This window comes from Rutidosis leptorrhynchoides, chromosome 8, assembly GCF_046630445.1.
Source record: "Rutidosis leptorrhynchoides isolate AG116_Rl617_1_P2 chromosome 8, CSIRO_AGI_Rlap_v1, whole genome shotgun sequence".
Lineage (NCBI taxonomy): Eukaryota > Viridiplantae > Streptophyta > Magnoliopsida > Asterales > Asteraceae > Rutidosis > Rutidosis leptorrhynchoides.
In genome coordinates this window covers 12,910,437-12,982,525 of record NC_092340.1, presented here as the reverse complement: position 1 = coordinate 12,982,525, position 72,089 = coordinate 12,910,437, and the positions used below count along the sequence as shown (strand labels likewise).

The 72,089-nt window shown below is 35.1% G+C and overlaps 2 protein-coding genes and 1 pseudogene across 2 annotated transcripts; 2 read left to right on the top strand and 1 right to left on the bottom strand.

The window, feature by feature from the left end:
- The first annotated feature begins 53,590 nt into the window (after positions 1-53,590).
- LOC139861873 (large ribosomal subunit protein eL15-like) lies at positions 53,591-55,148 on the top strand. Its single transcript, XM_071850396.1, has 4 exons — positions 53,591-53,700; positions 53,816-53,982; positions 54,454-54,651; positions 54,742-55,148. Exons 1-4 carry the CDS (start codon positions 53,697-53,699, stop codon positions 54,985-54,987), a joined length of 615 nt encoding a protein of 204 aa, XP_071706497.1. The 5' UTR covers positions 53,591-53,696; the 3' UTR covers positions 54,988-55,148.
- Positions 55,149-55,414: 266 nt separating this feature from the next.
- LOC139863016 (peroxisomal membrane protein 11B-like) lies at positions 55,415-56,191 on the bottom strand (annotated as a pseudogene).
- An 8,302-nt stretch (positions 56,192-64,493) lies between these two features.
- On the top strand, positions 64,494-67,157 carry LOC139861543 (putative glycerol-3-phosphate transporter 1). Its single transcript, XM_071849976.1, has 3 exons — positions 64,494-64,681; positions 65,298-66,341; positions 66,427-67,157. Exons 2-3 carry the CDS (start codon positions 65,357-65,359, stop codon positions 66,990-66,992), a joined length of 1,551 nt encoding a protein of 516 aa, XP_071706077.1. The 5' UTR covers positions 64,494-64,681; positions 65,298-65,356; the 3' UTR covers positions 66,993-67,157.
- The last annotated feature ends 4,932 nt before the right edge of the window (positions 67,158-72,089 follow it).

Sequence of the window (72,089 nt, the reverse complement as noted above, 5' to 3'; positions counted from 1 at the left end):
TAGTAGCTACTATACAATTCAACCACTACAATTCTATATGAAAAACTGATTATAATAATATTTCGCGTTCAAACTATTACACAATATTTTACAAACTTACAATACCGCTATATAGCATAAATATAGCACACAATAACATTGATACAAAGCAGTTTCGATGACAATCCTAGTTAATACGCAAGTCGTTCAACAAAGGCAATAAAGATACGTAGTTCATAAGTCCAGAAACAAATCATGCATTCTGGTTTTACTAAGACTACTTCCCATCCTTGGTTTTGTGGAACATAACCATTGTGGCCGTTGATAAGACAGCATGTTGTAACATCGTCAAAGGGACGAGGGTTTCATAATGCCCAACAGCCCCGTAACTGTAGTGACCCGAACTTTTCCATGTTTATATATATTAATTGAGATTGATATTTACATGATTAAATGTTTCCAACATGTTAAGCAATCAAACTTGTTAAGACTTGATTAATTGAAATATGTTTCATATAGACAATTGACCACCCAAGTTGATCGGTGATTCACGAACGTTAAAACTTGTAAAAACTATATGATAACATATATATGGATATATATATATATAGTTAACATGATACTATGATAAGAAAACATATCATAAAGTATATTAACAATGAACTACATATGTAAAAACAAGACTACTAACTTAATGATTTTTAAACGAGACATATATGTAACGATTATCGTTGTAAACACATTTAATGTATATATATATCATATTAAGAGATATTCATACATGATAATATCATGATAATATAATAATTTAAAATCTCATTTGATATTATAAACATTGGGTTAACAACATTTAACAAGATCGTTAACCTAAAGGTTTCAAAACAACACTTACATGTAACGACTAACGATGACTTAACGACTCAGTTAAAATGTATATACATGTAGTGTTTTAATATGTATTTATACACTTTTGAAAGACTTCAATACACTTATCAAAATACTTCTACTTAACAAAAATGCTTACAATTACATCCTCGTTCAGTTTCATCAACAATTCTACTCGTATGCACCCGTATTCGTACTCGTACAATACACAACTTTTAGATGTATGTACTATTGGTATATACACTCCAATGATCAGCTCTTAGCAGCCCATGTGAGTCACCTAACACATGTGGGAACCATCATTTGGCAACTAGTATGAAATATCTCATAAAATTACAAAAATATGAGTAATCATTCATGACTTATTTACATGAAGACAAAATTACATATCCTTTATATCTAATCCATACACCAACGATCAAAAACACCTACAAACACTTTCATTCTTCAATTTTCTTCATCTAATTGATCTCTCTCAAGTTCTATCTTCAAGTTCTAAGTGTTCTTCATAAATTCCAAAAGTTCTAGTTTCATAAAATCAAGAATACTTTCAAGTTTGCTAGCTCACTTCCAATCTTGTAAGGTGATCATCCAACCTCAAGAAATCTTTGTTTCTTACAGTAGGTTATCATTCTAATACAAGGTAATAATCATATTCAAACTTTGGTTCAATTTCTATAACTATAACAATCTTATTTCAAGTGATGATCTTACTTGAACTTGTTTTCGTGTCATGATTCTGCTTCAAGAACTTCGAGCCATCCAAGGATCCATTGAAGCTAGATCCATTTTTCTCTTTTCCAGTAGGTTTATTCAAGGAAATTAAGGTAGTAATGATGTTCATAACATCATTCGATTCATACATATAAAGCTATCTTATTCGAAGGTTTAAACTTGTAATCACTAGAACATAGTTTAGTTAATTCTAAACTTGTTCGCAAACAAAAGTTAATCCTTCTAACTTGACTTTTAAAATCAACTAAACACATGTTCTATATCTATATTATATGCTAACTTAATGATTTAAAACCTGGAAACACGAAAAACACCGTAAAACCGGATTTACGCCGTCGTAGTAACACCGCGGGCTGTTTTGGGTTAGTTAATTAAAAACTATGATAAACTTTGATTTAAAAGTTGTTATTCTGAGAAAATGATTTTTATTATGAACATGAAACTATATCCAAAAATTATGGTTAAACTCAAAGTGGAAGTATGTTTTCTAAAATGGTCATCTAGACGTCGTTCTTTCGACTGAAATGACTACCTTTACAAAAATAACTTGTAACTTATTTTTCCGACTATAAACCTATACTTTTTCTGTTTAGATTCATAAAATAGAGTTCAATATGAAATCATAGCAATTTGATTCACTCAAAACGGATTTAAAATGAAGAAGTTATGGGTAAAACAAGATTGGATCATTTTTCTCATTTTAGCTACGTGAAAATTGGTAACAAATCTATTCCAACCATAACTTAATCAACTTGTATTGTATATTATGTAATCTTGAGATACCATAGACACGTATACAATGTTTCGACCTATCATGTTGACACATCTATATATATTTCGGAACAACCATAGACACTCTATATGTGAATGTTGGAGTTAGCTATACAGGGTTGAGGTTGATTCCAAAATATATATAGTTTGAGTTGTGATCAATACTGAGATACGTATACACTGGGTCGTGGATTGATTCAAGATAATATTTATCGATTTATTTCTGTACATCTAACTGTGGACAACTAGTTATAGGTTACTAACGAGGACAGCTGACTTAATAAACTTAAAACATCAAAATATATTAAAAGTGTTGTAAATATATTTTGAACATACTTTAATATATATGTATATATTGTTATAGGTTCGTGAATCAACAGTGGCCAAGTCTTACTTCCCGACGAAGTAAAAATCTGTGAAAGTGAGTTATAGTCCCACTTTTAAAATCTAATATTTTTGGGATGAGAATACATGCAGGTTTTATAAATGATTTACAAAATAGACACAAGTACGTGAAACTACATTCTATGGTTGAATTATCGAAATCGAATATGCCCCTTTTTATTAAGTCTGGTAATCTAAGAATTAGGGAACAGACACCCTAATTGACGCGAATCCTAAAGATAGATCTATTGGGCCTAACAAACCCCATCCAAAGTACCGGATGCTTTAGTACTTCGAAATTTATATCATATCCGAAGGGTGTCCCGGAATGATGGGGATATTCTTATATATGCATCTTGTTATTGTCGGTTACCAGGTGTTCACCATATGAATGATTTTTATCTCTATGTATGGGATGTGTATTGAAATATGAAATCTTGTGGTCTATTGTTACGATTTGATATATATAGGTTAAACCTATAACTCACCAACATTTTTGTTGACGTTTAAAGCATGTTTATTCTCAGGTGAATATTAAGAGCTTCCGCTGTTGCATACTAAAATAAGGACAAGATTTGGAGTCCATGTTTGTATGATATTGTGTAAAAACTGCATTCAAGAAACTGATTTCGATGTAACATATTTGTATTGTAAACCATTATGTAATGGTCGTGTGTAAACAGGATATTTTAGATTATCATTATTTGATAATCTACGTAAAGCTTTTTAAACCTTTATTTATGAAATAAAGGTTATGGTTTGTTTTAAAAATGAATGCAATCTTTGAAAAACGTCTCATATAGAGGTCAAAACCTCGCAACGAAATCAATTAATATGGAACGTTTTTAATCAATAAGAACGGGACATTTCAGTTGGTATCCGAGCGTTGGTCTTAGAGAACCAGAAAATTTGCATTAGTGTGTCTTATCGAGTTTGTTAGGATGCATTAGTGAGTCTGGACTTCGACCGTGTTTTCTTTAAAAATGATTGCTTAACATTTTTGTTGGAAACTATATATTTTTAACATATGAATATTATGTGATATATTAATCTCTTAACGTGTTTGATATTATGTGATAGATGTCTACTTCTAGAACAAGTCCCATTGACTCACCTAATAATAATGAAGAGTCAAATGTAAATTGGAATGATTTGGGGACTGATTCACAAGTTCCCGAAGAGGAACCGGAAGAAGAGTCGGAACCGGAAGAAGAATCGGAACCGGAAGAAGAATCGGAACCGGATGAAGAAATAGAACTGGTGGGGGAAATAATAAAACGGTTAAGTAAAAGAAAATCCTCAACCAACCGACCAAAGTTAATTATGGTCAATGGTGTTTCCGCCAAGGAAGCAAAATATTGGGAGGATTACCAATTCTCCGATGAATCGGATTCCGACGAGAATTCCGATGATGTTATAGAAATTACCCCAACTGAATTTAAAAAGGCAAAAGAAAATAATAAGGAAAAGGGCATAAAAATAGAGAAATCTAATTCCAACCCCGATGAACTTTATATGTATCGTCAACCCCCGAAGTCCTTAAGTTGTAACAATGACCCGGGAACCTCTAAACCACCAGGTTTTTCTAAACCAATGTGGACAACGACGGCTCGTATTAGGGGAACATCATATATCCCTAGAAACTTGGCAAAACGAACCAAAACCGAAGAAGAAGAAACGAGCGAGTCGGAATAAGATAGTTGTATTCGTGTGGTGTAATATATGTAATATAGTGTTCTTATGCTTTATGATATATGTAAAAATTGCTTGTATTAATAAGTATTTTTTTATGAAACTAACTCTTGTCTATTTTACAGTTTAAAAACACAAAATGGATAGACAACCCAATATTTTAAGAGACCTACCCGGAGACATGATTGATGAAATCTTGTCTAGAGTCGGCCAGAATTCTTCGGCACAACTATTTAAGGCGAGATCAGTTTGTAAGACATTCGAAGAACGTTCCAAGAATGTCTTGGTTTATAAGAGACTTTCGTTTGAAAGATGGGGGATATCACATTGGGAAACCCATAAGTTACGATGTGTTTACTTTGACGCATATATTGCGGGGAACCCAAATGCTATTTTACGCAACGGGTTAAGAAATTATTTTGACTCAATATATCCGAATATTGGACTTCGTGATTTAGAAAAAGCGGCTAACATGCAACATAAAGAAGCATGTTATGCTTACGGATTAGTAATGTTCGCTTCTCACCAAAGTGAGAACAAGAACATCGGGCTACAACTATTAAACAAAACGTTTCCACAAGTGACGGAGTCGGTAATTGGGGTAAGAAATGAGGTTTTTAGATTATTACGGGACTGTTGGACATTACGTAACCCTCGTCCCTTTGATGACGTTACAACACGCTGTCTTATCAACGGCCATAACGGTTATGTTGCACAAGACCAAGGATGGGAAGTAGTCCTAGTAAAACCAGAATGCATGACTTGTTTCTGGACGTATGAATTACGTGTCTTTATTGCCTTTGCCGAACGACTTGTGTACTAGCTAGAATTGTCTTCACAACTATCTTGTATCAAAGTTATTGTGTGCTATATTTCATGCTTTATGTAAAATAAGCGGTATTGTAAGTTTGTAAAATATTGTATAAAAGTTTGAACGCGAAATATTATTACAATCAGTTTTTCATATAGAATTGTAGTAGTTGAATTGTATATTAGCTACTAAGTATGAACTTAACGGGTAGGTACTACCCGAATTTAAACTTATAAAACGCTAATATGAAGAAAAAGCTTTTATAAATGAGTTCATATTATGCTACGAAATACTATTAACTACTCTTAATATTCTGTATGATTAACTTGTTCCATTTAACTATTTTGAAGGAAATGGCACCGACTACTCGACACACCGTGAATATGAATGAAGAGGAATTCCGTACTTTTCTAGCTTCAAACATAGCCGCAGTACAGGCTGTGCTACATACCAACAATAACCTTGGATCTAGCAGTACAGGAAATCGTGTAGGATGCACCTACAAAGAATTCACTGCCTGCAAACCTTTGGAATTTGATGGAACCGAAGGACCGATCGGATTGAAACGGTGGACCGAGAAGGTTGAATCGGTGTTTGCCATAAGTAAGTGTACTGAAGAGGACAAAGTGAAGTACGCTACGCATACCTTCACAGGTTCTGCGTTAACATGGTGGAATACCTATCTAGAGCAAGTGGGACAAGATGATGCGTACGCACTACCGTGGTCAGCATTCAAGCACTTGATGAACGAGAAGTACCGTCCCAGAACCGAGGTCAATAAGCTCAAGACAGAACTTAGAGGGTTACGAACCCAAGGATTTGATATTACCACGTACGAAAGACGATTCACAGAATTGTGCCTATTGTGTCCGGGAGCATTCGAAGATGAGGAAGAGAATATCGACGCATTTGTGAAAGGATTACCGGAAAGAATCCAAGAAGATATAAGTTCACACGAGCCCGCCTCCATACAACAGGCATGTAGAATGGCTCACAAACTAGTGAACCAGATTGAAGAAAGAATTAAAGAACAGACTGCTGAAGAGGCCAATGTGAAGCAAGTCAAAAGAAAGTGGGAGGAAAACGGTGATAAGAATCACCAATACAACAACAACAGCAATTACAACAATAATCGCAACAATTATCCCAACAATCGCAACATCAATCGCAACTACAACAAACGGCCCAACAACAACAACAACAACAACAACAGCAACTACAACAATCATCCCAACAACAATAATAACCGCAACAACAACAACAATCAGAAGCAGCTATGCCAAAGGTGTGAAAAGAATCACTCGGGGTTCTGCACCAAATTTTGCAACAAGTGTAAAAGAAATGGTCATAGCGCGGCGAAGTGTGAGGTCTACGGACCAGGGGTTAATAGAACGAAAGGAACAAATGGTGTCGGAACGAGTAATGGCGGAGCAAGTAGTGTCGGAGCAAGTTATGCCAATGTAGTTTGTTATAAATGTGGAAAACCAGGCCACATTATTAGAAATTGCCCGAACCAGGAGAACACGAATGGACAAGGCCGTGGAAGAGTTTTCAATATTAATGCTGTAGAGGCACAGGAAGACCCGGAGCTTGTTACGGGTACGTTTCTTATTGACAATAAATCTGCTTACGTTTTATTTGATTCGGGTGCGGATAGAAGCTATATGAGTAGAGATTTTTGTGCTAAATTAAGTTGTCCATTGACGCCTTTGGATAGTAAATTTTACTCGAATTAGCAAATGGTAAATTAATTTCAGCAGATAATATATGTCGGAATCGAGAAATTAAACTGGTTAGCGAAACATTTAAGATTGATTTGATACCAGTAGAGTTAGGGAGTTTTGATGTGATAATCGGTATGGACTGGTTGAAAGAAGTGAAAGCGGAGATCGTTTGTTACAAAAATGCAATTCGCATTATACGAGAAAAAGGAAAACCCTTAATGGTGTACGGAGAAAAGGGCAACACGAAGCTACATCTTATTAGTAATTTGAAGGCACAAAAACTAATAAGAAAAGGTTGCTATGCTGTTCTAGCACACGTCGAGAAAGTACAAACTGAAGAAAAGAGCATCAATGATGTTCCCATTGCAAAAGAATTTCCCGATGTATTTCCGAAAGAATTACCGGGATTACCCCCACATCGATCCGTTGAATTTCAAATAGATCTTGTACCAGGAGCTGCACCAATAGCTCGTGCTCCTTACAGACTCGCACCCAGCGAGATGAAAGAACTGCAAAGCCAATTACAAGAACTTTTAGAGCGTGGTTTCATTCGACCAAGCACATCACCGTGGGGAGCTCCTGTTTTGTTTGTCAAGAAGAAAGATGGTACATTCAGGTTGTGTATCGACTACCGAGAGTTGAACAAACTTACCATCAAGAACCGCTACCCACTACCGAGAATCGACGACTTATTTGATCAACTACAAGGCTCGTCTGTTTATTCAAAGATTGACTTACGTTCCGGGTATCATCAAATGCGGGTGAAAGAAGATGATATTCCAAAGACTGCTTTCAGAACACGTTACGGTCATTACGAGTTTATGGTCATGCCGTTTGGTTTAACTAATGCACCAGCTGTGTTCATGGACCTTATGAACCGAGTGTGTGGACCATACCTTGACAAGTTTGTCATTGTTTTCATTGATGACATACTTATTTACTCAAAGAATGACCAAGAACACGGTGAACATTTGAGAAAGGTGTTAGAAGTATTGAGGAAGGAAGAATTGTACGCTAAGTTTTCAAAGTGTGCATTTTGGTTGGAAGAAGTTCAATTCCTCGGTCACATAGTGAACAAAGAAGGTATTAAGGTGGATCCGGCAAAGATAGAAACTGTTGAAAAGTGGGAAACCCCGAAAACTCCGAAACACATACGCCAGTTTTTAGGACTAGCTGGTTACTACAGAAGGTTCATCCAAGACTTTTCCAGAATAGCAAAACCCTTGACTGCATTAACGCATAAAGGGAAGAAATTTGAATGGAATGATGAACAAGAGAAAGCGTTTCAGTTATTGAAGAAAAAGCTAACTACGGCACCTATATTGTCATTGCCTGAAGGGAATGATGATTTTGTGATTTATTGTGATGCATCAAAGCAAGGTCTCGGTTGTGTATTAATGCAACGAACGAAGGTGATTGCTTATGCGTCTAGACAATTGAAGATTCACGAACAAAATTATACGACGCATGATTTGGAATTAGGCGCGGTTGTTTTTGCATTAAAGACTTGGAGGCACTACTTATATGGGGTCAAAAGTATTATATATACCGACCACAAAAGTCTTCAACACATATTTAATCAGAAACAACTGAATATGAGGCAGCGTAGGTGGATTGAATTAATGAATGATTACGACTTTGAGATTCGTTACCACCCGGGGAAGGCAAATGTGGTAGCCGATGCCTTGAGCAGGAAGGACAGAGAACCCATTCGAGTAAAATCTATGAATATAATGATTCATAATAACATTACTACTCAAATAAAGGAGGCGCAACAAGGAGTTTTAAAAGAGGGAAATTTAAAGGATGAAATACCCAAAGGATCGGAGAAGCATCTTAATATTCGGGAAGACGGAACCCGGTATAGGGCTGAAAGGATTTGGGTACCAAAATTTGGAGATATGAGAGAAATGGTACTTAGAGAAGCTCATAAAACCAGATACTCAATACATCCTGGAACGGGGAAGATGTACAAGGATCTCAAGAAACATTTTTGGTGGCTGGGTATGAAAGCCGATGTTGCTAAATACGTAGGAGAATGTTTGACGTGTTCTAAGGTCAAAGCTGAGCATCAGAAACCATCAGGTCTACTTCAACAACCCGAAATCCCGGAATGGAAATGGGAAAACATTACCATGGATTTCATCACTAAATTGCCAAGGACTGCAAGTGGTTTTGATACTATTTGGGTAATAGTTGATCGTCTCACCAAATCAGCACACTTCCTACCAATAAGAGAAGATGACAAGATGGAGAAGTTAGCACGACTGTATTTGAAGGAAGTCGTCTCCAGACATGGAATACCAATCTCTATTATCTCTGATAGGGATGGCAGATTTATTTCAAGATTATGGCAGACATTACAGCAAGCATTAGGAACTCGTCTAGACATGAGTACTGCCTATCATCCACAAACTGATGGGCAGAGCGAAAGGACGATACAAACGCTTGAAGACATGCTACGAGCATGTGTTATTGATTTCGGAAACAGTTGGGATCGACATCTACCGTTAGCAGAATTTTCCTACAACAACAGCTACCATTCAAGCATTGAGATGGCGCCGTTTGAAGCACTTTATGGTAGAAAGTGCAGGTCTCCGATTTGTTGGAGTGAACTGGGGGATAGACAGATTACGGGTCCGGAGATTATACAAGAAACTACCGTGAAGATCATCCAAATTCAACAACGGTTGAAAACCGCCCAAAGTCGACAAAAGAGCTACGCTGACATTAAAAGAAAAGATATAGAATTTGAAATTGGAGAGATGGTCATGCTTAAAGTTGCACCTTGGAAAGGCGTTGTTCGATTTGGTAAACGAGGGAAATTAAATCCAAGGTATATTGGACCATTCAAGATTATTGATCGTGTCGGACCAGTAGCTTACCGACTAGAGTTACCTCAACAACTCGCGGCTGTACATAACACTTTCCACGTCTCGAATTTAAAGAAATGTTTTGCTAAAGAAGATCTCACTATTCCGTTAGATGAAATCCAAATCAACGAAAAACTTCAATTCATCGAAGAACCCGTCGAAATAATGGATCGTGAGGTTAAAAGACTTAAGCAAAACAAGATACCAATTGTTAAGGTTCGATGGAATGCTCGTAGAGGACCCGAGTTCACCTGGGAGCGTGAAGATCAGATGAAGAAGAAATACCCGCATCTATTTCCAGAAGATTCGTCAACACCTTCAACAGCTTAAAATTTCGGGACGAAATTTATTTAACAGGTAGGTACTGTAGTGACCCGAACTTTTCCATGTTTATATATATTAATTGAGATTGATATTTACATGATTAAATGTTTCCAACATGTTAAGCAATCAAACTTGTTAAGACTTGATTAATTGAAATATGTTTCATATAGACAATTGACCACCCAAGTTGATCGGTGATTCACGAACGTTAAAACTTGTAAAAACTATATGATAACATATATATGGATATATATATATATATAGTTAACATGATACTATGATAAGAAAACATATCATAAAGTATATTAACAATGAACTACATATGTAAAAACAAGACTACTAACTTAATGATTTTTAAACGAGACATATATGTAACGATTATCGTTGTAAACACATTTAATGTATATATATCATATTAAGAGATATTCATACATGATAATATCATGATAATATAATAATTTAAAATCTCATTTGATATTATAAACATTGGGTTAACAACATTTAACAAGATCGTTAACCTAAAGGTTTCAAAACAACACTTACATGTAACGACTAACGATGACTTAACGACTCAGTTAAAATGTATATACATGTAGTGTTTTAATATGTATTTATACACTTTTGAAAGACTTCAATACACTTATCAAAATACTTCTACTTAACAAAAATGCTTACAATTACATCCTCGTTCAGTTTCATCAACAATTCTACTCGTATGCACCCGTATTCGTACTCGTACAATACACAGCTTTTAGATGTATGTACTATTGGTATATACACTCCAATGATCAGCTCTTAGCAGCCCATGTGAGTCACCTAACACATGTGGGAACCATCATTTGGCAACTAGCATGAAATATCTCATAAAATTACAAAAATATGAGTAATCATTCATGACTTATTTACATGAAAACAAAATTACATATCCTTTATATCTAATCCATACACCAACGACCAAAAACACCTACAAACACTTTCATTCTTCAATTTTCTTCATCTAATTGATCTCTCTCAAGTTCTATCTTCAAGTTCTAAGTGTTCTTCATAAATTCCAAAAGTTCTAGTTTCATAAAATCAAGAATACTTTCAAGTTTGCTAGCTCACTTCCAATCTTGTAAGGTGATCATCCAACCTCAAGAAATCTTTGTTTCTTACAGTAGGTTATCATTCTAATACAAGGTAATAATCATATTCAAACTTTGGTTCAATTTCTATAACTATAACAATCTTATTTCAAGTGATGATCTTACTTGAACTTGTTTTCGTGTCATGATTCTGCTTCAAGAACTTCGAGCCATCCAAGGATCCATTGAAGCTAGATCCATTTTTCTCTTTTCCAGTAGGTTTATTCAAGGAAATTAAGGTAGTAATGATGTTCATAACATCATTCGATTCATACATATAAAGCTATCTTATTCGAAGGTTTAAACTTGTAATCACTAGAACATAGTTTAGTTAATTCTAAACTTGTTCGCAAACAAAAGTTAATCCTTCTAACTTGACTTTTAAAATCAAATAAACACATGTTCTATATCTATATGATATGCTAACTTAATGATTTAAAACCTGGAAACACGAAAAACACCGTAAAACCGGATTTACGCCGTCGTAGTAGCACCGCGGGCTGTTTTGGGTTAGTTAATTAAAAACTATGATAAACTTTGATTTAAAAGTTGTTATTCTGAGAAAATGATTTTTATTATGAACATGAAACTATATCCAAAAATTATGGTTAAACTCAAAGTGGAAGTATGTTTTCTAAAATGGTCATCTAGACGTCGTTCTTTCGACTGAAATGACTACCTTTACAAAAACGACTTGTAACTTATTTTTCCGACTATAAACCTATACTTTTTCTGTTTAGATTCATAAAATAGAGTTCAATATGAAATCATAGCAATTTGATTCACTCAAAACGGATTTAAAATGAAGAAGTTATGGGTAAAACAAGATTGGATCATTTTTCTCATTTTAGCTACGTGAAAATTGGTAACAAATCTATTCCAACCATAACTTAATCAACTTGTATTGTATATTATGTAATCTTGAGATACCATAGACACGTATACAATGTTTCGACCTATCATGTCGACACATCTATATATATTTCGGAACAACCATAGACACTCTATATGTGAATGTTGGAGTTAGCTATACAGGGTTGAGGTTGATTCCAAAATATATATAGTTTGAGTTGTGATCAATACTGAGATACGTATACACTGGGTCGTGGATTGATTCAAGATAATATTTATCGATTTATTTCTGTACATCTAACTGTGGACAACTAGTTATAGGTTACTAACGAGGACAGCTGACTTAATAAACTTAAAACATCAAAATATATTAAAAGTGTTGTAAATATATTTTGAACATACTTTAATATATATGTATATATTGTTATAGGTTCGTGAATCAACAGTGGCCAAGTCTTACTTCCCGACGAAGTAAAAATCTGTGAAAGTGAGTTATAGTCCCACTTTTAAAATCTAATATTTTTGGGATGAGAATACATGCAGGTTTTATAAATGATTTACAAAATAGACACAAGTACGTGAAACTACATTCTATGGTTGAATTATCGAAATCGAATATGCCCCTTTTTATTAAGTCTGGTAATCTAAGAATTAGGGAACAGACACCCTAATTGACGCGAATCCTAAAGATAGATCTATTGGGCCTAACAAACCCCATCCAAAGTACCGGATGCTTTAGTACTTCGAAATTTATATCATATCCGAAGGGTGTCCCGGAATGATGGGGATATTCTTATATATGCATCTTGTTATTGTCGGTTACCAGGTGTTCACCATATGAATGATTTTTATCTCTATGTATGGGATGTGTATTGAAATATGAAATCTTGTGGTCTATTGTTACGATTTGATATATATAGGTTAAACCTATAACTCACCAACATTTTTGTTGACGTTTAAAGCATGTTTATTCTCAGGTGAATATTAAGAGCTTCCGCTGTTGCATACTAAAATAAGGACAAGATTTGGAGTCCATGTTTGTATGATATTGTGTAAAAACTGCATTCAAGAAACTGATTTCGATGTAACATATTTGTATTGTAAACCATTATGTAATGGTCGTGTGTAAACAGGATATTTTAGATTATCATTATTTGATAATCTACGTAAAGCTTTTTAAACCTTTATTTATGAAATAAAGGTTATGGTTTGTTTTAAAAATGAATGCAATCTTTGAAAAACGTCTCATATAGAGGTCAAAACCTCGCAACGAAATCAATTAATATGGAACGTTTTTAATCAATAAGAACGGGACATTTCAGTAACAATCTAAAAACGTTGTTTCTCACCCCAACTACTGAGTCCGTTACTTGTGAGAATGTTTTGTTTAATAGTTGTAATCCGATGTTCTTTTTCTCACTTTGGTGAGAAGCGAACATCACTAACCCATAAGCATAACAAGCTTCTTTATATTGCATGTTAGAAGCTCTTTCTAATTCACGAAGTCCTATGTTAGGATAGGTTGAGTCAAAATAGGTTCTTAATCCGTAGCGTACAATTGCACTTGGGTTCCCCGCATTTAATGCTTTAAAGAAAACACGGCGTAGCTTATGGTCTCCCCAATGTGATATACCCCAACTTTCAAAGGAAAGCCTTTTATAAACTAAGGCATTCTTGGAACTTTCATCAAATGTTCTACAAACTAATTTCGCCGTAAATAATTGTGCCGACGAATTCTGACCAACTTTAGACAAGATTTCATCAATCATGTCCCCGGGTAGGTCTTCTAAAATTTTTGGTTGTCTATCCTTAACGTCCATTGTGTTTTTATACTGTAAAACAGACGAGGATTAGATTTGTAAAAGATAATTATCAAATAATACAAGCAAATTTTTTTTTTTTTACATACAACATAAAAGTACAAGCACACTTATATTACATATATTACACCGTATGATTACAACCCTTTATTCCGACTCGCTTGTTTCTTCTTCTTCGGACTTAGTTCATTTCGCTAATTTTCTAGGGATATATGGTGCTCCCCTAATACGAGCTGTCGTTTTCCACAATGGTTTAGAAAAACCTGGTGGTTTAGAGGTTCCCGGGTTATTGTTACAATTTAGGAAATACGGATGTTGCCGATACATATAAAGTTCATCGGGGTTGGAATCAGGTTTCTCTATTTTTATACCTTTTCGCTTATTATTTTCTTTTGCCTCTTTAAATTGGGTCGGGGTAATTTCTATAACATCATCGGAATCCTCATCGGAATCCGATTCATCGGAGAATTGGTAATCTTCCCAATATTTTGCTTCCTTAGCGGAAACACCATTGACCATTATTAACTTTGGTCCATTGGTTGAGGATTTTCTTTTATTTGACCATTTTTCTGTGGTTCCTAATATTTCCCCCTTCGGAACCTCTTCTTCTTCTGGTTCCTCTTCTTATAGTTCCTCTTCTTCCGGTTCCTCTTCTTCCGGTTCTTCTTCTTCAGGTTCTTCTTCTTCCGGTTCTTCTTCTTCCGGTTCTTCGGGAATTTGCGAATCTTCCCAATATATATTCGACTCTTCATTATTATTAGGTGAGTCAATGGGATTCGTGCTAGAGGTAGACATCTATCACACAATATCAAACACATTAAGAGATTAATATATCACATAATATTTACATGTTAATAATATATAGTTTTCAATAAAAATGTTAAGCAATCATTTTTAAAGAAAACATGGTCGAAGTCCAGACTCACTAATGCATCCTAACAAACTCGATAAGACACACTAATGCAAATTTTCTGGTTCTCTAAGACCAACGCTCTGATACCAACTGAAATGTCTTGTTCATATTGATTATAAACGTTCCATATTAATTGATTTCGTCGCGAGGTTTTGACCACTATATGAGACGTTTTTCAAAGACTGCATTCATTTTTATAACAACCATAACCTTTATTTTATCGATAAAGGTTTAAAAAATATTACGTAGATTATCACATAATGATAATCTAAAATATACCGTTTACACACGACCATTACATAATGGTTTACAATAAAAATATATTACATCAAAGTAAGTTTCTTGAATGCAGTTTTTACACAATATCATACAAGCATGGACTCCAAATCTTGTCCTTATTTTAGTATGCAACATCGGAAGCTCTTAATAATCACCTGAGAATAAACATGCTTAAAACGTCAACAAAAATGTTGGTGAGTTATAGGTTTAACCTATATATTATCAAATCATAATAATAGACCACAAAATTTCTCATTTTTCATAAATATCATTACACTCGCAAGTGCATAAAAATCATTCATATGTTGAACACCTGGTAACCGACGTTAACTTAATGCATAAAATATCCCCAAAATAGAACCTCTCGTCTGTATAATAATCTCGAAGTACTAAACCATCCATAACCTGAATGGGGGTTGTCAAGCCCAATAGATCTATCTTTAGGATTCGCGTCAATTAGGGGCCATTTCCCTAATTCTTTGAAATGTCCCGTTCATATTGATTATAAACGTTCCATATTAATTGATTTTGTTGCGAGGTTTTGACCTCTATATGAGACTTTTTCAAAGACTGCATTCATTTTTAAAACAACCATAACCTTTATTTTATCAATAAAGGTTTAAAAAAAACATTACGTAGATTATCAAATAATGATAATCTAAAATATACTGTTTACACACGACCATTACATAATGGTTTACAATAGAAATATATTACATCGACATATGTTTCTTGAATACAGTTTTTAAACAATATCATACAAACATGGACTCCAATTCTTGTCCTTATTTTAGTATGCAACAGCGGAAGCTCTTAGTATTCACCTGAGAATAAACATGCTTTAAACGTCAACAAAAATGTTGGTGAGTTATAGGTTTAACCTATATATATCAAATCGTAACAATAGACCACAAGATTTCATATTTCAATACACATCCCATACATAGAGATAAAAATTATTCATATGGTGAACACCTGGTAACCGACATTAACAAGATGCATATATAAGAATATCCCCATCATTCCGGGACACCCTTCGGATATGATATAAATTTCAAAGTACTAAAGCATCCGGTACTTTGGATGGGGTTTGTTAGGCCCAATAGATCTATATTTAGGATTCGCGTCAATTAGGGTGTCTGTTCCCTAATTCTTAGATTACCAGACTTAATAAAAAGGGGCATATTCTATTTCGATAATTCAACCATAGAATGTAGTTTCACGTACATGTGTCTATTTTGTAAATCATTTATAAAACCTGCATGTATTCTCATCCCAAAAATATTAGATTTTAAAAGTGGGACTATAACTCACTTTCACAGATATTTCTTTCCTCGGAAATAAGACTTGGCCACGGATCGAGTCACGAACCTATACAAATATGTACATATATATCAAAGTATGATCAAAATATAATTACAACCATTTTTATTATGTTTTAAAGATTTGAGTGTATTAAGTCAGCTGTCCTCGTTAGTAACCTACAACTAGTTGTCCACAGTTAGATTGTAGAGACCCGTCCTAATCCATCTGGATGAAGTCACCAACATCTGGTTCCATTACGATGATCGACTCCAAATAATATGAGCAAATGCACAGCGGAAGATTTCTTTCATACCTGAGAATAACATGCTTTAAAGTGTCAACCAAAAGGTTGGTGAGTTCATTAGTTTAACATAAATAATCATTTCGTAATTTTAATAGACCACAAGATTTCATATTTCCATTTCTCATAAACATACGTCCCATGCATAGAGACAAAAATATCATTCATATGGATTGAACACCTGGTAACCGACATTCACAATATGCATATAAGAATATCCCCATCATTCCGGGATCCTCCTTCGGACATGATATAAATTTCGAAGTACTAAAGCATCCGGTACTTTGGATGGGGCTTGTTAGGCCCGATAGATCTATCTTTATGATTCGCATCAATTAGGGTGTCTGTTCCCTAATTCTTAGATTACCAGACTAAAAAGGGGCATATTCGGTTTAATAATCCAGCTATAGAATGTAGTTTTAAGTACTTGTGTCTATTTCGTAAAACATTTATAAAAGCAGCGCATGTATTCTCAGTCCCAAAAATATATATTGCAAAAGCATTTAAAAAGGGAGCAAATGAAACTCACCTAATGTATTTTGTAGTAAAAATACATATAACGACAATTAACAACTGAACAATGCATGGTTGATCCCGAATTCACGAACCTATATCATTCGTATATGTATTAAAACATATAATCGTAGAATCACATAATTTCATTTATATAATATTTATATATTAGAAGTTTTATAGAATTTTATAATAAATTCCATTTAAAATGTATGTTTATATTATATCTTAAATTATATATATATATATATATATATATATATATATATATATATATATATATATATATATATATATATATATTTATTATATATATATTTAGAATGATAAATACCTATACATTTAGTTATATTAATATATCTATATATATGATTAGTATTATAAAAAAATCATTAGTTTGTTACAAGTAAATATTTATATAAGTATTGTTAATAATTTTTGTTATATATTTGTATGAAATATCAATATAATCCGAGTATATATGTGATAAGTGTACTAAATATCTATTTGTAAAAATGATAGTTTTGATAATAATGATTTATTAACAATAATAATAATAATTTCATTATTAATGATTTTTACTAATAACAAAAATGATAAAAATAATTTTTTTATTAACTATGATACTAATAATGTTATTAATATTACTAATAATAACAATCATAATAATACTAAAATGATAAGATTACAATTAATAATAATATTATCAATACTTTTAATGATTATAATACTTATGGTAATAATGATAATTATAACATTAATAATAACAATAACAATAATAATAATCACAATAATAATAATAATAATAATAATAATAATAATAATAATAATAATAATAATAATAATAATAATAATAATAATAATAATAATAAAATTCTACCTTAAAACAAGCTCCTAAAATGAAAACGCCATCGCCCAGGCTCGAACCCGCGACCTCCTGCTCACCATCTAACACACGTTCAACCAACTGGGCTAGCCTATCTATCTGATTATATTAGTAACCTGATTAAATAAACGATTCCTGCTGCTGGGCTGCTACCAATCCAATTAAGGTTCGGCCCAACATACAAGTCAGGCCCAGGTGAAGCCCAACCGCTTCTGTTGCTGTTTTTTAAAAAAAATAAAAAAATAAAGCCATGAGTTGGTTTCGAACTTGTGACCTCTCGATAACACACCTCCCCCCTTTACCACTCTACCATCCATGATCTTTCTGTTTTATATCAACTTTATAAAAATATAACCCGTTGTAACTTGTATTCATCATCTCCTCATCATATTATATCTCGGCCATTATCATAACATCATATATCTCATCACCATTACTGTAACATCATCACATGGTCATCAATTTTTGATTATCATCATTCGATCATCGTATGTACATCATTATCAACATCACGATCTTCACTTCATCTCACCATTCATCGTCGTCATTTACTTATCATCATCATAATATTACATAAGATTATATATCATAATCATCATCTTCATCACGTATGAACATCATCATCATTATCTTCATACTCGCCATCATTACTTATCATCATAGTATCATCTTCTTCGTCTTTAATTCTCACAGACATAGCAGTGGTATTCGATCATGGTTAGTGGTGGTGGTTTCAACTAAAACAGAAACAGTGGCAGCAGCAATAGTTCGTACTATAGCAGTACCGACGTGCCTTTCATCATAAGCATGCTCGATCATAATCATTATCATGATCATAACATCATCATCTCACGATCATAATATCATCATCATCCTTTTCATCTTATCTTGTTCATCATCATGATATCATCGATCATCATCTCATTCATACGTAACCATGATTATGCTTCACGGTTCATCTTCTTCATCATTCATCATCTTCCATCATCATAATCGTAACAATGGAAGTAACCCTATAGCCGTAGCAGGAAATAATGTTGCAGGTTGGTTGTGGTGATCGTAACAGTACATAGTAGGTTGGGTTTGGTTCTCGGACTAACTAGCAGCCGTAAAGGAAGTTGCAAACAGACGATTGTCGTCTATAAACCAGAAACATAGCAGCAGCTAACGATTTAAAGGGGTGGCGATTGTGGTTGTTGTGACGGGGGTGGTGGTTCTTCTGCCTGAAACAGAAAAGAGAGAGATTGAAGAGTGATGGTGATAAACGATGGTGATATGCGGTTAATGGTGATTGAAGTGATGTATGGTGGTTCACCGGAGATGGTAATGGTGGTGTGTTGAAGTAGGAGGTGAAGTGAGGGAGGCGATAGTGTATATCCATCTATCCTCTGTTATGTATATGTAGATATATATCTATATGTAATTTACATATTAATAATAATTAATAATAATAATTAAATAATAATTAAAACACACATGTGCAAACTCATGGCATCCATTAATAATTGTACCGACACTCTTTCTGGGATTGGTATATCGTGTCCACTGCTAAACAGTTAACGTATAGTTTAATTCAGAAAAATCTCATATTTTTAGATCAAACATTTTTTATTATTTCACTCATTACCTGTTTGAAACCTGAACAAAAAGGCTCAAAAATTATTTATTTTCTGTTCCAATTTATATGTACGGAGTGCTAATGTTTAAACTTAAAAATGTAAAAATATTTTTAACAAATCTAAAATCTTCGTAATCAATTTACAATCCAACTTTTATCTCAATCATTCATGAACATGCATTATATTTATATTAAAACTAACGAAACGTCAACCGAGTGTTACTGACGTTTGCTAATTAGGCTCGAAATCAGTTATTTTTAATATATACTCTTTCTATATGCAAACAGTTTTAAATAGCAAGTTTTATCTACTAAAATAAATATATTATATATTTTTAATATAATTATATATATTTACAAGATATATTTACATATATATATATATATATATATATATATATATATATATATATATATATATATATATATATATATATATATATATATATATATATATATATTTATAATAATAGCTTTCATTATATCGCATAATATTTTACATATTTATTTTCAACAATTAAATCATATATTATTTCAAATAATATTTCAAATTATTATTATATATATATGTATATATTTAAATATACATGTACCTATTTACAATTCGTAGTTCGTGAATCGTCGGGAATGGTCGAAGATCAATTGAATACATGAAAATAGTTCAAAGTTTTTGAGACTCAAACTAACAGACTTTGCTTATCGTGTCGAAATCAATGAAGATTAAGTTTAAATTTGGTCGAAAATTCTCGGGTCGTCACAGTACCTACCCGTTAAAGAAATTTCGTCCCGAAATTTGAGTGAGGTCGTCATGGCTAACCATAAAAATATTTTCATGACGAATATGAGTTGATAAAGTAGAATTTTATTACCATATTGTAATATGGATAAAATGATTAGATTACTCGAAGAGTATGAGTGAAGCTATCACAAAAATAAAATGTGAAAAGTAAGTTCCATCATATCTTTTGACGTAGATAGGGTTGATTTCCGGAATTCAGGGAATTTAAATAAAATCTTCGAAATATTTAGGTGATTTGATTCTTTGACGAATAAGGAAATTAAGATCTCCATAATTAAATGCGACGATCTACCTTGATTACTCTGTCTGATACTTCCATTATAAATTAAGCTCTTCCGTTCCATTATCCTCACCATTCATATGCTTTCTTTCTTAGTTCATACATCCAAACGATTGTGAAAATGCTTAATCTTGTTCTAATCCTTGATATTTTTCTAATTATCATTTCTGTCATCCTTCTTTTAAATCTTCCATCAGAAGAATCTGTTTACTTCTACTATTACCTTGGGGTGATACTATTCTTAATTATACCGTGTCTTTATATTGTTATTCGTATTAATATCCATGGTTTGTAATTTCTGCGTTGTTGTTGGGTTTTATATCTTCCCTTATGTTTCCATGTCCCTGCTTCTGTCTCCTATAATCATTGTCATCCACAGTTAATACGCTCTCTTATTTGCTGCGATTTATACTCCCTTTCTATTTCGGAGCTTCATGCTTTTGTTTACTTTTCGCAAGTAATGGTCCAGAATTCATAGGTATGGAGTTTCGAATTATCATAATATACAAGGTAGAAAGGAAAGGTAGTAGCACAATTTGTTTTGTCAAATTACCTGAATCACTGAGAATAGAACTATCAAAAATATATTTTATTGATATGTTCAGAAGTTAAGCAGAATGAAAAAGTTATGTAATATGGCACATGATGACGTTATGATCTGTGAATCATCATGTCCCATTAGAAATTCAGCATGACTTACTGTAATATAATCACGTTGATCAAGTGTCATTATATTATACTAACTCATGCATCAATTCCCAACATTACTTCAATAACATTCATATTTTAAGTTCGAAAGTTTACAGAATATAGAAACTAACAGTTTCTATATTATGTAACACTGATAGCATGAAGAGATTAATGCTTTCAGATAAGAATAGTTATGAAAATATCTTCAGAAATATGGAGGATATTTATAATGAAAGATACTATGATATCTTGGAATCACTAATATCGACGGATGGTGAAGAAAATTTGTCCGCAAGAGTTTGAAGTCAGAAGCAAGGTATTCGCTAAAGATTTCATCAGAAACAGAATCAATTAGATTCTTTGAAGTCAAACTTATTCTTTGTGATTTGTCCACTGCTTCCTTCATAGTTTCGCATGATCCGCTTGTCGGTACTAAATTTTATATTGGTTGTTTCTAATACTCCATACTTTATCATTAAACTTTCGACGGTTAAGGTCGTGTACAGTTTTTGTTGCTTCATTCAACTTTTCAAAATTCAGAGTATTAATTCGCAGACTGGGTGCCTTTCAGAATTTCAGAATGGAAGACCATAGTTCCAAGAGATAAATGTTATATGGATACATATAACTGTTGATGTGGAAACGTTGCGAGACTCACAATACAGATTGGCTGATTCCCGGTAATTGGTATGGCAATTCTTGTTACAAGATGCGGATGAGTACATGATGAGATTTCAATAGATAAATATAGTGATTTGTCGGAGAGATTTAATCCAAGGAGCAACGAGGTTGATGGTACATCTGCTGGTAATATGGTGGAATATAAAAGGTTTTCCATTAACAATAAAAGAGCACGCATATATATCAAGGTTATAGTAAGGCTAGTCTGACTGAAAAGTCGAAGTTGACTTGCTGGAGCTGTGACAAATTTGACTAATTTGAAAAGGAATTGCAAAGTTATTTTTCGGTAATAACAATGCCAAAGGAGTTAGCACAGATAAGTGTTAGACGTTTACTCAGGTTCCGAGTGTTTTCAAGTGCATAACTATATGTATCAATCTCTTCTTACGTAGATGAAGTGCGGTTGATTCATCCTCTCGATTGTGGTGTTTTCAAGAATCATGAAAAGTTTAAACGTGGATTGTAATCGTCAAGATACAATGAGGTTCAAGATGAAATCAAGTGGCAAACTTGAAGAAGTGTTTAGTTTCATATGTTATAATCAATATTTTAATTTATTTTAATTATCCAATATTTTTAGTCCACAGTCAATAGTCCACAGTTGACAGTCCAATAATTCATATATAGTTTAATTTATAATATTCGAATTAATTAATGCGTATCATGACCCGTATACGTCTCAGACTCGATCACAACTCAAAGTATATATATTATTGTAGAATCAACCTCAACCCTGTATAGCTAACTCTCGCATTACTGCATATAGAGTGTCTATGGTTATTCCAAATAATATATACATATGCGTCGATATGATATGTCAAAACTTTGTATACGTGTCTCGATATTTAAAGTGCGTAAAATAAATAACAGAAATTAAATGACGATAAATTAAATTGCGAGAATATAAATTGCGATAAATAAACTGCGATAAAATAAGATGTAATACGGAATTAACAGTTAGCTAGGAACAATTAGCTAGGATCTTGTTAGCGTGGTTTCTTAACAAAATTTCACATTGTTAATTAGTCTGTTTCTAATCAATTTTTATTGTGTCCATTATTTCTTCATTATGCCACTTGTTGGATTCTGATAGATCAAAATCCAAATATCAAATTGAATTTGAATGAAAATAGTTATTCTGCGGTGAACGGATACGTATATCGGTGGTTGTAAGTAGGATAGTAAATGACTGTTGAATCAGATTCGAAGAATGTACAATGTATCTTATTAATGTGAAATCTAAATATTCCTCGGGTATTACCTACCCGTTAAAATATTTTCACCATTACCAGTTTGTACAAAAGAATTTTTAATTACAATCTTTATGAAAATATATATACATATATATTTTCTTCAGATGTAATCATGGATTTAATGAGTCAATATGATATTAAACTCATTTGATTTGCCGTTAGAACAAGAATATATAATCTCTAAAACATTAAAGATTACATAATCGCCATGTCGAACGAAGATAACTGATGTAGAACGATTCGCAGGTTGATGATTATGCTCGAGGTACATAATGAGATGATGAGGTGTGTGTGATGTTGAACTTGTGTTGTTGGTGGTATGGGTATTGATGTTGGTGCTGGTGATGTTACTGAAGCTGGTAAATTTTGCACCATATTCTCCAAATTGATTACTCGAGCGCGAAGCATGTTTGCTTCTTCCATTATTCTGGAATGATTGTCGGTCGGAACGAGTGAATGAATAAGGTTTAGAATTTTAGATAGAATATAATCGTGGTGAGATATTCGGGAACGAGGGTGAAAATGGTGTCTCGATTTGGTTCATCGGTGAGTGCTCCAGGTTCATCGCCAGGAGGGAAATTTGGTTGATGGAAAGTATCACCTTCTTCTCGTCTCCATTGATCAAGTCGACTACGAACTCATCAGATGAATTGGGGATGAATGATTTGTTGATTCATTCTAGTGACGCATGCTTTCGAAGCTCAGTTGAATATCCATATCGAAATAGCTGTCGGAATAACTATCGGAATAGCTATCGAAATCTGAGGGACTCGAACTGGTTGAGGGATTCATCTCGTACGATCAGATGAAGTATTTTTCGATAAGAAATAGATTATAGGATGTAGATTAGTACCCTGCAATACATAATTTACATATGCATATATAATACTAAAATCCCATAAGTTACGGAGGAATCTACGGAATCTGTCAGGCAAAGGTAACAATAACAGATACGCTAAAATATGAATTAGCAGATACGCTAAGATATGAATTTTGTCTATACACTATTCATGCAATCATTGTAGTATGATGTGTCTAGACTAATAATGATAAGCAAGTGATTCCCTAAGATTGATAAGCAGGTAATTTTCGACACGAATTGATAAGCAAAACTTTTGACATGCAGACCAGGTTCAAGTCCAGACTTATTAATATAACCTAACAACTACTAAGTCGAAGTCCAGACTCACTAATGCATCCTAACAAATCCTAGTTAGACAAACTAATGCAAGACCTGGTTCGCTACGACCACCACTCTGATACCAACTGTAGATACAGTGGGGACAACCACCGTCCCACCTAGTACCTTCCCAGCTAACCGCCTGGTGACCACTGAGTGTACCTCAGATACTGATTTTAGGGCCTGCCTCTCGGCTACTGCCAACCATCGTAAGGGATCGCAAGGAGTAAGAGCCAATGCTTCGTCACAGGTAACACTGTGAGAACCTCCTTTACGACTAACCCGCCACACATGGACGGCGTTATACCAGCTATGATGCCAACTGTAGAGACCCGTCCTAATCCATCTGGACGAAGTCACCAACATCTGGTTCCATTGCGATGATCGACTCCAAATAATATGAGCAAATGCACAGCGAAAGATTTCTTTCATACCTGAGAATAACATGCTTTAAAGTGTCAACCAAAAGGTTGGTGAGTTCATTAGTTTAACATAAATAATCATTTCGTAATTTTAATAGACCACAAGATTTCATATTTCCATTTCTGATAAACATACGTCCCATGCATAGAGACAAAAATATCATTCATATGGATTGAACACCTGGTAACCGACATTCACAATATGCATATAAGAATATCCCCATCATTCCGGGATCCTCCTTCGGACATGATATAAATTTCGAAGTACTAAAGCATCCGGTACTTTGGATGGGGCTTGTTCGGCCCGATAGATCTATCTTTAGGATTCGCATCAATTAGGGTGTCTGTTCCCTAATTCTTAGATTACCAGACTAAAAAGGGGCATATTCGGTTTAATAATCCAGCCATAGAATGTAGTTTTAAGTACTTGTGTCTATTTTGTAAAACATTTATAAAAGCAGCGCATGTATTCTCAGTCCCAAAAATATATATTGCAAAAGCATTTAAAAAGGGAGCAAATGAAACTCACCTAATGTATTTTGTAGTAACAATACATATAACGACAATTAACAACTGAACAATGCATGGTTGACCCCGGATTCACGAACCTATAACATTCGTATATGTATTAAAACATATAATCGTAGAATCACATAATTTCATTTATATAATATTTATATATTAGTAGTTTTATAGAATTTTATAATAAATTCCATTTAAAATGTATGTTTATATTATATCTTAAATTATATATATATATATATATATATATATATATATATATATATATATATATATATATATATATATATATATATATATTATATATATATTTAGAATGATAAATACCTATACATTTAGTTATATTAATATATCTATATATATTCATGTATATATGATTAGTATTATAAAAAAAATCATTAGTTTGTTACATGTAAATATTTATATAAATATTGTTAATAATTTTTGTTATATATTTGTATGAAATATCAATATAATCCGAGTATATATGTGATAAGTGTACTAAATATCTATTTGTTAAAATGATAGTTTTGATAATAATGATTTATTAACAATAATAATAATAATTTCATTATTAATGATTTTTACTAATAATAAAAATGATAAAAATATTTTTTTATTAACTATGATACTAATAATGTTATTAATATTAATAATAATAACAATCATAATAATACTAAAATGATAAGATTACAATTAATAATAATATTATCAATACTTTTAATGATTATAATACTTATGGTAATAATGATAATTATAACATTAATAATAACAATAACAATAATAATAATCACAATAATAATAATAATAATAATAATAATAATAATAATAATAATAATAATAATAATAATAATAATAATAATAATAATAATAAAATTCTACCTTAAAACAAGCTCCTAAAATGAAAACGCCATCGCCCGGGCTCGAACCCGCGACCTCCAGCTCACCATCTAACACACGTTCAACCAACTGGGCTAGCCTATCTATCTGATTATATTAGTAACCTGATTAAATAAACTATTTCTGCTGCTGGGCTGCTACCAATCCAATTAAGGTTCGGCCCAACATACAAGTCAGGCCCAGGTGAAGCCCAACCGCTTCTGTTGCTGTTTTTAAAAAAATAAAAAAATAAAGCCATGAGTTGGTTTTGAACTTGTGACCTCTCGATAACACACCTCCCCCCTTTACCACTCTACCATCCATGATCTTTCTGTTTTATATCAACTTTATAAAAATATAACCCGTTGTAACTTGTATTCATCATCTCCTCATCATATTATATCTCGGCCATTATCATAACATCATATATCTCATCACCATTACTGTAACATCATCACATGGTCATCAATTTTCGATTATCATCATTCGGTCATCGTATGTACATCATTATCAACATCACGATCTTCACTTCATCTCACCATTCATCGTCATCATTTACTTTTCATCATCATAATATTGCATAAGATTATATATCATAATCATCATCTTCATCACGTATGAACATCATCATCATTATCTTCATACTCGCCATCATTACTTATCATCATAGTATCATCTTCTTCATCTTTAATTCTCACAGACATAGCAGCGGTATTCGATCATGGTTAGCGGTGGTGGTTTCAACTAAAACAGAAATAGTGGCAGCAGCAATAGTTCGTACTGTAGCAGTAGCGACGTGCCTTTCATCATAAGCATGCTCGATCATAATCATTATCATGATCATAACATCATCATCTCACGATCATAATATCATCATCATCCTTTTCATCTTATCTTGTTCATCATCATGATATCATCGATCATCATCTCATTCATACGTAACCATGATTATGCTTCACGGTTCATCTTCTTCATCATTCATCACCTTCCATCATCGTAATTGTAACAATGGAAGTAACCCTATAGCCGTAGCAGGAACTAATGTTGCAGGTTGGTTGTGGTGATCGTAACAGTACATAGTGGGTTGGGTTTGGTTCTCGGACTAACTAGCAGCCGTAAAGGAAGTTGCAAACAGACGATTGTCGGCTGTAAACCAGAAACATAGCAGCAGCTAACGATCTAAAGGGGTGGCGATTGTGGTTGTTGTGACGGGGGTGGTGGTTCTTCCGGCTGAAACAGAAAAGAGAGAGATTGAAGAGTGATGGTGATAAACGATGGTGATATGCGGTTAATGGTGATTGAAGTGATGTATGGTGGTTCACCGGAGATGGTGATGGTGGTGTGTTTAAGTAGGAGGTGAAGTGAGGGAGGTGATAGTGTATATCCATCTATCCTCTGTTATGTATATGTAGATATATATCTATATGTAATTTACATATTAATAATAATTAATAATAATAATTAAATAATAATTAAAACACACATGTGCAAACTCATGGCGGCCATTAATAATTGTACCGACACTCTTTCTGGGATTGGTATATCGTGTCTACTGCTAAACAGTTAACGTATAGTTTAATTCAGAAAAATCTCATATTTTTAGATCAAACATATTTTATTATTTCACTCATTACCTGTTTGAAACCTGATCAAAAAGGCTCGAAAATTATTTATTTTCTGTTCCAATTTATATGTACGGAGTGCTAATGTTTAAACTTAAAAATGTAAAAATATTTTTAACAAATCTAAAATCTTCGTAATCAATTTACAATCCAACTTTTATCTCAATCATTCAAGAACATGCATTATATTTATATTAAAACTAACGAAACGTCAACCGAGTGTTACTGACGTTTGCTAATTAGGCTCGAAATCAGTTATTTTTAATATATTCTCTTTCTATATACAAACAGTTTTAAATAGCAAGTTTTATCTACTAAAATAAATATATTATATATTTTTAATATAATTATATATATTTACAAGAAATATATATATATATATATATATATATATATATATATATATACATACATTTATAATAATAGCTTTCATTATATCGCATAATATTTTACATATTTATTTTCAACAATTAAATCATATATTATTTCAAATAATATTTCAAATTATTATTATATATGTATATGTATATATTTAAATATACATGTACCTATTTACAATTCGTAGTTCGTGAATCGTCGGGAATGGTCGAAGGTCAATTGAACACATGAAAATAGTTCAAAGTTTTTGAGACTCAAACTAACAGACTTTTCTTATCGTGTCGAAATCAATGAAGATTAAGTTTAAATTTGGTCAAAAATTCCCGGGTCGTCACATAGATGTACAGAAATAAATCGATATATATTATCTTGAATCAATCCACGACCCAGTGTATATACGTCTCAGGCTAGATCACAACTCAAAGTATATATATTTTTGGAATCAACCTCAACCCTGTATAGCTAACTCCAACATTACTGCATATAGAGTGTCTATGGTTGTTCCAAATAATATATATACATGGGTCGATATGATATGTCAAAACATTTGCATACGTGTCTATGGTATCCCAAGATTACATAATATATTAGAATACATGTATAATATAATATAATTTAGCTAGGATATGATTTGTATAGATTTGTTAAACATTTCCCGCAGCTAAAAAGATCAAAAATATCCAATCTTGTTTTACCCATAACTTCTTCATTTTAAATCCGTTTTGAGTGAATCAAATTGCTATAGTTTCATATTGAACTCTAATTTAAGAATCCAAACAGAAAAAGTGTAGGTTTATAGTCGGAAATTTAAGTTACATGTCAATTACTAAAGAGGTAGTCATTTCCATCGAAAGAACGACATCTTGATGACCATTTTGAAAAACATACTTTCACTTTGAGTTTAACCAAGATTTTTGGATATTGTTTCATGTTCATATGAAAAATTATTTTCCCAGAAGAACAAATTTTAAATCAAAGTTTATCATAGTTTTTAATTATCCAAACCAAAACAGCCCCCGATTTCACTACGACGGCGTATATTCGATTTTATGGTGTTCATTGTGTTTCCAGGTTTTAAATCATTAAGTTAGCATATCATATAGATATAGAACATGTGTTTAGTTGATTTTAAAAGTCAAGTTAGAAGGATTAACTTTTGTTTGCGAACAAGTTTAGAATTAACTAAACTATGTTCTAGTGATTACAAGTTTAAACCTTCGAATAAGATAGCTTTATATGTATGAATCGAATGATGTTATGAACATCATTACTACCTCAAGTTTTCTGGATAAAACTACTGGAAATGAGAAAAATGGATCTAGCTTCAAAGGATCCTTGGATGGCTTGAAAGTTCTTGAAGCAGAATCATGACACGAAAACAGTTCAAGTAAGATTTTCACTCGAAATAAGATTGTTATAGTTGTAGAAATTGATAATGATACCGTAACCCGCATGCGCACCTCATATGCATGCGGGCGCTTAATAGTGTGCGTAGGCGTGTGCTTGTGTGCGCTATGTGGTATGCGGATTGTATCTGATTCCTTTGTTCTCGGTACAACGGTTGCTTAGCTGTCAAGTAAATATATTTTCCATAATTATATCCGTGATTCAGGGGAGTCAGTTATGGATGAGAATATCATGATCTGGGACGGTTCTAGAATTAGGGTTTGCCTATAAATACAAACCCTAATCATCATTCACCGGACACGGCACATTACGTAACCATCACATACGATACACATTACGTAAAACAGCATCATTCAGCATCTTTTCAAGGTTAACAGGTTAGTCTTTTGTAAGCTAGTACCTACGACCTTATTTGGGGCCTCTTGATCGACGACCGTTATCGGAGGTGGACTTAATCACTTGGCCACCCCGCCGACATCATCATGTCAGCCAGGGTTATTCACGGTAGCCGGACCGGAGAGCCACGTTCTAAGCTCCTTAAACCCCCCTTTATATATTGAGCAGGTATATTAAACCCTACGGTTAAAATATGCATGATCAAGTGGTACTTTCATTGAGAGTCGAATTAATTCAAGACTGTTTAATTGTTTTTTCTTTTAAGGTTTTGAATTGTATGACTCGTTATTTACAAAATTTTTGAATTTTTTCTTTAATAGTATCATGACTTCCGAGGAATCATCGGAACATACCCAAACAGATATTCAGAACGCACCGTCTGGTAGTCAACAGACACCGGTTATGACTACGGGGGCGGCTATTCAGGCGGGGTACACGATGTACCCTCCACCTATATCCGGCGAACCCTTTCAGAGGTACAAGCCGATATATTCAGACGGGGTTACACCGCCAAGAGCAAACTCACCAGTCACAACCACGCGGTTGGACTTTTCGTCAGTGGATCCAAGGGTCATCTTGGCAGGCAATAGCGGTAGAACAACGGGGCCGCATGTGGTTTGCTGCGGCCAGGTACCTATTTACAGTACCACTGTTTCAACACCTCTGCATACGCAGAGCATTCAGCAGAATTCATCATTTACACCGTTGCAACCTTGGCAACCACCGCGCCCAGTTTCGCAATTTTTAACTCCTGCGGATGCGTAGGCGTTACTTAATAGTTGGGGGTTTGGTGTCATCCCAGATGCAAACTCTCATTGGGCGCCGATAACAGCACAGCAGCAAAGCACATCGCATACAGTTGGGCTTTTAAGTGTGTATCCTCAGGTTTCGCAAATATCTGCGCCACAGGTTTCGCTTCCTTTACAACCACCTGTGTACTCTGCGTCTTCAAGTTATCCCTCTTTTCCAACGCAGCAGCCTTGGTTATATCTGCAGACGCAGGGTCAATCTTGGAAAAATGTTCAAGGGCAGGCAAATCTTGCAAGTCAATTCATGCAGGCCGAACCTCCTGATATGGTTCACTTATTTTTACAACCTGACTTTGTTCAGGACATGATGAAGCGTTTCTTTGCAAACTTGAAAGGGGATCCTGTTAAACCACCCTTCGAGCTACCGACTACCTTTGAAAAGTTTCCTCCGCATATATCCGCATACCCGTTTCCATCAGCACCAAAGATACCTAGCACGTTGGGTACTTACAATGGCCTGACCGATCCAGATGATTTTTTACAGCATTTCGAAGGCGCAATGCGCACTCAAGGTTGGGTGGATCCAGTTGCGTGTCAGATATTTCCTATGACACTACAGGGTATTGCTCGTGAGTGGTTTAATAAGTTGCCGGTGGGTAGTATTGCCGGGTTTATGGATCTGCGGACAAAGTTTTTGATGCAATATCAGAATCAGAGACCACGCAAGCGCACTCACATTGAATGCCATGACATCGTGCAGAAGTCCAAGGAATCTTTGGGCGAATTTCTCACAAGGTATACTAATGAGTGCCTGCGTATACCAGATCTCAAACCAGAGCAACAGATTTTCGGACTCATACATGGTATAAACTCAGAACGTCATCCAACACTGGTAAGGCGTCTGCGCCATACAGTCCCAACAACTTATGCTGAGGCACTTAATGAATGCCACGACTATATACGGAGTGGCGAAGATAATGACATCCCAACAGCTAGCTCACGCAATGAGAGGAAGGACGATGATGATCGTTCGCGAGATCAAAATTGTGGTAACAACTCTCGCGGAAGGTATCCTAGCGGTGGTTCTATCAGGAATGATAAAGGGAAATCAAGTGGCAATTATCGAAACAATAATCAGCGCGGCATCAATAATCAGAACTATGCGCTGCTCAAAAGTTTGTCCAAAACGCCCAAGGAAATTTTGGCAACGGAGCCAGTATGCGCGACCTTCGCGGTTCCAACTCTGCTTACAGAATTTGGCAAGCGGGACAAAACAAAGTATTGTGGATTTCATGACGATTATGGTCACGACACCAATCGGTGTAAAAATTTGATGGAACGGGTTCTGGAAGCGCTTCGCGCGGGCAAATTGGATCATCTAAAACCACCTAAAAAGGATAAGGGAAAGGCCGCAGAAGAGGCTTCGAAGTCTAAGACTTTCGCATGGCAGAAAGTTGACAAAGCAAAAAATGCCGACTTAACCATTAACATGGTTGACGTAGAGAAAAACAGCCAGCGGAGAAAGTACAATGATCACCAGGATTGGGAGCTTCTCCCAATCACTTTCCCTCCTGTAATGTCAATTGATTCTATTAATGAGCCCATTATCATCAAGTGTCGCATCCCTGATTGCGGAATCAGATTAAGCGCATGCATGTTGAAACTGGCAGCGGTGTCGATATTATGTATGAGCATTGTTATCATTTCCTTCCGGCAGAAGTCAAAGCACAGTTACGCCAGCCTGATATTACGCTATCAGGGTTTTCCGGAGAAAACTCGTGGCCGCTAGGCCGAATAGAATTAATGATAGAGCTTGCGGATGACAGGAACCCGCAGATGATCAGGCATGAATTGGTCGATTTTTATGTGGTTCGTTCAATTTCACGATATAACGCACTGCTAGGGAGAAACTTCATACGGCGTTTCAACATCATCCCATCGGTAGTGCATGGTTTGATTAAGTTTCCCACAGTAGGAGGCGTTGCCACAGTTGCGTCACATCAAGCAACCGAGCTGTGTCGCTCTGTCGCGTCTGTAAGCGCTCCTAGCGTAGGAGAGCAACTTGCAAACTGTGCAGTAATAGCAAACCGCTTGCATCCGAATAAGCGAATTAAAATCGGCGCAGGCTTGTCAGCCGAAACGAAGGGCAAGTTGCATGGAATACTGTCAGCTAACGCAGATATTTTCGCATGGTGCGAGTCAGACATGACCGGGGTTCCGCGGGATATTGCGGAACATAAGTTAAACGTTAATCCATCATTGACACCCGTTAGGCAAAAGAAGCGGCATATGGCCCTAGACCGCAGTGATTGGTTGTGCGCGGAGGTGGACAATCTTGTCAAAGCAAACATTCTGTGGGAAGTGCGTTATCAGACGTGGGTTGCAAATCCTGTGTTGGTAAAAAAGGCTGACGGTAACTGGCGAATGTGCGTTGATTTCAAGGACATTAATAAGGCATGTCCTAAGGACACCTACCCTCTCCCGGAGATAGACTGGAAGGTAGAATCACTATCGGGATTTAGGTACAAGTGTTTTTTTGACGCATACAAGGGTTATCACCAAATCTTAATGGCTGCGGAAGATGAGGACAAGACTGCTTTTCATACGCCGCAGGGTATTTATTGTTACACGAAGATGCCTTTTGGTTTAAAGAATGCGGGCGCGACCTATCAGCGTGTAATTGACGCAGCATTCAAGCACCAAATCGGTAGAAATCTTGAAGCGTACGTCGACGACTTGGTAATTAAAAGTAACACCGAAGAAGACATGCTCGCGGACATCCTGGAAACGTTTGCATCTCTGCGCAGGATCAACATGAAGCTTAACCCGCTTAAATGTAGTTTTGGGTAAGAGGAAGGTAAGTTTTTAGGTCATGTGGTGACAGCGCGGGGTATCAAGGCCAATCCCAAAAAGATTGAAGCCATTGATAATTTGCCATCTCCGAAGACAAAGAAAGATGTGCAGAGTCTAATGGGGAAGCTTGCGGCTATCACACGGTTTCTGTCGAAAGCCGCAGAATGACAGTTACCATTCTTCAATACTTTGAAAAATTGTTTGAAGAAAAAAGACTTCGTATGGACTCAGGAAGCTGAATCAGCCTTTCAGGAGATGAAAAAGGTGCTTGCGGAATTACCAACACTTACTGCGCCAGTATCAGGAGAAACGCTAACGTTGTACCTCGCGGTATCGAAGGAAGCTGTCAGCTCAGTCCTCATCGCGGATCGCGGAAAGGTAATCCATTAATTTACATGCTTTATTTATATCGCAGAAATTTAACGACTGAGGTTTTTCTCAGACGCAAATGCCGGTCTACTTCGTAAGCAAAACGCTGACATCAAGCGAAGTAAACTACTCACCAATAGAAAAGCTTGTATATGCGCTGGTCCATACGGCGCGGCATTTGCGCCGATATTTTCAAGCACATCCAATCGTGGTTCTAACTGATCAACCAATCAAGCAGGTTGGTAAACGCCTACTTTGCGGCAATGACCGGGGTTACCGCATTGACTAACGCAATCATTTTTCTTTCAGGTGTTATACAAGCCTGAGATTTCTGGCCGAATGGCTAAGTGGGCAGTTGAATTAGGTGAACATGAAATAAATTTCTCTTCGCGCAGTGCAGTTAAGGGTTAAATACTCGCTGATTACCTAGCAGAATTACCTGCGGATGTCGAGGCGTCAGCAGAACATCAGGATCCACCTGCACCAACTTTGTCACCATGGGAATTGTACACCGATGGTGCGTGCAGCGCATCTGGTGCAGGTGCGGGTATAATTTTAACAGGCCCAGATGACGAAGAGCATACATACGCACTGCGGTTTAATTTTGCTGTTACGAACAACGAAGCAGAGTATGAGGCTTTGTTAGCAGGTATGCGCATTGCGCATAAGTTAAATGTTAAAATTTTGCACGCATATGTGGATTCAAAGCTAGTATGCAGTCAGGTCAGCGGAGATTTCGAAGCGCATGACATAGCCATGCAGCAATATCTATCGCTTGTTCACAACCTCGCTGACCAATTTGAAGCTTTTCAAATCTCCTACGTAATGCGGGGGCAAAATAAGAAGGCGGATGCGCTAAGCAAACTGGCTGCCTTGGCTTTTGATCATATGGGGAAGAAAGTTCTAATAGAAGAACTCAATGCGAAATCCATTGTTATGATGCCTTTAGTGGCACCAGTTGAGGAATCAAGCTCAACATGGATGACGCCCATTGTAACTTTTCTGCGGGATGGCACATCTCCTGCGGATTCCGCTGATGCAAAGAAAGTCCGCGTTAAGGCACCACTGTATGCCCTTGAGGGTGACGTCCTATATCGAAAGAATTATTTGGGATCACTTAAGGTGCATTGGCCCGAAAGAGGCAGAGGAAGTTGTACGCGAGGTGCATGAGGGTGCATGCGCACTCCATTCGGGGCACAGGTCCATTGTGTCAAAAATAATGCGGCTAGGATATTATTGGCCCACCATGTACGCTGATGTGTTAAGACGTAACCTTTAAAATGTAGACAATATGCTTAATAATTAACACATAATACAGGCAACTAAAACCCGATCATGCAGTAACTAGCAAGTAAATTGACCAGTTCGATCCACAGGGATAAGTTTGTTTTAAGGACTTTAAACGATTAATTATTCTAAAAAGGGAGTTTTAATTGTAGAATTGGTTAAGTAACAAACAAGAAATAAAATGAGATAAATAACAAGGATGAGAAGGCGGTGTTTACTTCAATGCTTGATAAATGATAGGGATTGTTCTTTTATACTTAAACCCATTATTTTGTAGTTACAAGTAAATGGTTCATATCAATCTCACAATATCTATAAACCGAGAACTATAAACTTAGTAAATTCACATAAACCTTGTCATTAGTTCTTCTTTACCTATGTTTAATCAATAAGACTCTTCCTTGGTTGAATTCACATAAAACCTAGTTTATTAAGATCACTCTAAATAAACTACACTATTGTGAAATCTAGTTACCATTCAATTACCATCCTACACTCACATGTAGATGTCTAAATCACTAAGTGTTGAAGTACAAGCCATGAACATAGATAAACTCACATAAATCAATTCATAACTTGTATAATTGAACTAGAGTAAATGGATACTTACAACAATGGATCTATGGAAGAACATAATTGATTTAGATTGATTAGATTAATTAGACCCAACCCGGTTAAACTCACATAAAACCTAAATTACAACAATCACTTGAGGTAAATTCATGACTATGTAGTTCTAGTACCTATTCAATTGCCGATCTAAACATATAGCAAAGTCGTCAATTAAGTATATGTTTACCCGTCTAGATTACTAGGTGTATTGAAGCATAGATTGTGTTCCTAGTGTCACATGTAGTTAACAATCTATGTAATTGAAGGAAAGTGCCAAACTAGCATAACTATGGTTCTTTTGGTTGGACATGGTAATTTAATCAATCAAACATCATAGTAACTTAAATAACATTAAAAGATAGAACAATCTCAAACCATAAATCTTACATTAAAGTAAACACACAAGGCTTTAGCCAATCATAATAATGAAAGTTACAACGATACAATCGAAACAATAGGAATTCATAATCTTATCACTAAAATAAATGAAACCGAGAGTACCTATTGTAGCGTATGATCCCTTCTTCAATCTTGATGTTCAAAAGGGTGAAGAACACTTTAGAATGGCTGGGGAAACCCCCTTCTCGGACTACTACTGATCTATATTGTGGTGTCTGTTTAGAATGAGTTTTTGAGCCTTTAAATAGCAAGAAAAGTAGGTATTTCAGCCCCACAGGTCCCGATGCGCCGCATCTCTTTAGGGATGCGCCGTATCACCTTTTCACCTACTACCTAGCTCGCGTACAGGTCATTTCCAGCTCATTTTTGACATTTTATACCCAGATGCGCCGCATCTAAAAGAGATGCGCCACATCTAACCTTACTGATGCGCCGTATGCCTCTGAAACGCCGCATTTAATACTTTCGAACAAGAAAACTGCACAGATGCGCCGCATCCCCTTCAGATGCGCCGTATCCCTTGAGTAAAATGAGGAAATGTCTAAATGAAAGTTGTAGTGCTCTGAGTTACGGACGTCTGGGCTCTGGATTCACCTTTTTTCGAGTCCGTATGACCGAGTTATGGCCAAAACGGTGCAGGTGCGCAGAATCTTCTAAAATCAGCAATGTTTTCCATAAATCTTCGCTTCAACACTCACAACGGATTATACATACATTTTAACTTATTACAATACACAAGTACAACAATTACATACAAAATGAAACAAAATCGGATCGAAATAACGACATTAAATATGTATAATTTTGGCGTTATCAAATCCCCACACTTAAACCTTGCTTGTCCTCAAGCAAGACTTACAAGAAATTGAAATTTACTATAGTGAACACACATTGATGAAAACACACTCGAATCACAATATATACACACTCACACTTTTTATTTCACACACGAATCAAACTCACGCGTTTTGAGTATACACGTACCTTTAGAGTACACACGTTTTTATTTATTTCTCAATGTAATACACACACTTGGAGTACACACACGAAATGAAATCACACCAAAGTCGAAAGGTGGGTTTTAAAGTCCACATTTCTTGAAAATTTGGATCCTTAGGGAAATTAGGACCTTTGCGAAAAACCTTTGATATTTTGAAAAATAGTCATGTTAGTTTTTACACTAACAAGTTTTCCGGTTTTAACCTCAAAGTCCGGTTGAGGGTAACTGAAAACCGAAGCCTCAGTCGGCGCTTAGCAAGCTACTCGCCCCCATGATTGAAGTATCATGGAACTTGTAACCGGATGTCCTAAAAATGGTTTTACACAATATAGTTCATAAAATAGCATAAGTTTAGAAGAAACTATATCATGTTCAAATATCATTGGTGAACCATGAGTTTGCACACCTCAATTTGTTATGGCATATGTATGTTGACCGCGGTCAACATAGATGCAGTTGATCTTTATGGAGATCATCCATCTGGGGATTAGATTCATTAGTCTTAAAAGCTAATTTACATTGTGCCCCCCATTTTACGAGACAGATCCATCTCATGGTTAGGATAAGTCTGACCACCAAAAACCCTGTTTGATGCTGAGGTGAGGTGGATTTCTAGCTGATGATAGAGATGACTTTTCAAGATTTTTCGTCAACCTACAGCTGTTCTGGTAAACATCTTCTAACATAAGTTAGCAAGTGTGTCATTATGGAAGACTTTACTTCCTTCACAATCATTAGATTGATGAGCATTGGATTAGATTGTTAGAACAACAAAGTACTTGATAATTATTTCCATTAAGAATGTGGTATAACATGTTGATTATCTTTTTTTTTATATGACTACTAGTTTTATGATTTTTAACAAAATAAACTCAATCATTTGGTTGTTTCTAAATTTGTTTCGTGATAATAATTTCGGTGTAAACACTTAGTTTTAAAATCTACAAATTTTTAAACAAAATTTTGAATTTATGAAGATAAAAGTTCAAAAATTTTCACCATTTTAAGCCTTTTTAACCAAAATCAAAACCCGAAAGAATTTATAACTTCCTCCCCACACTTGAGTTCATGTATCGCCCTCGTTACATGAAATCAGAAAAATTTAAATTCAAGAGGGTTAAAGAGTGTAAGAGAGTTTATTACTTTCAAGGTTTAAAACCGAAGTTCACGGGATGATGGCGCTGAACTGAATGCCAGCATAAGAACATCGTCCATTCCTTTGCAACCATAAATCAATCATCATTCAAGTAATTTGTTGAACCTAATGCCAGTCTTTGAAAATTTGCAGCACATAGCACAATACTCATTTCATATGGTGCATATTTATTAATGAGTTGTGCACCCAACTTGACCCCTTCTTTTAATACCTAATGGGGTCATTCTTCCCCACACTTATCGGACGACATGTAAAATCAGTGGAAAAAGTTCCACGAATAAGTAACGTGAGCCAGTCATTAACCCCTCGGGTGGTATATAATATATCAAATAATTCCTTTTTCAATTTCTTGAAAAAGGAATACCTAACCCGAGAGTCAATACATGACTTTCTCCTAAGTGCGGCTTGCAGCAAATTTTTTTTTCTTTCAAGTGGATCATGTCCAAACGGATCATCTTTTAATATATTCCAAGTGCTAACCTCGTGATGATATATAAATTCCACATGAGAAGGTGACTCCTCAAATGGTTCCACTATATTAGACTCCTCATCGTCGATGATCTTTGATGACTCCATTTCTTCGACCTCGGTAGTTAAAACGTCATCATCATCACTATTCCATGAATACCAACCTATCGCCCGCAATTCCCCCTCATCAATTCCTGGATTAAGCATTGCAAACGTGGACATAACTGGGGAGGTAGGTGGTGTAATAATGGTAGGCTCAACACTCTCCACCTCAGGTATGTGCGTATTACCCCTCGAATCAGCTAGTGAATTAGCCAGAAAAGTGTCCAGCTCCCTTTCTTCAATTTGTTGTAGTAGACAGCTCATGGTCCTCTGTAAACTCTCAATGGATTCTTGTTGGCCCGCTAGTGTTTCTTGCAAATTTTGGCTCCATTCAGTCTCGTTTCTCATGAAGTCTAAAATTACATCTTCTAAATTCGACTGACTCTCCTCTTCTTGTTGAATTTGAAAGTGTTGTTGAGATGAATCCCAGGATGAGTTACCATCTTCATAATAATCCCATGGTTGGTCTATTGGGGTATAATGATACATAAGACTATCATCACACTCCTCGGGCATATAGTAACCTCCATAAGTCTCACAAACACCTCTTGGTTCAACCCTAGCTTCCCAAGAACCCATATACCAATCATCATTCATACCCATGAAAACTGATGATTCACCTGATTGTTGGACATCATACATGGCTTCCGAAATCATATATTCATACCCAGCCATATTATACCTGTAACCTAGCTGCAATCACACCACAAACGAAAAACAAAACAAACAAAAGCAAAAACACAGCAGGTAACTTTCGTGAAAATAACTTCCTACGAAAGGATCAAATAACTAAAAGTCTATTAAAATCTTTTAAACAAAACCGCTCCCCGACAGCGGCGCCAAAAAGTTGATGTGTTAAGACGTAACCTTTAAAATGTAGACAATATGCTAAATAATTAACACATAATACAGGCAACTAAAACCCGATCATGCAGTAACTAGCAAGTAAATTGACCAGTTCGATCCACAGGGAGAAGTTTGTTTTAAGGACTTTAAACGATTAATTATTCTAAAGAGGGAGTTTTAATTGTAGAATTGGTTAAGTAACAAACAGGAAATAAAATGAGATAAATAACAAGGATGAGAAGGCGGTGTTTACTTCAATGCTTGATAAATGATAGGGATTGTTCTTTTATACTTAAAACCATTATTTTGTAGTTACAAGTAAATGGTTCATATCAATCCACAATATCTATAAACCGAGAACTATAAACTTAGTAAATTCACATAAACCTTGTCATTAGTTCTTTTTTACCTATGTTTAATCAATAAGACTCTTCCTTGGTTGAATTCACATAAAACCTAGTTTATTAAGATCACTCTAAATAAACTACACTATTGTGAAATCTAGTTACCATTCAATTACCATCCTACACTCACATGTAGATGTCTAAATCACTAAGTGTTGAAGTACAAGCCATGAACATAGATAAACTCACATAAATCAATTCATAACTTGTATAATTGAACTAGAGTAAATGGATACTTACAACAATGGATCTATGGAAGAACATAATTGATTTAGATTGATTAGATTAATTAGACCCAACCCGGTTAAACTCACATAAAACCTAAATTACAACAATCACTTGAGGTAAATTCATGACTATGTAGTTCTAGTACCTATTCAATTACCGATCTAAACATATAGCAAAGTCGTCAATTAAGTATATGTTTACCCGTCTAGATTACTAGGTGTATTGAAGCATAGATTGTGTTCCTAGTGTCACATGTAGTTAACAATCTATGTAATTGAAGGAAAGTGCCAAACTAGCATAACTATGGTTCTTTTGGTTGGACATGGTAATTTAATCAATCAAACATCATAGTAACTTAAATAACATTAAAAGATAGAACAATCCCAAACCATAAATCTTACATTAAAGTAAACACACAAGGCTTTAGCCAATCATAATAATGAAAGTTACAACGATACAATCGAAACAATAGGAATTCATAATCTTATCACTAAAATAAATGAAACCGAGAGTACCTATTGTAGCGTATGATCCCTTCTTCAATCTTGATGTTCAAAAGGGTGAAGAACCCTTTAGAATGGCTGGGGAAACCCCTTTCTCAGACTACTACTGATCTATATTGTGGTGTCTGTTTAGAATGAGTTTTTGAGCCTTTAAATAGCAAGAAAAGTAGGTATTTCAGCCCCACAGGTCCCGATGCGCCGCATCTCTTTAGGGATGCGCCGTATCACCTTTTCACCTACTACCTAGCTCGCGTACAGGTCATTTCCAGCTCATTTTTGACATTTTATACCCAGATGCACCGTATCTAAAAGAGATGCGCCGCATCTAACCTTACTGATGCGCCGTATGCCTCTGAAACGCCGCATTTAATACTTTCGAACAAGAAAACTGCACAGATGCGCCGCATCCCCTTTAGATGCGCCGCATGCCTTGAGTAAAATGAGGAAATGTCTAAATGAAAGTTGTAGTGCTCTGAGTTACGGACGTCTGGGCTCCGGATTCACTTTTTTTCGAGTCCGTATGACCGAGTTATGGCCAAAACGGTGCAGGTGCGCAGAATCTTCTAAAATCAGTAATGTTTTCCATAAATCTTCGCTTCAACACTCGCAACGGATTATACATACATTTTAACTTGTTACAATACACAAGTACAACAATTACATACAAAATGAAACAAAATCGGATCAAAATAACGACATTAAATATGTATAATTTTGGCGTTATCATACGCGGATACTGCGCGCATAGTTAAGCAATGTGAATCATGCCAAATACATGCACCTATTAGCAGAGCACCTGTGCATCCAATGATACCAGTCTCCTCACCGTGGCCATTCTGCAAATGGGCAATCGACATAGTCGGACCATTCTCAAAAGGCCGAGGTAATTTTATCATTTATTTTCTAAACATGTTACTTACATCAGTACCTTACGCGCATTCTGCACACGCAGGAAACATCAAATTCTTGATTATTGCAATCGACTATTTCACAAAGTGGGTCGAAGCGAGACCGCTGGCAGCAATCTCAGGAAAAAGGGTGCGAAATTTTGTATGGGAAGACATCGTCTGTCGATTTGGTATACCAAACGAAATTGTTAGCGATAACGGTACGCAGTTCGCGGGTGACCCTTTTCGCAGCTGGTGCGTGGAGCTTAATATTAAGCAAACTTTTACATCTGTTGCGCATCCGCAGGCGAATGGCCAGTGCGAAGTCACCAACCGGGATATAGTAGCTGGAATCAAAGCTAGGTTGGGTCATGGTCACGTTGGTTGGGTGGATGAACTACCGAAGGTTTTATGGGCGCATAGAACAACACCCAAAGCAAGCACTGGTGAGACCCCGTTCAGTTTGGTCTATGGATCAGAAGCTGTTGTACCCGCAGAAATTGGGGTACCAACGTTCCGCATACAAAATTTTGATGAGCAAAATAACTCTGAAGCTTTGCGGGAAAATCTTAATTTACTGGAAGAGTGCAGACTCTCTGCGGCTATCAACGAAGCAAATAACAAGCAAAAAATTGCAAAGTACTATAATCAGCGTGTGCGTTCGCGCTCTTACAAGTGCGGTGACTTGGTTTGGCGTCAGAACGACGCAAGTCATGCGGAGGATACTGGGAAACTGGGCCCCCGTTGGGAAGGTCCATACAGGGTAGCGAAAGCAAACGATACCGGGGCATACCATCTCGAGACATTAGATGGAAAACCTGTGAAACGCACTTAGCATGCGACGTTATTGAAAAAATGTTATATGTAGCTAGGTATACCTGATCACTCCAGTTTATTGTAGCACATTATTTTTTCTATGTAATTTCCGTCCGTTTGGATGTGTCGCGGTTGTAATGGTGATTAATGCCAATTAAATATTTACTCGCGCATACTTTTGTTGTTTAAATCTTTTTTGTATGCGGTTCCTGCCTACTTAAGGGGTGTACTCTAGCCCCCGTGCGGCAGAAGCCTGTTTGGTTACAAGGCTAGACGCTAACGGCAGGCAAAGAGAATTGGTTTTCCCCTAGCCAAGCACCACGCAGACTAGATGGTTGCAAAGTCGACTTAAAAAATTACAAGCATTGGTTTTCTTGTGCGTAATTACTCTCGCATTGGTTTGCTTGAGGAACTCTTAAGCATAAAGACATTGGCATGTTTTTAGTTGCGTTGCTTACCATACAGCTACCGTGCACCTCTAGTACATGACAAAGCAAAAACGCAGTAGCTTCTGAGTCTAAATTGCTAAAGGTAAATTGTTAAAGTATTGGTTTATTTTACGCAGTACCATCCGCATACGCATGAGTTTTGGTTAACTATGCGCATGGACATGCGGTTCACCTTTTGTTTTGATTCGCGATATATAAACAAATAAACACACCACACATGCATAACAGAAATATATATACATCAAATTAAGTTGTTACACAAATGGTAATTTTTTTAAACGCCTACCCATCACGGGACCTATGGCTCAAAAATCGTATTTACAATTGCCTGCCTAAGCATAGGACTTACGGCGCAAACTATTACAACAAACTAAAACTCCTCCTTGAGGAACCCATCAATCGACATATTAGGGTCCGTGGAAAACGCATTAATTAGGGGGATCGGGATGGCAGTGATGGCTTCTTCCGCTTCCATGAGCACCGCAGCCGTACCCTCCTTCAATTTTTTCTGCACGACGTCGGGGTACGGCGGTGTAAGCCCGCAGGCTTGGATCACCTCTAGCACTGCCTTGTTGATTTCGTGGTCTTTAACCGCGTCAACATAGGCGTTGAACTTGTCGGACACAGGCTCGGAATCCATTACTTTCTGCGCAATGGTAGGAAGAGCGGTGCGGAGTTTTGTCAAGTCCGCCTCCGCTAGCTCGCGACCTGTAACCGCGTCATCCTTTTCCCTCGTCACCCTTTCCAGCTCCACCCGCAAACGCTCCGCCTCCCCCTTGGACTGGTCAACCGCCCCAACCAGCTCGCGGTTTTTCTTTCTCTCTTCAATCAGTGCAGTTTTGGTTTTCGCCGCGGTTAACTCCACCGCCTTGCGCGCTTCTTCTGCGGCGTCCCTGTCTTTCTTCACCTGATCAACCCCCGCTTGCAGTAGCCCTAGCTCTGTTTCTTCCTGCACGGCCACTTGATACAAGTTAGTGGAACGGCGGGCCTGATCCGCAACCATGCCAAAAAAGACGAGGCCGTTTTGGACGAAGGCGTTAAGCGCCTGATTAAAAGGAAGTGCGGCAAGTTGGTTGCGGAACTCAGCAGGGAAGATTTGTTAAAGGAAGGCGGATTGCTATGCGGCGTTTTCCGCAGATGACTGGGTGAGCTGCGCCAGGTTCGCCAATCGAAAGCTACCGTGTGGCGGGGTTGGTGTAGACTCGGAGTCCAGGTGTATCATCTTGTCCTTTGACTCGGCGGTAGCTTCGAGGTCCAGATTGACCCGCGGTGGGGTGTGATGAGTCTCTTCAGCATGCCCTGCGTATTCATAAATGGTTAAATAAATGCAAACTTAAATGTGCAGTATGCGCGCAAGCAGAACTCTTACCAGATGATGGGGGAGGTAGATCCGCAGAACGGGGTTTGATGGGAACGAAGTTGTCGTTCCGCTTGTCCTCCCTCTGTTTGGGAGTGATTTTCTTCTTCTTCTGTTGGGATTGGGAGGCTTGGTCGGCCTTGCGCTTATTGCCGGAGGTGGCAGGTGCATTCTCGCCAGTCTTTTCCTGCTCTAACAGCTGGTTCACATTCTGTTTGCCGAAGGCGATGGGCGCAATCTCCTCCGCAGTCAGTACTCTCTTCATCTTCATCTCTGCAAACATGCACGCATGCGTTAGAACACATAAATAGCAAACTGTTGATAGTACGTGATTATACTATTCCTACCCTTTCCATTCGGTCCGACTATGGCTGGACGCACATCCTCCCATGGCCAGTGTGCGGATATCTTCCCTAGCCACAACATCACGTTCCCGTATGACCGGTGCACCAGCTGTGCGTTAGCGCACTCCGCTAATAGCTTTGTTTCCTCGTCATCAAGGACCGGGGTTTTGTTCACATCCTTTTCCACCTTCTCGCACCATATAAGCGTTTGCGGAAAAGCGGTACCAACTACAGTTTGGTCAATGAAAAAGAAAGTTTCTTTCCAGTTACCCGCATTCGACTTTGGGGTTTTGGTGAAATTTTGACGGGCAAAGAAGGTGAACCAGGATTTTTGGTGATTGGCTAAGCGGTATAGATGACAGAAAACTTTAACCAACGGAACCCTATCGAGTGCGGCGCACCACATTTCAAACAGAACTATTTTGCCTATGGCATAAGGGTGTAGTTGTCCTAATCCCACTCTGAAGTGATCTAATACGCCTAGGAAGAAGTCGGATGGGGGAACCCTAAAGTTACCATGCTTGAACGCATGTTCGTAGATGGCCACCTTTTTCTCCGGTGGCTCGTGAGCACGCTGATTGGGCAAGGGTGGCACCGGATTGTATTTCGCTAATGGCGGGTATTGTTTAACTAAGTGGTCAATATGTTTCTGCTCTATAATCGATCTGACACTATCTACATAGGTTTCGTTAGCCTTAGTCATTTTCTATAGAATGGTTGGAGAATCACTAACCTTTAGACGGTGGCCGGAGTATTTAGGATTTGATCGGAATTGAATGTAGCAGCGTATTGAGGAAGCTTGGAGCAGAAAAATGAAAATGTGTGTGATTTGGGGCTATTTATAGAGACGATTTGGGGCCATGGGCTGGAATGGGTTTATCGTGGCTGTACACGTGTTCAGCGATCAACGGTTAGCATTTTGAGTGCGCGTGAGGATGTCAGATGGGTATGGTTACCTATGAGTGCGTGGCTGACACGCGCCTGCCAACTGCCACTTTATGTTTTGTTAGCCGAATGGTCTTCTGCGACAGTGACAGGCATTAAATGACCTCGAAACGCACGCGGAACATTGAATGCTAGCCGTTTTCTTGTTTTTTCCGCTTAATAGTTTGATGTCATGTGTCTTGCGTCATATAACATCAAACTGGGGGGACATAATGATACCGCAACCCGCATGCGCACCTCATATGCATGCAGGCGCTTAATAGTGTGCGTAGGTGTGTGCTTGTGTGCGCTATGCGGTATGCGGATTGTATCCGATTCCTTTGTTCTCGGTACAGCGGTTGCTTAGCTGTCAAGTAAATATCTTTTCCATAATTATATCCGTGATTCGGGGGAGTCAGTTATGGATGAGATTATCATGATCTGGGACGGTTCTAGAATTAGGGTTTGCCTATAAATACAAACCCTAATCATCATTCACCGGACACGGCACATTACGTAACCATCACATACGATACACATTACGTAAAACAGCATCATTCAGTATCTTTTCAAGGTTAACAGGTTAGTCTTTTGTAAGCTAGTACCTACGTCCTTATTTGGGGCCTCTTGATCGACGACCGTTATCGAAGGTGGACTTAATCACTTGGCCACCCATCCGACATCATCATGTCAGCCAGGGTTATTCACGGTAGCCTGACCGGAGAGCCACGTTCTAAGCTCCTTAAACCCCCTTTATATATTGAGCAGGCATATTAAACCCTACGGTTAAAATATGCATGATCAATTGAATCAAAGTTTGAATATGAATATTACCTTGAATTAGAAAGATAACCTACTGTAAATAACAAAGGTTCCTTAATCTTAGATGATTACTTGGAATAGATTAGAAAGCTTGAAAGTAGACTTGCAAACTTGGAAGTATTCTTGATTTTTATGAAACTATACTTATGGAATTTATGAAGAACACTTAGAACTTGAAGATGGAACTTGAGAGAGATCAATTAGATGAAGAAAATTGAAGAATGAAAGTGTTTGTAGGTGTTTTTGGTCGTTGGTATATGGATTAGATATAAAGGATATGTAATTTTATTTTCATGTAAATAAGTCATGAATGATTACTAATATTTTTGTAATTTTATGAGATATTTCATGCTAGTTGCCAAATGATGGTTCCCACATGTGTTAGGTGACTCACATAGGCTGCTAAGAGCTGATCATTGGAGTGTATATACTAATAGTACATACATATAAAAGCTGTGTATTGTACGAGTACGAATACGGGTGCATACGAGTAGAATTGTTGATGAAACTGAACGAGGATGTAATTGTAAGCATTTTTGTTAAGTAGAAGTACTTTGATATGTGTCTTTAAGTCTTTCAAAAGTGTAAGAATACATATCAAAACACAACATGTATATACATTCTAATGGAGTCGTTAAGTCTTCGTTAGTCGTTACATGTAAGTGTTGTTTTGAAACCTTTAAGTTAACGATCTCAATTAATGTTGTTAACCCAATGTTTATTATATCAAATGAGATGTTAAATTATTATGTTATCATGATATTATGATGTATGAATATCTCTTAATATGATATATACATTAAAATATCGTTACAACGATAATCGTTACATATAAGTCTCGTTTCGTAATTCTTGAGTTAGTAGTCTTGTTTTTACATATGTAGTTCATTGTTAACACACTTAATGATATATTTAAATATCATTTTATCATGTTAAATATAGTGTATCAATATCTTAATATGATACATATGTATTTAGTAGACGTTATCATAACGATAATCATTATATATATCATTTCGAGTTTCTTAACTTAGTAAACTCATTTCTTATGTATATCACACATTGTTAATATACTTAGTGAGATACTTACTCATCATAATCTCATGTCAACCATATATATATGTCTATATATACCACAACATGTAGTTTTCACAATTTTGTAACGTTCGTGAATCGCCGGTCAACTTGGGTGATCAATTGTCTATATGAAACTTATTTCATTTAATCAAGTCTTAATAAGTTTGATTGCTTAACACGTTGGAAACATTTAGTCATGTAAATATCAATCTCAATTAATATATATAAACATGGAAAAGTTCGGGTCACTACATTCTTAGGCTACCAGACTTGAAGGGCGATATTCGGTTTAATAATCCAACCATAGAATGTAGTTTCGCATACTTGTGTCTATTTTTTAAAACATTTATAAAACTGCATGTATTCTCATCCCAAAAATATTAGATTTTAAAAATGCGACTATAACTCACTTTCACAGATTTTTACTTCGTCGGGAAGTAAGACTTGGCCACTGGTCGATTCACGAACCTATAACAAATATGTACGTATATATCAAAGTATGATCGAAATATATTCACAACACTTTTTATTAAGTTTTAATGATTTAAGTGTATTAAATCAGTTGTCCCCGTTAGTAACCTACAACTAGTTGTCCATAGTTTGATGTACAGAAATAAATTGATATATATTATCTTGAATCAATCCACGACCCAGTGTATACGCGTCTCAGGCTATATCACAACTCAAAGTATATATATTTTTGGAATCAACCTCAACCCTGTATAGCTAACTCAAACATTACTGCATATAGAGTGTCTATGGTTGTTCCAAATAATATATATACATGGGTCGATATGATATGTCAAAACATTTGCATACGTGTATATGGTATTCCAAGATTACATAATATATTAGAATACATGTATAATACAATATAAGTTAGCTAGGATATGATTGATATAGATTTGTTACCAATTTTCACGTAGCTACAACAATCAAAATTATCCAATCTTGTTTTACCCATAACTTCTTCGTTTTAAATCCGTTTTGAGTGAATCAAATTGCTATAGTTTCATATTGAACTCTATTTTATGAATCTAAACAGAAAAAATATAGGTTTATAGTCGGAAATATAAGTTACAAGTCGTTTTTTTAAGAGGTAGTCATTTCAGTCGAAAGAATGACGTCTTGATGACCATTTTGAAAAACATACTTCCACTTTGAGTTTAACAATGATTTTTGGATATAGTTTCATGTCCATAAGAAAAATCATTTTCCCAGAAGAACAACTTTTAAATCAAAGTTTATCGTAGTTTTTAATTATCAAACCCAAAACAGCCCGCGGTGTTACTACGACGGCGTATGTCCGGTTTTACGGTGTTTTTCGTGTTTTCAGGTTTTAAATCATTAAGTTAGCATATCATATAGATATAAAACATGTGTTTAGTTGTTTTTAAAAGTCAAGTTAGAAGGATTAACTTTTATTTGTGAACAAGTTTAGAATTAACTAAACTATGTTCTAGTGATTACAAGTTTAAACCTTCGAATAAGATAGTTTTATATGTATGAATCGAATGATGTTATAATTATCATTACTACCTCAAGTTTTGTGGATAAACCTACTGTAAAAGAGAAAAATAGATCTAGCTTCAAAGGATCCTTGGATGGTTTGAAAGTTCTTGAAGCAGAATCATGACACGAAAACAAGTTCAAGTAAGGTTTCCACTCGAAATATGATTGTTATAGTTATAGAAAATGAATCAAAGTTTGAATATGAGTATTACCTTGAATTAGAAAGATATCTTACTGTAAATAAGAAAGATTTCTTGAGATTGGATGATCACTTGAAATGGATTTGCAAGATTGGAAGTAAGCTAGCAAGATTTCTTGAAGTGTTCTTGAATGGTTGTTTTTATGATGATTAAAGCTTGTAATTGAAGCTAAAAGATGGTGAAAATGCTTGGAGATGATCAAGTATGATGTTAGGAGTATTTTAAGAGAGAATTTGGAGTGTAAGTATGAGAAAATGGAATGAAAAAATGGGGTGAAATCATAAAAACGAAATTACTTGTTATAAAGAAAAAAAAGATCCTTAAGTTTGTTTTTATCTCATTAGTCATACAAATTGTTAAATAATGGTTCCGCATGTTTTTGACTCTAAGATGGCTGCTAAGAATGAATGATTAAAGGTGTATATACCAATAGTAAATACATCTAGAAGCTGTGTATTGTACGAGTACAAATACGGGTGTACACGAGTAGAATTATTGATGGAAACGAATGAGAATGTAATTTTGAGCATTTTTGCTAAGTAGAAATACTTCGATATATGTCTTGAAGTCTTTCAAAAGTGTATTAATACATCTTAATACACTACATGTATATACATTTTAACTGAGTCGTTAAGTCACCGTTAGTCATTACATGTAAGTGTTGTTTTAAGACCTTTAAGTTAACGATCTTGTTAAATGTAATTAATCCATTGTTATTATACTTAAATGAGATGTTAAATTATTACATTATCATGATATTATAATGTATGAATATATTTTAATATGATATATATACATTAAAATGTCGTTACAACGATAATCGTTACATATATGCCTCGTTTCGAAATTCTTAAGTTAGTAGTCTTGTTTTACATATGTATTTCATTGTTAACACACTTAATGATATACTTAATTATCATTTTATCATGTTAAACATAGTGTATCAATATCTTAATATGATTCATATGTATTTAGTAAGACGTTGTTATAACGATAATCGTTATATATATCGTTTCGAGTTTCTTAATTCAATAAACTCATTTTTATGTATATCACTCATTGTTAATATACTTAGTGAGATACTTACTTATCATAATCTCATGTTAACCATATATATATCCATATATATATCATCATGTAGTTTTTACAAATTTTTAACGTTCGTGAATCGCCGGTCAACTTGGGTGGTCAATTGTCTATATGAAGCACATTTTAAATAATCAAGTCTTAACAAGTTTGATTGCTTAACATGTTGGAAACACTTAATCATACAAATATAGTTTTCATTTAATATATAACATGGAAAAGTTCGGGTCACTACACACTGTTGCGTGTAAGGTATGAATACCTAATATGAGTAGATTGACTTCTGGACCATCTATTGATACCATCCTCACATAGCACTTTATAAGACGCTTTCAATCTCCTTCGAAATACATCAATATGATCCTGAAAATCCGATGCACGGTAAGCCTTAACCATTTTCCAATAGTGCCATTCGAAAAATTTCATCTTGTTGAATTTAGTTTTGATGTTCATGAATAAATGACGTGCGCAATGAGCGTGAAACGCTTCCGGAAACACATTTGCAATGCCGTGTGCTATTGAAGCAGCACGATCAGAAATAAAAGTAATCTCTGACAAACGATCAACCATACCATAACTCATTAAATGATCTCTTAGGTTGCCAAAAAACCATGACCAAACACTGTTTGTCTCGCCTTCACCAATTCCATAAGCCAATGGCAAAATTCCATTATTGCCATCCATCGCAACAGCAACTAAATTAGTACCCAGGTACCCACCCTTTTAATGAGCAGCATCGACGATGATTATCGGGCAGACATGTTGCACAAATGATCGAATCTGCATGAAATTTTCACAGTAAATCAATTATTATCAATGATGCCTCATACACAAGGCGCAAATCGCAAGACACATTCTTTTGTCTTGCGCCAACCTAGCGCAAGTCAATCCTTACGTCCTTGCGTCTTTACTGCCCGGCGCAAGGTGTGACTTGCGTCTTTGCGTACCCGTAGGCGCAAGGTGAATCTTGCGTCCTTGCGTATGGTTTACATATTTTAATTGGTTTTTGCTAATATATATTTACTTACAACTACGCCAATGGACATGTAACACATTACAAATTTATTTTCTTTGTCGGTAACCAAATTGGTGATGGTTTCCGGGTTGTGGATCTTAAGGTTATGAAGGTAAATTGGAAGCATTCTAAAGGAGTCATCACTACTGCCACATAACATCTCTATTGCTTGACACTTGGCCCTCCATGCTTGATTGTATGATATGCTCACTCTAAACCGATTGGCTACATCATCACGTATATCTTTTGGTTTATACTCTCGATTTGCAGCCTTGAACGAATCCATAAGAATACTACCCAACACTTTTTTAGTAGCATGTTTATTGTTTCCCATAATTTGTGTGCGTGAACATGTATGTACGTCATGCAACTTCTTAACCATAAAGTTTCCAGTGTGTCTTATTTTGTATGCACTACATTTCAACTCACAATTTGGCAACACACATTTAGCGGTGTACCGAGATTTGTCCGACTTTACAGGCTTTATTTGAAAGTTTTCTTCAAGGCATTTTGTAAATAGCTGGTTTAGGAATTCTTCCTTGTTCGAAAACGTTTGACGAACTTTGACCAAATCAGATACCTGATACGTGGTTGGAATTGGGGTCGTAAATTCTGGGTTTTCTTCATCTTGCTGACTGTGTAGAGTTGGCACATTCCAGAATAAATTTTGTTTTTCTTCATCTTCTTCATCTTCATATTCCTCGTCACTTGCTTCATCGGATTCACTAGACGCAACAGCAGGTATAAACGGGTTCTCTATTTTTTTTTATTTTACACACGTTCTCGGCGCCATGGTTGAAGAAATCAAATTCTTCTGTGTTTGGAGGTGGTATTTCAGCCTGTTCTTCTTCCAAATGGTGTGTTTCGAGGTTTGGTTCGGAATTGTGTATTTCAACCTGTTCCTCTTGCAGATGGTGTGTTTGTTTGTTTGGTTGAGACTCGAGTATTCGGAGGTTTTGTTGGAGATGGTGTGTTTGTGGATTTTGTTGGGGCTGGAGTGTTTCTAGCTTTTGTTGGAGATGGTGTGTTTGTGGATTTTGTTGGGATTGAAGCATTCTTACTTTGTCGACAACATAAATATCAATAGGCTCGTTTGAGACAACGTGTTTTAAAAACTCAAAAAAATCTTCATGATCATCAGTAATATCAAATATATGATTATTATCAATATATCTCAGCGAAACATGTGCATTAGGTGGCAAATCAATTTTTTTAAGAACTTTCCTTAACAATACTCTTCGATTTATTGGTTTTTGTGGAGCAAGTGGTAGTTTTAATCTGGTTCTAAAACAATCAAGAGGCAGATACATAGGTATGTTGTTAACAAATTCAAAATTACCCCCACAACATACATGAACAACAAATGATTCATCATTACTACAGCTCATTAATACACAAATTAGTGAAAAAAATAGATAAAAGTGTACCTTAACGATGCTCTAATGACATGATCTATTTGGAAATGAAGTGAAATGAAATTGGTTATCTGGAGTTCTAGCCTCAATAAATACACATGTACAAAATCTTATCCGTAAAGGTACAGAAAATCTAACAAAATCTTATCCAGAAATCAGAAAAAATCCATCCTGATAAGGCGCAAGGCGCAAGGAAGTCATGAACCTTGCGCCTTGTGTTTGTACGCAAAGGCGCAAGTCGCAAGGTCGCAAGGACTAATGATCCTTGCGCGGGCAAATTCTCAAATTTTTTTTTTTTAGGGTTCCAGCTTAGAAAGGGGTAAAAAAATGGTAAATAGGTGATAACCCCTTAAATAATACAAGTCCATCAGAAACGGGCCGTAACAAAATGTCAGGCCCAAACATACTTGCACTTGTTACCACTCTCTAAAACCCTAAATCAAACCTTATATCACATCTTTACGCTCATCAGCAGCCTTCTCTCCGCAGATCGAAATCCAGAAAGGGTGCAACCAACCATGGGTAATCGATCTCTACCATTTCAATTACTCATTTTATTCATCGGTTGAATGTGTTTTTTATATTAACTGAAATTAAAATATATTGAAGTGATTTTAATTGTGATTGTAACAAACAGGTGCTTACACGTATGTATCGGAGCTATGGAGAAAGAAACAATCGGACGTCATGAGGTTCATGCAGCGGGTGAGGTGCTGGGAGTATCGTCAGCTTCCTTCTATTGTTCGGGTCACTCATCCTACCCGACCCGATAAAGCCCGTCGTATGGGTTACAAAGCCAAACAGGTATTTAAAACTATTAGATACAGTTCAATTTTACTTAGATGTTACAATGTTTATTGAATTGTTAATGTATTCCTGTATTAATTTTCTTGTATATGCTCGAATATACTGTATAGTTCATTTTCATATCAACGTGTTTATTTTTTGTTGTGGCATACTGATTTATTGTATCAATTTGTTATTTTCCGAACAGTGATCTTTTTATTCTTTACAAATGCAAATTTAAGATTGATTTATTTGTTTAATTAACTGATATTCTAATTTTAATTTGACCCATTTCGATCCGTGACCCTTTTCGACTCAAACCCATTTGATCACCCGACCCATCTCGATCCGTTTACCAGGTCTAATGAAAACTATTGGATCTCATATGAAATTAAAGATTTGTCACAAATAGTTTACAAAAGACTGGTAGTATCTAATTTTGTGTGTTACCATGTTAAAATGTTTTGATTACTATTGTTAAATTTGCAGGGATATGTGATTTATCGTGTTCGTGTGAGGCGTGGTGGACGAAAGAGGCCGGTTCCCAAGGGTATTGTTTACGGTAAACCAACAAACCAGGGTGTGACTCAGTTGAAATTTCAACGCAGCAAAAGGTCGGTTGCTGAAGAACGAGCTGGACGAAAGTTGGGTGGCCTTAAGGTCCTTAATTCTTACTGGCTAAATGAGGTATGTATTATTATTTGTTTGTTATTATTGAAACATATAAATATAAAATATGTGTATTATTGGGCTCTGAAATCTTTGCTATATGTGTAGGACTCTACTTACAAGTACTTTGAGGTGATCTTGGTTGATCCAGCTCACACTGCTATCCGTAACGACCCCCGGATCAACTGGATCTGTAACCCTGTCCATAAGCACAGAGAACTTCGGGGACTGACCTCTGCCGGAAAGAAATACAGAGGTCTTCGTGGAAAGGGTCACTTGAACCACAAACAACGTCCTTCACGAAGGGCTACCTGGAAAAGGAACAACACTCTTTCTCTTCGCCGTTATCGTTGAAAACTTTATGCGATGTTTTATGGTGGTTCGATCTTTTATCAACATTGTCTTGAAGTCCGAATCTTTTTTAGGGATGTTAATCTGTCTGGTTTAAATTTTAATCAAAACGTTTTTGTATGTGTGATGTTTACTTATTTTAAATCTATCTTCTATCTTATATATGAACCTAATTTCATGATAAACACGTACATTTATGTTTATGGAAGGGCCTAATGAAACTGGGTTGGTCTTTGACTAGATTTGATATTTGAATGGTTTATCATGAAATTTTTATTTCGGTTAAATTCCTTATAATTTTATGGAAACCCTATTTTTAAATGATAAATATTCACATTTACATGTATGTCCATATGAAAAAACAAGTCTTTTACTAAAGACCAGAGGGATATATATCTGAATCATAAAATCATTTTATAGTTGAGTCAAATATACATACATTATAATAAAAATTTGACGAACTTGATCTTTACAAAATTAAGTTAAATTTTACATGATGTGAAAAAGAAAGCAACTTTACACTCCTTCAAGATGGCCAATTTCTATACCACCCGGCCCATGCTGAGACCAGCCCACTGATACCAAGTGTTACAGCATGATTACAAAATGGATTGGGCTCAATATCAGCAAGCGCAATTATCAAATCTGCCAGATTAGCAGACACAGCCATTAATCTCATCACTCTATCAACTCTAATTTTCTTAATTTCATCACCCTTTTCTTCTGTTTTTGATAACAAACTCTTTTTAATCCTTCTTTCTTCTTCAATCCCTTCTTTGATCATTATATATTCCAAAACACAAAAGAATACATACCCAAGTGATTCCCCAAACGCGGATATGTAGCTCATTCTTCTAGCCAAATTTGCATCAATAACTCCGGTTCTTGATAACTAGAGGAAATGGTCAAAAAAGAAATAGACCATTTCCCCCGCGTTAGCAAAAACTGAAAGAAACCTATAAGTCGGGGTTGGGCCCGGGTTTCTCCTTAAAGCATTAAAGCCTGTGAGAAATCGTCCAGCCCTGAAAGCTTTTCGGCTCAACCCGGATGCAACCTCGCACAGTTTGGCCCGATGGGCTACATTCGGGTTGGTTGTTTCAAGGTGCCAAACAAGAAGCTTAGAGACATATTGGAATGTTTTAACAAGTTTGTCAATACCATCTCTTTTTGCTAGGAATATCACTAGCTTGTCTACTTTGTCATTCATGTTGTGGTGTGGTGTGGTGTGATTTTGGAACAAATAATGGTGTGAGTTGCAGGGAGAGCCACAAGTTAGAGGTAATTTTGGATAAAATTAATTTTATTATGGATGGACAGTATTATTTTGATATTATCCTGGACAACAACATTTTGTCACTTATGTATGTTACACAAAAAACTAGATTGCAACATTATTTGGTGTATCATTTGTGGTTCATACATTGTTATCCACGAAAACTGGTAAAAAAGAAAATATGCCTCAAAAAGTTCCCACATGACTATAGTCTACGAGCATGTCATTTTTTAAGCGGTGATAAATTAACACTGCAAATTGATCAATCTCTCAAAAATGTGTATTAGATTGAAAGAAGTTTTGATTTATCAAAATTTTAGTAATTAATAAATTTATTTATTTTGATAGATAAGTATATCATAGTACCATTAGCTTTATATTTTAAGGTGGATAAATTTTCTAAGACAAATTCAAAATCTAGAACTATTATTTTAGGGAGACTTATGTACACTTTTGTTTTATAAATTTACAGTTATGCCACTAGATTAATCTAGAGAGTTGGACTTATAGAATTATTAAGTATAATTAAAAGTAAAGTTAATTAGATGTACATGGATGAAAAAGTGGTGTTTGATAATCACCTCCTATTATTTTATATGGGTAGTGATATTTACATCATTTTTTTTTAAATTCACTGTACATATTAATAAAAAGTACAATACTCGTATGTTACAGTAATACGGAGTATACTTTAATTTTGTGATAAATTTATACAAAGACATACAGCAGTAAACTTGGATAGACTAGTTGATTAAGAGATGTACGCTATGTCATTTTGTGCAACCAAGAACAAAATTAACGCTGTAAACCTAGGAATGGCTTGATCTTCATAGTGTGAGATGTCCGGTTTGTGATGACGGTCTTGAATCGGTGGAACACTGTTTGGTCGATTGCAATTTATCCTTTGATATATGGTCTCGGGTTTATAAGTGGTGGAATCTTGGTATTTGCTCGAATCTTAGTTTCAATGATTTTCTTCGTGGGAAAACTTCTCAGAATGTTTCTCCGCTTGGTTCTAAAATTTGGCAAGCGGTGGAATGGGTGTGCGTATACTATTTGTGGAAGATTCGTAATTCGGTGGTGTTTCAAAACAAAAGATGGAATGCTCCAGTTGCTCTAAACGAAATCCAAGTGAAATCATATGAGTGGATCTCACGTCGGCTTAAAGATAAAAAGATTGATTGGCAAAATTGGCTCGTTAATCCTTCTCCATATCTAGTTTGTTAGTCTTTTAGTCTTTGTAAGGGTTGCAATCTCCGCTCCCTGTTTTTTTCGTGTTTTCGGCTAGGCGTTCTTTTGGTCCTAGCTTGTTTTGTACTCTCGTTGTTTAGTTGGTTTTTATAATGTTTACTTGCTTTTCTAAAAAATAAAAAAAACCTAGGAATGGCTAGTTTAATAAACCACGTCAGCATGTTTGCCACGTCGGATAAGGTGGGTTCTGGTATTTTGGTGGCGAATCGAGGAATTGAAACACGACAGGAATAAACCTTAGAGGATATTCGAATATGCTCCCTCATCACCACTTGCAGCCGGCTGTGTGATTTCCCTAAATTACCCTTTTCATATATTCGTATATCATTATTTGAATCCATTAAAAAGTTTGTTCGGCACAACTACGATCCATACTTCCTATCTCAAAATCTATGTATTTTCATTTTTATATGATCGCTTTCAAAAAAGTAAAAAAAAAAGGAACTTTACTTATTCAACAGCAAAATATTACGAAGTATATTATTAAGTGCATAAACTTTTAATTTCTCGATTAATCTTTTGTAGTCAGTTGAAGATGTTATTGATGTTTGGTTACCATATGTGTCTACCACAAGTGGACAAAAGTTACAAAACTAATAATGACCTAATTGAGTAACGTGCATAGTGTTGTTAAATGATCATGCATTTCAATAATCGATAGGGATCGGTGTGAAGAAGACGAAACGTCACAAGTCATTTTCTTCCATAATTCTCTAGAATTTAATTGAAACTCTTACCTCTAATTCACTAGTTTTAATTTCCTTAATTTATACTCTATCTTATCTATTATCAATTGGATTGGATTAGTAATTAGATATAGTAATCTGTTATAATTCAGTAGGCTTATAACTACCTTTAGTGGTTTGATTCTTGATGTTATAATTCAGTAGGCTTATAACTACCTTTAGTGGTTTGATTCTTGATGTTATAATTCAGTAGGCTTATAACTACCTTTAGTGATTTGATTCTTGATTTAGAATACTAATAATGAAGTGTAAGAACAAAGATGATAATGGAGAGAAAGAAAGAAACACTTTGTAAGTGTGAGAAATGGTGCAAGTTTAATGCTTGCATTCATGAGTATTTATAGCCTAAAATCTCAATATAAAAATACATACTTTGTGTACCAAAATTGACTATATGTATACACCAAAATTGACTATCCATATCTATATTATTATTATTATTATAACACTCCCCCTTGGATAGCAATTTTATTTTGTTGAAGATCAACTATAAATTACTGCCTCGTTAAAAACCTTGCTAAAGAAAACCCAGTGGGAAAAAACTTTAGCTAAGGGAAAAAGAGTGCAGCATGGAGTTGACTCCCCCTCAAGTAGACATCGCTTCAGCTGTTACATCTTTTGAACATGTCTCATGCCAATGTTATGAACGTGTGTTCTGAAAATAGCAGTTGGAAGTGCTTTCGTGAAAAGATCAGCAGAGTTTTTGCTGGATTGCACATATCTCATTTCAATCTGGTTGTCCTTAATGAGATTTTGAGTGTATGAGAAGAATCTAGGTGGTATGTGTTTTGTTCGGTCACTTTTGATATACCCTTCTTTCATCTGTGCTATGCAAGCTGCATTATCTTCATAGATAGTTGTTGGACTTTTATCGCGTTCTAGTCCACAAGAATCAGTAATGAGTTGTGTCATTGATCTCAACCAAAAACATTCTCGAGTAGCTTCATGTAATGCAATCACTTCGGCATGATTTGACGATGTAGCAACAAGTGTTTGTTTTTGAGAACGCCATGATATTGCAGTACCTCCATTTAGGAATACATATCCAGTTTGAGATTTAGCTTTATGTGGATCAGATAAATAACCTGCATCTGCATAACCAACCAAATCTTGTTTTGATTCGTTAGAATAAAATAATCCTAAATCAGTAGTTCCTCGAAGGTATCGAAATATGTGTTTGATCCCATTCCAGTGTCTTTTGGTAGGAGCAGAGCTGAACCTTGCCAACAAATTAACTGCAAAAGAAATGTCAGGTCTTGTACAATTTGTAAGATACATAAGAGCTCCAATTGCACTAAGATATGGTACTTCTGGTCCAAGAATGTCTTCTTGATCTTCACATGGACGAAATGGATCAGCTTCAACATTGAGTGATCTAACAACCATAGGAGTACTTAATGGTTTTGCCTTGTCCATATTGAAACGTTTCAAAATCTTTTCAGTATATGTTGTTTGATGTACAAGTAAACCATTAGGCATATGCTCAATTTGTAAACCAAGGCAATACTTGGTTTTTCCGAGATCTTTCATTTCAAATTCTTTCTTTAGAAGTTGAATGGCTTCATGGATCTCTTTATTTGTACCTATGATGTTAAGATCATCAACATAAACAGCTATGATCACATATCCGGATGTTGTTTTCTTAATGAAAACACAAGGGCAAGTAAGATTATTTGTATACCCTTTGCTTATCAAGTAATCACTTAATCGGTTATACCACATACGTCCCGATTGTTTTAACCCATATAAAGATCTTTGTAATTTAATCGAATACATTTCTTTGGGTTTTGCATTTGATGCTTCTGGTACCTTAAATCCTTCAGGTATCTTCATATATATATCACTATCAAGTGATCCATATAGATAAGCAGTCACAACATCCATGAGATGCATTTCTAAATTTTTAGAAACTGCCAGACTGATTAAGTACCTAAAAGTAATTGCATCCATAACAGGAGAATAAGTTTCTTCATAATCAATTCCCGGTCTTTGAGAAAAACCTTGAGCTACAAGTCTAGCTTTATACCTTGTAACTTCATTTTTCTCATTTCTTTTTCGGACAAAAATCCATCTGTATCCTACAGGTTTCACATCTTTAGGAGTGAGAATGATGGATCCGAAAACTTTTCTTTTATTGAGTGATTCTAATTCAGCTCGTATTGCTTCTTTCCATTGAGCCCAATCATGTCTATTTTGACATTCAACCATAGATGTTGGTTCTGGATCATCATCATTATTCATGATGTCATATGCAACATTAAATGAAAATTTCTCATCAAGATTTTTCATTTCATTTCGGTTCCATAATATTTTTGAATATGCATAATTGATTGCAATTTCTGTATTGACATCATCAATCTCCTCTGCAGTAGGAGTACTGATTTGTGGTTCTTCTTGAACACTTTCTTTTACTTCATTATCAGCTGATTTTCTTTTTCGAGGATTTTTATCCTTTGAACCGATTGGTCTTCCACGTTTCTGACGTGGCAAAGATTCATGAGTGACGTTATTGCCAGCTTTTGGAATTTCAATTCGAGCTGGAGTATTTACTGCTGGTATATATGATTTTGTCACCGTTTTTGTATCTGTAAATGCATCAGGCAATTGATTTGCAAGTTCTTGTATATGCATTATCTTTTGAACTTCTGTCTCGCATTCTTTTGTGCGAGGATCAAGATACTTTAATTGAGGTTCACACCATGAAACATCATTTTCTTTATTTTTCATTTCTCCCCCTAATCTAGGGAACAATGTTTCATTAAAATGACAATCAGCAAAACGTGCTGTAAAAACGTCACCTGTCATAGGTTCAATATACCTTAATATTGAAGATGTTTCATATCCAACATATATTCCCAACCTCCTTTGAGGACCCATTTTTGTACGTTGTGGTGTCGCAATTGGAACATACACTGCACAACCAAATGTTCTAAGATGGGAAATATTTGGCTCTTGACCAAAAGCAAGTTGTAGGGGGGAATATTTATGACTTGCACTTGGTCTGATGCGAATCAATGCAGCAGCATGTAAAATTGCATGACCCCATATAGATACAGGGAGTTTTGTTCTCATTATCAATGGTCTAGCGATTAACTGTAAACGTTTAATCAATGACTCGGCTAAACCATTTTGTGTATGCACATGAGCAACAGAATGTTCAACAACAATTCCTATAGACATGCAATAGTCATTAAATGCTTGAGATGTAAATTCATCAGCATTATCAAGTCTCACCCTTTTAATGGTGTAATCAGGAAAATGAGCTCTCAATTTAATAATTTGGGCAAGAAATTTTGCAAATGCCACATTACGGCTTGATAACAGACAAACATGAGACCATCTGCTAGATGCGTCTATTAGAACCATGAAATATCTAAATGGTCCACATGGTGGATGAATTGGTCCACATATATCACCTTGAATTCTTTCAAGAAACATTGGTGATTCTTTCTCAACCTTAAGTGGTGAGGGTCTAGTTATCAATTTTCCAAGAGAGCAAGATGTACATGGAACCATTGTATCATGATGGATTTTTCTATCCTTTAGTGGATGTCCATGAGTACATTCAATAATCCTTTTCATCATTGTTGATCCTGGATGGCCTAATCTGTTATGCCATAAACTGAATACACCAGGATCAATATATTTTTCGTTAACTACCATATGTATTTCTGGTACATTTATATGTGTATAATGTAATCCAGAACTAAGTCTTGGCAGTTTTTCAACCACATGACTCTTGTCAGTGATACTTAAATATTTCTCATTTTCTGTTGTCACTGACTGATAATCATACCCGTTAAGGTATATGTCGGAGAAACTCAATAAATTTCTGCTTGACTTGGGAGAAAATAAGGCATCATTTATTAAAAATTTTGTACCATTTGGTAGTATGAAATTTGCCTTTCCTATCCCTTTTATCAAGTTAGCAGGTCCTGATATTGTATGTATAGTTCCTTCCGTTGGTTTTAGATCAATAAAATATTTCTCGGATTTAAGTATAGTGTGTGTAGTTCCACTGTCTGCTATACAGAGATCTCCACCACTTGATTGATGTTGTATTCCAGCAAAATTCATATTGAACTTCATATATAAGAAATAAATAGTGAGTACATTAATATTACACAATATTTTAAACGCAAATAGATAGTACTGAAACATTTAGCAAACATAATGACAAAGACAGACGATATTAAATCGTTTATTTTTCAAAAGACACACAACTTAAACATTCAAGAAATCTTCATATAAATCAGATGGTTTCTCAGTGACTGTTGGATCAATATTATCCACAAAATTTACTTCCTTTTCTTTACCTTTCAGCGAATCCTGATACATCTTAACAAGATGTTTAGATGTTCGGCAAGTATTAGTCCAGTGGCCCATTCTACCACATCTGTAGCAAGATTCTTCAGAATTTTTAGAAGAATTTTCTTCAACATCTTGTTTAATGGGCTTGTTTTGTGGTTGATATTTATATTTTCGTGGATTACTATTTCTTTGACCACCACGGCCACGACCACGACCACGTCCACGCCCATTACCATTACCATAAGGATGGTTTCTACCATAGTTATGGCTTTTGGCATGATGATGGTGATGGTTATTATAACCACGACCTTGCCCGCGTCCTTGTCCCTGTTTATAATTATTTGCAGTATTTGCTTCAGGGATTGTAAGTGTACCAGTAGGACGGGATTGCTGATTTTTCATTAATAGCTCATCATTTTGCTCTGCAACTAAGAGATATGAATTAAGTTCAGGATATGTTTTGAACTTTAGCATTCTCAAATTTCTTTGCACTGTGATGTTTGCAGCATTCATTGTGGAGAAAGTTTTCTCCATCATGTCTGCATCACTAATTTCATGTCCACAGAATTTAAGTTGTGAACATGTATTATACAGAGCTGAGCTGTATTCATTTACTTTCTTAAAGTCTTGGAACCTTAATGTTCTCCATTGTTCCATTGCAGCTGGAAGTAAAATTTCTCTTTGATTATTGAATCTGCTTTTGAGACCTTCCCATAAAACATGGGGATCTTCTACAGTCACATAATTATTTTGTAAGCATTCATCAATATGTTGATGAATAAAGCAACATGCCGTAGCTTGTTCTTTTTCAGAACAAGTGTTGTTTTCATTTATGGTTTCAAGAATGCCCATTGATTTAAGATGCATTTTTACTTTTATAACCCATGGCATGTAGTTGTTTCCAGTTGATTCTAAAGGAGTAAATTTAAGCTTTTCCAGATTCGACATTTTCTATTATCAAAAATTAAAACAAACATCATGATAAATTAGAGTCAATTTATATTCATAAGTATATAAACATTAAACATAAATTTAATATAACATAAATGATAAGTAGGTGACAGTGTCGACCATGTGTAAGCAATCATAAATAAATGTTATATAACAAAAATATAAATATTAGTAAACATAAATGAAAATTTGGCGACAGTGTCGACCATATATTTTTTCAGGTGGTATAACCGACCTATATCATTCTGGTGGTATAACCGACCATATATCATTCTGGTGGTATAACCGACCATATATCATTTTGGTGGTATAACCGACCATATATCATTTTGGTGGCAGAGCCAACCATATTTAGTATTAAGATTATCGTGCTGATAACGTGTTATAATTCAGTAGGCTTATAACTACCTTTAGTGGTTTGATTCTTGATGTTATAATTCAGTAGGCTTATAACTACCTTTAGTGGTTTGATTCTTGATGTTATAATTCAGTAGGCTTATAACTACCTTTAGTGATTTGATTCTTGATTTAGAATACTAATAATGAAGTGTAAGAACAAAGATGATAATGGAGAGAAAGAAAGAAACACTTTGTAAGTGTGAGAAATGGTGCAAGTTTAATGCTTGCATTCATGAGTATTTATAGCCTAAAATCTCAATATAAAAATACATACTTTGTGTACCAAAATTGACTATATGTATACACCAAAATTGACTATCCATATCTATATTATTATTATTATTATAACATAATCCATAAAGTCAAACGGATTGGTGTATTTTCTATTAAAGTTGCTAATCGTTTACCACTAATACCTTTCCAAAAGGGTGATATCGTCACTCCACCCACTGAATCAGTCCTAAAACATATAAATGGATATCAAGGGTAGGATGGTAATTGAACAACTGGACTAATGAAAAACCTTTTTTCCGCTATAAAATAGAACATGTTCTCCGGTGGTTTGCGTCACACAAACACCAACTGAACCAAAAGTAGAACACATACAAAGCACCTCGATCAAATTAGAATAAGGATATCATTAATAGATACACCCAAACATACATACATCCATATATACATACATACACGAACATGTTTAAATAGAAGAGAAACTGAAGAAGTCTAAAGTGATAAACAACCGATTTGCATCGTAACTGATATACAGGTACCGATATTATTTACTCCGTAGTTAGTTTCTATATTGTTTTGTAATTTTCAAATTGTAATTTGTTGCTTTGGTTTTATGTTACAGGATCTTTAATTAGATTGTTTTTAATGCAATCCACTCTATTTTAGCACGTAACTTTCATTAATTGGGTGTTTAAATTTACGATGCAAATCTTTTTATCACTTGTGTTGGTTTATTATTGGATATTAATTGTCAATTTGTAAGAAGAAAATTATGAATCATATTTTTGCTGTAGAATCACATTTATTGCATTTCGGAGGATTTTATGTAGTTCGATTAACAAACTTTTTTTTAAAGTTTTTGATATCCAAGATTTTCAGGAATAATTTTGATTTTACCGAATACCTTTTTCTGGCCTTTTTTGGTCTTATAATATACACCAAAATATAATATAAGTATATTATATTATATTATATAGTAATAAATTGTTGTTTTGATGTTTGTTAGAATTAGAATAGAATTGGAATTTAGTAATAGAATTAGATTGCGTTTAACAATATTAAGGAGTATTAAACATCTATAATTAAATATTTACAGAGTTATAGAGTAGTATCTAAATATCTAATTCTCGTTTAATTTTCTTATTTTTCAGCTTGATTTGTTTACATAAAAGAGGAAGCTGAAGCTTAAAAGTAGTACTATAATTCATCAATGGGTTCAATTCCAGAACCAAATTATGAATCCAACACAAAGAACACAAAACCTGTAGGAATTCGAATAGTAGAATGCACAAAGAAATCAAATATATCATTCAAATCACATCAAGCCATTGTTTTAATCGTTACATTTCTAGCATACACAAGCTATCACGCTTCACGTAAAACCACTAGCATCATCAAAAGCGCACTTGATCCAATCACACCCGAACAAACCCTTGAATCTGGCCCTTTTTTACAACGATCGAATGTGCTTACGTGGCTTCTTGGAACCGGTTGGGCACCGTTTAACGGATCAAATGGGACAGCTTTGCTTGGAGATCTCGACTTGGCGTTCTTATTCGTGTACGCTATTGGAATGTTCTTTTCAGGCCACATTGGTGATCGAATGAATTTAAGAGTCTTTTTAACGATTGGGATGATCGGAACGGGTGTATTTACATCGTTGTTTGGTGTTGGATACTGGTTAAACATTCATGTGTTTTACTATTACTTGATTGTTCAAATGATTGCCGGGTTGTTTCAATCAACCGGGTGGCCTTCTGTTGTTGCGGTTGTTGGAAATTGGTTTGGTAAGAGTAAAAGAGGGCTAATAATGGGAATTTGGAATGCTCATACTTCGGTTGGGAACATCGCTGGCTCGTTAACCGCTTCGTATTTCTTGAAATACGGTTGGGGTTGGTCAATGGTGGTCCCTGGTTTGATGATTACGGTTGTGGGGATTATCGTTTTTATGTTCTTGCCAGTTGATCCTGAATCGGTTGGGGTTGATAAGGACGAAGATGAACCAGAGTTGTTTAAAAAGGAATCGACCGAGCCTTTATTGAGTTCGGTTTCTGATACTGAGAAAAACTCGCCTGTCGGGTTTTTAGAAGCTTGGAGAATACCCGGGGTTGCTCCTTTCGCGTTTTGTTTATTCTTCGCGAAATTGGTTGCTTATACGTTTCTTTATTGGCTTCCGTTTTACATTAGTCATACAGGTACGTGTATTACTAATATCTTCCACTATGGTTTTATGTATCATAAGTTATATGTGTCGATCTAATTGTGTTTTGATATTTGCAGCTATTAATGGAGAGTTTCTATCGAATGAGGCTGCTGGGAATTTATCTACATTGTTCGACGTTGGGGGTGTGGTGGGTGGAATCCTAGCCGGTCATATTTCTGACCGGCTAAACGCTCGTGCAATTACAGCCGCGAGTTTCACATATTGCGCGATACCAGCGCTTTACCTGTATCGAAGTTATGGACATCTATCGATGCCCGTAAACATTGCTCTCATGTTAGTCATTGGGATGTTTGTTAATGGGCCGTACGCTCTCATTACAACAGCAGTGTCAGCCGATCTAGGGACTCATAAGTCATTAAAAGGCAACTCTAAAGCTTTGGCTACAGTAACCGCGATCATTGATGGAACAGGGTCCATAGGTGCTGCAATTGGGCCGGTCCTAACGGGCTACATTTCAACTCAAGGTTGGGGTGCAGTTTTCAATATGCTTATGGTATCGGCTTTTGTAGCGGGGTTGTTTTTGACTAAACTAGTGGTCGCTGAGGTCGCTGCAAAATGCCAAGATTCGCAACGGAGTTCGAATGTTAATGCTTGTGGAGTTGGTTTGATTGAAGAAGTGTGATTAACTATTGATGACAATAAATAATTTGATACGAACAGTATGTTATGTGGAATGATTGATTACATTTTTATGTTCTTTTGTTCAAAGGATGAGGGGAAAAAATTGGCCTTGTATACAAATGTATTTTTTCCGAAAATTGTACATATAAAAGGTTTGGTTCAAATACTCGTTCTTTTATACAGAGTTTATCTCCCAATTTATTTGGAATTAATCACTACATTTCTTTTTGGGATGATATTGAGACAATAAGGTGTTTCTAGTTGGTGTTAATGTAAACCTTCCTCTTATAGACGTAAATTTGATAAGGGCAAATTTGATGATACAATAGCTAAGTACTAGTATTTGGTATTTGTTATGTACTTTAGCTATAACTTTAAAAGATGTTATTAGTAAAATCCGTTTTTAAATTACTCGAGCCATCTTTTTTTTTTTTTTAGATATTCTTACGCATAAAATAGACAAACTATATACCATATGATTTATTATATTATATTAATATTATATTATATTAATATTATATTAGGTTCCGAACTTAATAATAAGAAATACTACGTAACAAACATGTTTTTAAGTGCTCATTTTTAAACTAATTTATATAAAGAAACATATGAGATGTAATTAGTGGTCACAATTAAACCTTTATATGTACACGCAAGAGGTGAAAAACAGCCCATTTGTGATTGACATTTAGTGCCAATTAAAGTGAGGAAAAATGGTTCGTGTTTACATTGAATAGGAAATTAAGCTTCGTATTCATTTAGTCAATGAGAGGCAGTGTCTTGCGGTTGTAGTTAAGTAACATCTAGATTTTTTATTCGTAAGGAAATTGTTGAATGATATAAATATAAATTATTATTATTATATCATCATTAATCCTATTAATTTGATATAAGAATAATGAAGTGAAATAATTTCGGATTTACTTAGATATCTTAACTTTTGCTTATTGATGTTGAAGTCATTGTATACTTTTTCATAACAAATACGGAGTAAAAGATTATTTATACAATGTATATATTACGTTACCTTTTTTTAAACATCCTAATCCTAAAAATCACATTGTGATATCTTAATACATTCTGTTTGACTGTGATCTAGATCAAGTTTTTTCTCAGATGGGAAAGCGTATGATCGAAAGAAGAAGAGTGAATAGAGATAGTAAGAAATGTAATATAAAATAATTTAATTGTACATTGGGTTCCTTATAAGAGGTCTCAGGTTCGAATCCTGTCTAGAACGAATATTTAGTGGTGGTCAGGGATGAGTTGAAAACAGCCAGAGAGTAATCCTGCTGGGCTGCGTACATTAGAGTATGAGTTCGGATTACTCGCCCTCCCGGATAGCCCGAACAGGAAAAACCTTCTACCTTTTTTTTTTCTTTCTTTACCTTCTTTGTAGAAGTGTTTCAAGTCTTTGATACGTACTTGAGGTCGCCCAAATATGGACAGAAAAGATTTATATTGATAACTCCTTAATTTACTCCTTTCCATGCCTTTTCATCTTGAAAACAAAAAAACAAAAAAAAAAAAAAAAAAAAAAAAAAAAAAAAAAAAAAACTCGTGAATGCCTTTAAATTACTTTCCACAGGTCTCTTTTCCTTTTCACTAAAAAAAAAACTCGAGAATGCAGCCTTACACAAATATGTAATTTTTAGTCTTATTTTAGGGTGAAATTAAAAAGTCGACCGTATAGGATATCCAACTAATAAGACTATTATTAATGGTAGCAGCGTGATAAGGAGTTTTTTGTTGTGTATAGTATTGATGTAACAATTGTGATGGAATGATAAAGTTTGGTGATAGAGTGTGATAGGTCTCACTCTTTTACTATTTTAATCGGCAGATATTTTTAATTCATGAACTCCCATTAGTCGAATACACCATCACACGAGTTTTTCTTCATGTGACCCGGTCGTACCACCAATTTTTTCCTTCATCACTGTGTGATGCTCTCATCGATCACCCACCATAATTGGTTATAAAAATTGATTCAAAATGAATTTTTTCGAGTCAAAGTTGATTGTGAAATGAACTTTGAGTTATTTTGTGCAATACCAATTACTAATCACTATCACTATATACATTAAAAGAGAGTCTCGATTAGCTAATAATTGTTTTTAAAACCCCCTTAATTACCGTTAGATTAAAAAATTACATTATAATACTCCTTGATCCTACGGTCCTTATTCATCTACTTAAAATATTAGTTAATAAATCAATTATTAAAACATCCATTCCGAAAATACCCATTAATTCTAAAACACGGAGATAATTAACAAAGTAGGGAGGGGTTGATGAAGTTACACTTTTTCGTGTGATTCAATGGGTTCAGAAAAAACACAACCTTAGAGTTAATATTTCCGATGTTGTTCGTGTGATTCAATTGATGTTTCTGTGGGTGGTACGTTTTCGTGTGATTCAATGGGTTCAATTATTTCTTTTTGATTTCTGTTTATTAATCGATTCCCCCTTACCAGATAAGAACCCTAAAGCAGGATGAAGTCCAAATCCTTAAACTACCGATAATCATCAGAGTTAATATGTATGGTGTAGATAACTGCAACGGATTAGATTCGACAAATACGGCTTTATCAAGAAAAAGGCTACTAACTAAAGATTATGTAATCACAGCAGACGATTGATATTCTTAGTAGAGAGGAGCCGTTGAAATAATCACGGTAACCATATGGAGATACATCAATGATGCATTATATTTTGTTTTGGATCTTCACGATATATACAGATATTTTAATTTGTGTTTTTCACTTAAATGTTTTTAGTTAGTTGAATTAATTCCGAAATTTATTATGTTCAAACCCTAATCAAATCGAGATATTAGATGTATCTATTTTTATCAAGGGGTTAGGTTTGTACATAGGCTAAGTTAAAGAGGTCCCCTTTAACTTTTTCTATGTTTTCTTGATGTGCAGTTATAATTTCTTTGCTATTTTCTTGATTTATTATATGCTGACAGTTAATATTGTTGAGGATGAGAAATATGGTTACAAATTTCAGGCCCAAAAATCATATTGTGGCTTCCAAGCAGTTTGATTCCATCCCCAGTCAACCTAAATGTTGTCTCTGCGGTGATCCTCAATTCAGATTATCGTTGGATTATATTAGTTGTGAGGCATGTGGAGGTAACCACACTGTCTTACCTAATGTTTACAGTGTTCTATTGCCCATACATTACAGTAAATAATAGGTAGGCTTGAGTTATCTTGGTTACAATCGGTAATTTATTGCTACAAGTCAAGATAGTCCAGAGTTCGAATTTTTTAATGGAACAAAGGTATTCATTATTATGACTTTCGTACACAACTTACTTTTTTAATGTAAGCAACTTAGTAGCTTTGTTATATCTATTTAAAACGCATAGGTAAGTAATACCATATAAAAATTTTAGTTATCAATATCACATTTTTATGTGAATCTTACTTTGAATAATTAGAGATTTTTATAGATAGATGTTTCAATGTTTCATTAAGTCATAAATATTTTGCAGAAATTTTGCCATCAAGTTTTCAACTTTGACAACACTCTTTAGATGGGAGCCTGGAATGACAACTGAGTATTGTGGGTTAATTATCCGGTTATAAGATTCGAACTGATCAGAATCTTCACAAAGTTCAGGTTGATATCATTTACCTACTCATTCGTTACATCTGTTTAGCCATTTCATTGCATATATGTGAAAAATGTCTTTATATTCATCTGCAGGGTTTGTCATTTGAAGCTATACTCATAAGTGGAGCATGGTCCTTTATCAACCAAGAACGGCAGATGAGTATCTATCCGACCTTTTAAGTTGTTTTCTTTTTATCCTTTTCTTTTCTTCTGCAACTTGTTTGAATAGTAACCCGTTTCACTTAGTTTTTAATTTATAGTTTGGTCAACTGATTTTCAAGATTTTTTCGAAAAGCATCTTACTTTAAAAAACCGTTTAACGTATAAGCATTTTACAAGTTCATCTTTAAAATTCAGTGTTTCAAGATCTTTGGTTTGAATTTGTAGGTTAGTCTCCTTTATCTGATTCTGATATAAATAACTTCAACAAACCAGCGGCTGTGTTAATCACAATTGTGATATATATCTACAATACTAAATGCTATATTCTCTAGATGCATTTTTTAATCAAGGTGGGGTCATTTTGTTTTCAAATGATTTAAGGTTAACCGTGTAGTGACCCGAACTTTTCCATGTTTATATATATTAATTGAGATTGATATTTACATGATTAAATGTTTCCAACATGTTAAGCAATCAAACTTGTTAAGACTTGATTAATTGAAATATGTTTCATATAGACAATTGACCACCCAAGTTGACCGGTGATTCACGAACGTTAAAACTTATAAAAACTATATGATGACATATATATGGATATATATATAGTTAACATGATACTATGATAAGTAAACATATCATTAAGTATATTAACAATGAACTACATATGTAAAAACAAGACTACTAACTTAATGATTTTTAAACGAGACATATATGTAACGATTATCATTGTAAAGACATTTAATGTATATATATCATATTAAGAGATATTCATACATGATAATATCATGATAATATAATAATTTAAAATCTCATTTGATATTATAAACATTGGGTTAACAACATTTAACAAGATCGTTAACCTAAAGGTTTCAAAACAACACTTACATGTAACGACTAACGATGACTTAACGACTCAGTTAAAATGTATATACATGTAGTGTTTTAATATGTATTTACACACTTTTGAAAGACTTCAATACACTTATCAAAATACTTCTACTTAACAAAAATGCTTACAATTACATCCTCGTTCAGTTTCATCAACAATTCTACTCGTATGCACCCGTATTCGTACTCGTACAATACACAGCTTTTAGATGTATGTACTATTGGTATATACACTCCAATGATCAGCTCTTAGCAGCCCATGTGAGTCACCTAACACATATGGGAACCATCATTTGGCAACTAGCATGAAATATCTCATAAAATTACAAAAATATGAGTAATCATTCATGACTTATTTACATGAAAACAAAATTACATATCCTTTATATCTAATCCATACACCAACGACCAAAAACACCTA

Coding starts and splice junctions, on each gene's coding strand:
- LOC139861873 (XM_071850396.1), top strand. Junction 53,983..54,453: donor TGGGTTACAAAGCCAAACAG/GTATTTAAAACT, acceptor TTAAATTTGCAG/GGATATGTGATTTATCGTGT. Junction 54,652..54,741: donor ATTCTTACTGGCTAAATGAG/GTATGTATTATT, acceptor CTATATGTGTAG/GACTCTACTTACAAGTACTT.
- LOC139861543 (XM_071849976.1), top strand. CDS start 65,357: ATGGGTTCAATTCCAGAACCAAATTATGAATCCAACACAAAGAACACA. Junction 66,342..66,426: donor GTTTTACATTAGTCATACAG/GTACGTGTATTA, acceptor TGATATTTGCAG/CTATTAATGGAGAGTTTCTA.